The following is a 72,089-nucleotide window of genomic DNA, read 5'->3' as shown; positions in this document are numbered from 1 at the left end:
CATGGTATTTTCTTGGATTGTATTTTTAATACCATTTTCGTATCAAACTTGCATCGGGTACCTATGGTTCTCCCTTAAAAGTGTAAACATAATAGTCTAGTGGAGAATTGTACGGTGTTGAGTATAATTAGAACAAGGACGAGTAGTTCTTGCAAATCACTCTTGCCATTGGCGAGTGCTAAGAAAACTTTTCTCTGAACCATTTAAACACTAGTTCATACTAGGTTGGAGAACCCTTCAACAGTAGCAGTATATAATGTTTTCAGCATGTAATACTCATTGATCGAACGTTTCGTTTGTGTTTGTTGTTCGAATCTTCTTAGGCACATGTATTCGTTGTATGCTAGGATCTGATGCTTCATTCCGATGATACGGTAGAACATTCAATAGAAATTGTAACTGTTTTTCTTTCTCTCTTTCCTGTCTCTATCTCTCTCTCTCTCTCTCCTCTTTATCAAATTGTGACTGTTTTTCTTCTTTTTGTAATAGCATTTCTTCTTTTTCTTTCTCCATTTTCATTTATTCTTTCTCTTTCTCCAATCGCTACTGCAACTGCCTTTGTTTTTCTTCTTCATCATTCTGAAGTTCCAGCTTCCCAAGTTTCATTTCCATCTTGTAATTTAATTCTAATTCTTTCACGTTTATTTCAGAGTCTGATACTGACTTACTGATCTAAACCAAAGCATTTGATCCAAAAATTTATTTTCTACCAAATACTGGACAACAATATATTTTTATTTCTTGCTTCGTTAAGGAATCCTTTACCTCAGAAAGATCATATTTTCTGGCAAACTGAATTAATTCATCTTTTTTGAAAAGATCCAATTGTTCCTGGGGAGGACTTGAAAGAAAGATATCCACTTCTAATGACTTTTTAGAAAAAGCTTGCCAATTTCACAAAAAAAAAAAAAAAACTAGGGAAATTCAAATTTTAAAAAAACATCTGAAATATTTTAGCCAAAATTAAAAAATACCGGACGAGCCCCAAATTCTTATGTTACGCGTTTAAGTTCTAATAAACAATAACAAAAGAAAGAGTGAAAACAACAAGCTTTGAAAAACATAACAAATAATTTATTTCCCTTAAAAATCACTGTAAAAATGAAATTATAAGAACTTATGTTTTTACGAATCAAATCCAAAAATAATCCAAGGACAATCCACGAAATAAATTTTAGAAGTCCTTGTAATGAAATATTCTAATGAAATTTGAGTTCGAGTCCCAAAGATAAAATCCAAAATGGAAGGTGATGACGTATACGGTAGTCAGTATTGTGCTGTTGTGTCTAAAGTTCATTGTTGATTCACAAACAATGATATGCCGGTGTGTGAAGCTCTGAATAAACTTTAGAGAAATGTGTTTGTCCAAGAATTCTGTATGAGCACTCAAATATTTCCAGGAAAAACAATTAATCTTTTAGAATCAAAATAATTTGAATAAAAATTAAAATGTTAACTCCAAACTGACCACATCAAAACGACAACCTTGACATCAAGTGTTTTAAGCCCAAATTGGGAACTATCTCTCTAAACGTCACTAATAGATCTAACTATTGCGCAATTTAGGAAAATCCAGAATTGTGAATTAGGACTGTTTACAATCTAAACTCACATACTCCCAGTTTGACCTTGATAAAAAACAATCATTATACTCCAAGAATAAACTAAAAATAGAAAGTTGTTTGTTTGTCTCTGGGATTTCTGAATCAAGGTCGGAAACTATGGTAAAAATAGAAACAGTGTTTCTATTATTAGGTATTTATGAAAAGATTCAGATGAAACTGAATTTTCTGGAAAATATCTAATTCCCAGTAAAGAAAATTCCATTACATTGACATGTAATGAAATTCAAAATAAATGTTTTAAAAATTTACAAGAAGAAAATTAAATTAAATCAAATAGAAATGAAATCAAATATACATAACACTTCCCCATAAGGAAAAAAGATTTATATCATAAAGGTTTCTTTATTATTATTGTTGTTGTTGTTGTTGTAGGGTTTAACGCCATTTTTCAGTACACGACAGGCTGTACATGGTGGAGGAAGAACCCGGGAAATCCCCGGAAAGAACCATCGACCCTCGAGAAGCTACTGGCAAGCTTTCTCACATACTCACATACCCACATTGGCCGAATCCGAGACTCGAACCTACGCAGACAGAAGGTTTCTTTATACCTTAGATTTTATACATGAGGTTAAAGAGAACCCTTATAAATTATGTAAGGTGTACATGAAATAATACATTTCTATACACGGGAAAGTGCATCTGCTATTAAATTATCTTTCCCTTTGATGTGCCTCATATCAATATCACATTCCTGTAACAACAAACTCCACCTTAGTAGTTTATGACTTTTATTTTTCATCTTGCCGATAAAAGTAAGGGGACTGTGGTCTCTAAACACATTAATCGAAGAACGATCTGAACTAATGTAAACTTCAAAAGTTTGTAATGCCAATATAAAATCCAAACATTCTTTCTCGTTTGTTGAATAACTTCTTTTGTACGTTTTTAATTTCTTAGAAACATAGCACACAGGATGATCAATACCATTTTCATTTTATGTAATCAAAACTGTTCTAACCACAACATCACTTGCATCAAGAGACAGTTTAAATGAATGACTAAAATTTGGAGCTGTAAGAACAGGCGCGCTTTTAAGTATGGCTTTTAACTTCTCAAAAGCTTCCTGACCTTTTTCTGTCCAAAGGAGCTTGTTTTTCTTGCTCAATAAATATTTCATGAATTCAGCAATTTATTGGAACTAAATTTCCGCTAGTATCCAGCCGTACCTAAAAATTTCATCAGTTGCTTTTAATCTACAGGCACGGGGAATTCAGAGATAGCAATGACCTTAGCATCTATAGGATTAACTTGTCCATATCCCACGATATGTTCTAGAAACGTTACACTAGCATGCCAGAACTCACTTTTAGATAAATTAATTGTCAAATACGCATACGTGAGTCTGTCAAAGAATTTCCGAATTGTTGCTAAATGTTCTTTCCAGGTGTCTAGAGCAGATGTTATCATATTCATGATACGTTGAAAAGTACTTGGCAACCCTTTCATCGCAAAAGGCATTACTTTATATTGATAAAGTCCATCTGGAGTCACGAATGCCGAAATTTCCTTTACCCTTCCGTTAGTGGAAATTGCCAAAATCCTTTTAGAAGGTCAAATGTGGTGACATACTTGTTATTTCCGATCTTTTCAATACAGTCATCAATTCTTGGCAATGGAAATAAATCTGTTTTTCTCACACTATTCACCATCCTATAATCAGTGCACATAGGAAAGTTTTATCCGGTTTTGGAACAGGTATGCATTGTGAACTCCATTCACTCTTACTGGGCTCTATAACATCATTCTCCAGCAAATACTGAATATATTTTTTCCAAGTATTCCTGTTTGGGAGGGTTCATCCTGCACGGGTGTTGCTTCACAGGTTTAGAATTTATAATTTCAACGTCATGGACATTTTTTCGTTCTTCAAAGATTATCTGGAAATAAGTGCTCATATTGAAAAATAACCGTTTAAATCCATTTATTTCTTGCTCTTGCAAATGTGAAAGTTTCTGGTCCAGATCTTTAATAATTTCTGAATTCCGAAGATTTGTCAAAAAAATAAATAGAAGTCTCTTATAGAAAACAATTAGTGGATATATACAATGGTTTCTTAGTACTTATGAGAAGTAATCTGGCTATATACAATCTGAAAGAAAAGCGATAGGCATAATTACGTCTTGATATCTAAACGAATTTTGTTCAATTACCATTACATTTAAGACTTGTAATAATTTTGACCTTGCAGAACTCACTATTACCTAGTAAAATTATGAAATACAAACCATGTGTAGAGATTAAATCATTTCGGTAGGTAAACATTTTATCTATTATACAGACCACGGGACCAACGTAGAAAAAGATAAGCATGCGGTACATCAACAAAGATACGGGAGTAAGACCCAATACCGGTAACATGTTAGCACCTAACATAATACAAATACAATGGGTTTTGCTCACTAATAAAGACGTTTAAAGAGCATTATCATAACTGATTGTAAATTCATATATTACAAAGCACGCTTACTAGAGCACAACACTCATGTATAATAGAGTGTTAACAAATACATGGAATATATTGAATATCGTCCATTCAATTTAACATAACCAGACTTAAATTAATAATATGCATATATGAGTAAAATTTAGCTACATTTTGATTTCTATACATAGATTAAAGTATAGACATATTTCTTTTTTGAACAAAGTTACGGCAAGATATAACGAAGTGATATTCCTTTTTAATTTTAGAGTTACATAATTGGTATATAATATGTCAATAAATAAATAAAGAAAGAAAGAAAGAGAAAGAAAGAAAGAAAATAAAAATTAAATAAATAAGCAGCACGTTCCTATAGTATAATGCATCAAAAGAATTTTCAGTGGAGAACTTTTTTATTTATTTTTATGTGAACAATGTGGCAATAAAGTATAAATTAGGCAAGAGTTAATATATAAAAAATTTTAAAAAATTGTACTTATAAGTAAATTCATACATCAGCATTAATTATATACATAAATATCAAAATAAAATAAATATCTTAAAAATAAAGAAAAGCAAATCTAAAATAGCTTAGCGGATTATCGCCCGTGTCTTGTGACAATGGAAGAGAGTTCCAGCAGGAAATTTTCATCAGTGGCAAATCTAATATCGTAGATTATTGTGAATGATCTCTAAGAGTTTATGAATAATAAAAGAGGAAGTCGTTAAGTTTTTGTGGATTTCCGGTTATTAACTGTGTTCACATTTTTAAAATCCCCTGAAAACTCACGCATAAATCGATTTTTAAAACTCTACACACGTAGTTGCAGAGGGATCAAAACTGGTTAGCCAATAACACAATTTAAATGGGGTGGATAAAACATGATCTATTTGCCTAATATTTACGCTTTGCTGTTGAGGTTATGATATTTGCTGTGTTGTCGAGGGGCTACATGTTTTGAAAAGCGACTTTGGTGCATGACCCATCATGATAATGATTACATTTGTTTTAAAATTTGAAATCTGAAACTAGAAGAGAGTCTTTCTGTAGAAGTTGACTTTGAGTTGACTTTAACATTGATACAATACATAATTCCAAATGTGCATTTCTCTACTGAGATTCGTTTATTTCGACAATTGTTTCAAGCCTATGTTTTTTAAATTAAAAAAGAAATAAGTGAAAAGAAAAAAAAAAGAAATTAGTAAAATTCAACAAATAGTTTATTTCACTTGATTACAAAATGAAAATGAGAAAAAAGAACTACCGGTATTGCTAATCAAATCCCAGAACAAAACACGATGAAAAATCCTCTCAGTTACAAAATTATATAAATCTCTACTGGTCCTAAGATCACGATTAGCATTTTCTAAAAATAAAACTATTACCTAATGCAAAATAACCTTCTAGAATGATTCTTATGTTTTTAAAAAATAGTTAGTTGTAGAAACCAGAACCTGAACTATGTCAAATACAGAAAATAAATTCCAAATACTAGACCTAGACCCAAATAACATATTTAACTCTATTAATAATAATTCTGATTTTGAAACCATACACATAGGGAATAATTTCGCTATGTATTAGTTATGTACAGCAAAAATTCAATTCAGGTCAAGCAGAAATTAACTCAGTTTTGAACGAAATGAAGTCCAACATACAATGTTACATTACAATATCATGTACTGAAAAATACACCCCACCCACCCCCACAAACAGGTAAATCAAATTAAGTAATCGTAACACAAGGTGCTGAAAATTTCATTATGCATCACGAATCTGTCGTTTATTCCCCCTAGCTTCATGATTATCTGGTAGGGAAGACCGGTGTGATGCAGTAATTGTTGTCAAATTCAGTTGGGTTGCTTTGTTATCTCATGATTAATCTTTTGAATATAAATTTGCGATTTGAAGCTAGAATCCTGTGATTTCTTGAGTACACCTTTGGAAGTCGCCATTCCCTCCTGACAAAATCTGGGTCTTCATTGTTTCTGTGATTTGAGTCTTATGACAAACGGAGCAGCTTACTTCGAATGTGCTTACTGTTTAGGGCGTGTTATATTGAGTCCTCATAATGTCCATGATGGTATGATGGACCTTATCTCTCACACACGTCATTACAGCTTGTTATTATCTCTTTATGTCACTCCGGATCATCGCTTTCGTCTAATCTCTTCATGTACACTATTTATGGCTAGTTGTAACGCTACAAAGGCCATTTAAACTTGCATCTTATCAATAACGAGGGGCTTCTGTATGTTCCTACTTGGCTTTTTGTCCTTTTATGCATTATGTATGTAAAAACTTCATTTTACTCAAATATACAAAACCCATGGTTTCCCTTATATGTGTGTAATCTACGGTTTGGTATCAGCAATGAAGTTAGGGTCTGTAGTTACAAGCGTTTATAGTCATCTATAAATATTCTTATTAGGAATCACGTTTCTAGTGTGAGAAATGTTTGCACTATTAATTAATAAACAGCTTTTCAGTGTGGAAAATAAGTTAAAATCTCATAAGAAAATAGTCTGACATATATAGGAAACATAGTATACCATGTAAACAGTGCATGCATTTAAAGTCCTTGCTTTAACCTTTATTTGCTTTTTATTCCTCCTCTTGCTCTCATCCTCCAAATTGTTTCTTCGAACTAATGACAACATACAATTTCAAGGCAGAAGTTGCATTATAAAAGTCGGAAGATGGCATCTAGTCTTATTCTTACACGGTCTGCTGTCAAGATAAAACAGCACCTCTAATTTGTTGTTTAACTTCAAATGTTGTTTGAAATGTTGCTTGAATAGTGCGATATGATTGGTCAACGGTATCGATGATTATCGATAGGCAGTTATTACCTGATAATAGTCGATATGTTCATTAGGATACAGTAGAGAACAACATATGATTAACTAACAATTAGCTTTTTTCTCATTTTACGGCATGATAAAGAAACAATACAAGTCAAACACATCATGCTTAAAGTAAAGCTAGGTCCACTAGCTTACATTTTACTATCAGTCTAACGACAATCTAGGTCTTTGACATAAAATATCTTTGACATCGCATTATACAATCTTCTTTAATATAAAACCAAAACAAACTCAAAATGCCAAATCAGGATACATCAATTTCCGCGCTAAAGAATTCAATGAGAGGAGGCAAATTGATAAGACCTGAATAAAACACGATTGTAAGTTTGTTTGAAGTAATGATACATACATTCGTTTTCTTTTTTAGAATTGGAGCTTGTGTGCAACTTGACTGCTCAAATTTGCAAGAAAAAAGTGTAATTTAGACTGACTTTTGTTCAAAATAAAAATTGTACTATCGTGATTCTTTTTACATTCAAAGCAGAAGATATCACTTGTAAGAATGGTAATTTAAATTAACATTTTATTTGTACCACTTAGTGTCCATCCAATTAGATTATGCTTCATCCATTACGTAGTGTGTAGACGTAAGCTATGCCCAGAAATATTCAATTTAAGCAGGAAGTACCAACGCTCGAAACCCTACCACCTACCCGAATTCGCCTCATTCTTTTGCATCGAATACTTTAGAAGTTTAATCTTTGAAAATATCTTTAATTCCTTTTTTTATATCCCTCTCTTGTATGGTAGATTTGACTTCACTACACAACTAAAACAAAGGCAGATTAATTCAAAGCACAGTTCAAATAAAAAATTTTAGTAACATTATCACACATAGAGAAAGGTATGAACAACATGGTTACGCACTATAGTCTACATTCTAACTCCATTTTAACACCGTCATCATAGCCTCACTAAATGTTTTCTTTCTTTATATATAAATATATATATATATATATATATATATATATATATATATATATATATATATATATATATATATATATATATATATATATATATATATATATATATATATATATATATATATAACCTTTATTCAATTAGTATTAATCGATTTTAGAACATGGTTCCAATAATTTGTTGAATGTAACAAACGATCTGGTTTGCTCGCATTAAAGTTAAGTATTACAGAATGCATAAAAAATCATTTTCAATCACATAACAATGTATTGGAAACGACACCTCATATATATGAGAATTTTACATATCTTGTGTAATAAATATAATGAAAACGACTACTGGCTCGGCGCCTCAGACTCTCTTGTAGATGATGAATGGGTATGGGAAACGAGCGGAACAGTGATCTCGATAATTTCCTAAAAGAACTGGGGGCATAACCAACAGTATAATCACGGTTCAGAGAATTGTCTTGCACTCCACGACGGAGGTACCTGGTCTGATTAGCTGTCTAATCTATTGAAACATTACATTTGTGAATCGAGGGCCAGATACAATAAAACAGAAAGGTGAGTGGTAATATTCGTTATTATCCTTAAATATTTTTGGCGTCAATTGGTCAATAGCTAATGCATAGACCGAATACATGTAGCTTTTAGCCCGGTTGCAGAAACCCTGCCGAGGCGCACGGAAGACTACGAGGTAACATCTTCAAGTGGTATACAATGAACGTACCTAGACGCAGGAATACAAAATGGCGGATGCCATTTATGTGAAACTAGATTATAGCACTGTATCATTTTGACTGATAAGCGAATCAAATAATGCTAGCCAGCGTAATGAATGGCCAGTAAAAGATATTTTTTTATAAAGATAGGAGTTCTAATGGTTTCATTTTTATCACCCCTTAAATAAAATTTTCAGCTACTGATTGGCCAATATTAGGAGGATGAGATATGGTATATGCCGTTTAAGCTGCATGCATGAAATCCTGCCGGGTACATGGAAAATGATGTAGACTCTTTAAGTAGTATATAGGCGATATGTCTAGCAATAGGATTTTATGGTGGGAGCCTTAGAAAAAGTTGAAAGAAAAGATGTCTCTGGGGTAACTAATTTGTTACATGATATTTTGACACGGTGCACAAGATATTGGACCCATAATGAGTATTTCTTTCGACCTTGCTTCCAGTTGAACTCTGCTAAAACAAACTGCAGAACTAATAATATATCCTGTATTTTTCCCATCTTCCTTTCCTTGGAGGGAGTAAATGACAAGCTAGTTATAATATTTAGACCAATTATATAGTGTCTACTTAAGAAAACAGTACATTTGGTGCTGGTAGGACTGACTAGGAACACCGAGGCACTCTTAAGCGGCAACAACGGAAAAGGTTGATGGTGTACACACAATGGCTCTGGTTGGTGGCTATTTATAACCAGTTCTTATTATCTGAGAGGCCACATTATGGCATTACCTGCTTTCTGTAGGAAGAAGTTATTAAATATTTTTCAGCATAATTTATGTTAGATATGTTTTATCCTAAGCTTGTTTAATTATGTCGTTTGGTAAACAAATGTTGCCTCTGGGAATACAGTATGAAAAACATATATAAGGCTATAGCTATAACAAATTCAAATCATTTTGACAATCGCTAGAAACCTACTATTGAATTCGTGTGTATATTGTAACATTAGAATTAACTCCTATTCTTCAAGGTCAAAATGTATATGATTTTATACCCCTTTCCAATTTAACATGTATTTAATATAAAATGAGAATTTGAAATGAATTAGTCTCTAGCTGTACTTATCCTCGATAACAGTTGCGATTCATACCTTTGTTATAGAAACGTAACACAAAATATAAATTCCACGAGCAATAAAATGCATCTTGCTCTGAACACGTCTTTCAATTAGAGACTAATTCGAGTAATATCTAATAAGCTAATGATACATTTCAAAAGGAGCAATATATATTCTAATTTATTGTTATACCATTCAAAGCCTTTCAACCAAATCATAATATGAGAGGTATCCTTGTAGTCTAATCGTACCGTTTGCAAAGGACACTGTTAAAAATATTTTCCATGTGAATTCTCTCTTTTGAGACAAGAAGTTGTGGTTGGCTAGTAATTATTGGCATTTTCCATTAGAAGCATATGTACAGTTATTATTTGATATTTGTATTCGATTCCTTTGTCTGAAACAATAAAGGATTTCAACAAGGTTGTTTGTTTCTAGTTTGCTTTGTTTAGAAATTAATATCTCTCCTCTTAAAATCATCTGAAAAGAAAACTGACATATCCTATAGAATTGTTTGCGCTTTATAATACCTCTGCACGAAAGCTTTCATAGCTGGTTTGAACGGGTATTTTTAAGAAACCATTTGACAAGAAAAACCGTGTCCGTTGGTGTGAACCTATACATAATGCTTGCATCACTGATAGTGCTATTATGGACTCATCATGACACACAATCACATATACATACACTCACACATATTATATTGCAAACTTAATTTTTTAATTGATTGATCAGGTTATATGTAGATAGTCTTAAATCCTGTTTTGACTTAATACAAAAAACAACTTGCAATTGTTTTGCTTTTATAATTCATCGTCACATTATTATTTACATAATTTGTGTCATTACAAGAGCTATCCCAATTTCACACTTTACACTCCCTGTATCGTAAATACTTCGACTATCTCGACCATGTATTGAGATTGTATTTAAATGTCATTTAAACTTATTATTGTAAACCTGCCATGTCACCCTTTGTAGAAGAGAAAAAAAATATTTGTTACAAGTGTTTCGCTTTTTTATTCACAATATGCCATTTTGGCTCGGTTCTCATTTTCTTTCATGACTGTGAGAAAATTAATAATTTATTATGCATTAGTTTTGGATAGGAAAACGCCACCCTCAGTATAAAAACTATGTCAGATATGATGCTTGACTGAGTCCCTGAATCACACATGTAACACTTCGATGGAATTTTCCTGCCAAACACAGATGAATATAATTTATTTTATCAATGAACTAACCACCATATTGAGACTTATGCCTCTACCTTTGTGAGATGGACTATGATAACGTCAACTGGACCTCATGTCAGGTTTTCCTTTTCTTGGTTCAGTCTCTGGATATTAGTTTTGATACCACCACAATTGTGGTAAATAACATTTTCAGAAGTAGAACAATAACGTTCAGGCATTAGATATTATAAAGGTGTTTTGAATCAAATATGTTGAGAACAAACTTTCATCATTTTTATTTTAAATAAAATAAACATAAAAACTTTCTTATGCTTTTTCCCCTTCGTTTTAGATAAAATTTGACTGGATTGCATAATTCAAATTTAACGTTTCTTACAACTAAATATTACTTTCATTTTCTCTAATCTTAAGTTGAAACGGAGTGCAAGAAACGTTTAAATAAGTTCTATTACGAACTGTGGGAGAGGAACATTAATTTATATTTTTTTTACGTGGCTGTGAAATACATCACCCAACATTTTATTTTCTTTATTTTGAGGTTTAAATTAAGCTCACTGAACATGATCTCTGTGTTATGAATGTACTAAGCTGGTTTTAATGGTACTTTTAACTCATTTATGGCTATATAATGTCAAAGAAATGACAGGTAAGTTCCCTTTTCCAGGTAGTCGGGCCACGACTGACCTGTGCGTGGAACCCACTAACCTCGAATTTGGAATCTAAGTCGAGTCCCAAGCAGGAAAATGATTGCCACATTTAAGAAGTCGTACGCTTGATTGATATTTTTAAAGTTATAGTACCATAAATAGAAGACTAAAATGAGAGCAAAACACTTCTTGTGATTTTTATCGGCTAAAATATTTCTCCGAATGATTTTATCTTACAATGGCAACTTATATTCTAGTGCGACCTTTGTCTGTATGAAGTTTAAGATAAACACATATCGCTCTATTTGTCTCTCTGCAAAAGTTCATCTATATAGTTAGACAGTTGTGTTCGATTGATAGCTACTAAGTGTGGAATTCAAAAACTCATATTACCATAGTCATGCACATACTGAATAGAGCGCATGTGTGTTTGTGTCTGAGAGACAGAGCAAGATTATCAAATTTTAAGATTAATCATGCCAACTGACACAAGGATCCTTGCAATATAAAGAGCCTCTTGGCATGGTTGATTTCCTTTATCTTGTTTCAGAAAAGACGATATAATACGAGCGCACTATTGCTGTCAAAGTTGGAAATGTTTTGCCCCGACACATCAATGGTGGACGCTAAGGTCAATATCAAATAATTTTATTTCATAGCTATTGGTTTTCTGTGGTTGTCAGTTTCCTGAATCGACAACTGTGCCATCCACTCTTTATTCGCATTTTTGGTTGATGTTAAGATTCCTTTCCTTGATAACTGAATATGAAAATCATTTTTGCAACAAAGTTTTGAGCCAAACAATGTGCAGCTATTCTGCAAATATTGGACGAAGACTTCAATCAATGCTGCAGGAATGTTTATGTTTGCCGGACATTGAAAACAGATGGTTGTAATGTATGTATAACCAAAATATCCCATGACTTCAGGCAAAATACATACAAGCAAGTCGTGTACCACGTCAGAAGACGTGTAAATCAGTACATTGTTATAGAGCTAGACAAATTACACAGAGTAAATTCTTACAAAGAGCACGTGCTTGGTATGTAAAACGTTACCAAGTGCAAACTGTTCAAATAATATCTGGGCAGTTTTACTCAAGTGTCATAGGGTGAACAGAAATATAACCGTATAGTGCAAGGTATTCTATATTGCTGCTTACACATATCATGGAGTTACACAATATCATGGAGTTACACAATATCATGGAGTTACGCATATCATGGAGTTACACAATATCATGGAGTTACGCATATCATGGAGTTACGCATATCATGGAGTTACACAATATCATGGAGTTACACAATTCAAACAACTACATGACAAAGCAAATTTATTTCAGTCATGCGCTGCCGTCACATTTTATGCAAGACACGAAATGGTTTCCTTGATGTCTTAATGATTTTGTAGATTTGTGCAACTAATGTAGGTAATTCAGTTATAATTAGCAATGATAAACAAGCTCAGTAAGAATTTCACTAATTTAATCGACTGCAGGAAGATTCATAGCAAAGGCATGGTCGTTTATAAAAGTGTGTACTAAATTTACAATCTTTCCTGACTTTACAAGTTCAATTCTCATAATTACAAATACAATAATAAGAAATCTTAAGAAACAAATAACAGAACGCAATATAAACCATTGTTTCATATATTATCAAAGCATAAAAGAAGGCAAATAAATGTATGAATAGTTTATTTCTGGTGTTACGATGTAAGATTACAGTTACAATTATTGTAAGAGCACACACGAAGACAACTTAATTAAAGAAAATGTTCCTTCTTTTGTTTCGATGTAAGACGAAACAGTGCCAAGTATCATGCACCCTATTTAAATCTATCCATGGCGATACACTACAATGCAATCGTCAACATGGTAATTAATATAGTTTTATTCCCGTAAAGGATGGAGAAACATTGCAAACAAATTAGTTTTAAATGACAACAATTTTTTCCGGTCATTTGACCAATTTATGTTCGCTCACTCACCCTCTAACTGCAAGTAAAAATAGCAAGAGTCAACTTTTTTAACACCATTACAGATCATTACTAAAGAAATTGCGGAACTTAGTACAGTAAAGGCAAAGGACTTACCCAGGAAAACCGAAAAAAAATAACCAAATCAACAAAGCAGTGGAGCAATAAAATAAATACTGAAAAAAATTACTTGTTTTTTAATACCACAAAGACACAGAGTTAGTTCAAGCTGGAACATTGCACATAAGAAGTGTGAAATTTGACTTAATAACAAATGCAGCCAAACGTAATTGCTGTCTAAAACTGAAGTTCCAGAGGTCTAACGTACATGGGCATGCATTCATGACACTTTTGCTGATACTAATGAAGACACTGCGGAATAATATATGCATACATGTAACATGGAAAATGTACCCCCTTACTAATAATACAACTGGTTAGTGCTACCTGAACTAATAAGTCTTAGCTTTCTGCATCTAAATGCTTGTTATATAGGGTTGGTTAAAATATTTATAATTATTATGTGACAATATGCAAAATACTATCAAAATATGCATTACACATATATCAGTGATATATCTTAAAAAACGTTATATGTAAAGATTCTTTTGGAATTATGTAACAGTAAAAACATCTGGAAAGAATAACATTTTACCTTAGCATTATCTCCCTTTCATTTCACTCAGTTGCAAGACCATGACACAGCATGAAGTTGTATAAGAGCACGAGAGTAATTTACTGCAAGCGTTTACAATCATAGGTTTATTTTTTCTTTTGCCAATATGATGATATGTTGTATACTATTATACCAAAACGAAGTTTTGTATATTCAACAAATTAAATCTATATACAGAATACTAATAGGCTATTTTATTCCTGTGTATACTCATTTATCTGTATAGAAGACATCGGACAACATTATGGACTCCACTGACATATGTTTTTCCTAAAATGTGATGTATGGAAATCATTCCCTGTTATGTGAGCCGTATTGGGTGATTTTTTTTAAAAAGGAAATGCTAGTGGTCATTTAAACAATGTAACTACTTTCTCTGAATTATGAATTTAAATGAATGGTACTGCTTAATAACACTACTAACAGCCCGTACTGTAATGCACAACAGTGAAGTCAAGTTATTTACTTATTTCTTGTTCCCGATTCAAAACGTTGGCTATGTATTCCTTATTCTTGGTTACCATAAAATATACAACAAATAAAAACACTGTTCAAAGAATTCAGAGCTAGTGGACAATACTCATTCCAGATAAACAGTTAGTACAACTATCCAATGATAACAGTTAATTTGTTTAACTTATGGTTGATACTAAATTATAGAATATTTGTAGTAATTATTACATCATTTTTAATTAAAACAAAACATCACAAGATATGAAAATAAATGCAATCAATATACCGGTATGTATCAAGCCTGATGATCTTGATGTTATTCATTTTATTTTTATGTATTTTTGTAGCCCATGCTCCCTCTCTAACATTAAAATTATAAATGCCAAGCCTCAGTTATAATGTGGGATACATAAATGTTGTACCTGATACTTTTGTAGTCCAGACGGTTTTTCGCAAAGAAAAGTAATTTCTACCATCATATTGTCGTAAAGTTAACAAGTCTATCACTCATAAATTCCAAGAGACATTTCTTTGGTCAACATTTATGACAAGAGACGTTGCTGAAGTCCGGTCTCTTGGGCCACAAACAGTTTAACTATTTCATCAACCTAACCACCCCCATCCCCCCCCCCCAAAATAGGTTGTGCTACCCAAGGAAGAAAATATACATCTGAATTTTGGTCATCTCTGGCATACAAATAAAAACTCCGTTTTCCATATAACAATGGGAATGGAACACTTTTTTCTAAAGGTTTCGTTTATAAGATATTCTTATTGTGGAAGAAGCTAGAAGTATAGTGGATCTCAAACGTATTTTAATACAGGAATTTAAGGTTGTTCTGTATCATCGTCCTCTGATAGTTGGCTACTGAATAATTTGGACAAAGTCAACACTAGACCTGGCTTGCCAAACGTCCATAACAGAGAAAAAACATGTGACATATTGTTTCCATGGAGTCAACGACGAAAGACACTCATGTCAAATAATTATACTCTTCAGTGTCACGTGAAAATAATACAATACTACATCATGGTGTAGAATCATGCATACTTAAAACATTTTGTACTCCAATCCTAAGCAATTATTAATATCAGAAATGATGTTCTTGCCATCAATACAAAATGAATTCCTAAATATAAATATAATTTATACAAGGTAACAATAAAGACCCATAAAAGTCAGGTTACACTATGTAGTGCTGTGCAAATACAGACTGCCACGGTGGCTGGCCTAGGTGGTTAGAGCTTCCGCCGCGGATGCGGGAGGTCGCGGGTTCAAGACTCTGCTGAGTCATATAAAAAACGTATAAAAATGGTACTAGCAGCTACCTTGCTTAGAGCTCTGCATTAATAAGTTAGTGTTATTATTGGTCGGCCTGGTGTCAGGATAATGTCACTGGGTGGGACGCTATGCTACATGTTTGCTGCATAATGCTCCCATTGCTAGACATCGCTATATACCGCCATGATGTAGACATCATCGCGATATGACTACAATTGTTAAAACTAAGTTAAAAATGCAAATATCACACATACACACACAACTGCACATAAAATGAACAGAGATGCTTCAACATTCACGGAACTCATGACTACCCAACCTACTTCTAGTATGTGGTCTGGAGTCCCTCACTTTCCAAAGGATAGAAAGTAAAATGAAACAGCACGTGGTCGTTACGTTAATACATAACAGGATTGAATTCTTAGCCATTTGTTACGTCACATTAAAATGAATAGCCTAAGTGGTAAGGGCTTCCGCCGCGAATGCAAAAGGTCGCACTTTCAAATCCCGGCCTAGCCATACATAAAACTGGTTACTGGTGTTATCATAATGTGACTAGATGAGACAAGATTTACCATGTCTGCTGCATGACTCCCCAGTGCTAGATATTACTATAAACTGCCACGCTATAGACATCGTAGGCATATGACTACAATTGTTAAAGCTACGTTAATAATACAAATATCAACACAAACATACAGACAAAGCTGCACATAACAAGAATATAGATGCTCAAACATTCAGGAAACTCATGAGTCCCCTGAGAATCAAAATATTTATTGCTGAATCTATATCTGGGACCCTACTTTCAAATTTCCTTTCAGGTTACAAAGACTGTGCAGTCAATGATCACGTTTGTAAATTTAAGTACAAAGATGTATACAAAAATTGTTAAATCTGCAAATGTTGATGACATATGACTATACAAACCACAATATATTATCTATGTTCAATGAAAATGGCATTTGTAGGCAAATTTGACATAAGTAAATGACTAAATGGAGTTAAGACCGTCCTTCCATATGCATTGTTAGTGCAGCAATTTTAGAAATTTGATGAACAAAGAATGGCAGCATATAATATCCAATCATCAAAGGATGTTTTCTTAAGGATGCCATATTATTATGTTTGAATTGCGTGAGAAACAATAATACAGACAGAAGAGGTTCAAACACTGCCAAGCGAAAGGCTGAATGCTGACAAGGGAAACATTATGGTCGCTGAAGACCAACATTTCGTGGAAAGCTTGTGCAACAACTATCATACAAAAAACAAGGAATCAAATTAGAACAAATGGAACTAACAGTTTAAGCAAATATACCGATTTACTACTGAATTGGACATTTCTGCTCATTTTACCAACCTACGTTAATTTACATTTGTGTATGTAAACATTTCATTTGTACTTTTTAGCACCTTTTTCCTTGGTGATGGCTAATTATTCAGAGTGGGTAACTTCCCATTCGTCTAAAGTAATTTTTGTTGTTAATGTTAATTTTATATTTATCGCTGCTAATGTTTCCTTTTGTTCCGGGTTACTTTTTATTTGCTGCACTTAAGTTTGTATTCTTTCGTTGGGTATTATACGTCCTGGATTAAATTACTTTGTTTGGTTCAATATTGTATTTTCGTCGTATGAAACTTGGCAAGTTTAATTTTGAGCTTTATATTCCCGTGTGTGTAGCACTTCATTTTTTTCTGCACTAGTAAACAATTTGGAACCATTAACGTTATATTAGTCAATTATCGATTTATTCATCAATGACATATTTCTTAGTGTGGTGCCTGTTACTTTTGGGACATCTTATGCGGCTCCGAAATCATTCATAACAAACAGGCGTTAGAAGCTATGAATGAAATTTAATAGAGATCAAAGGAGCACGTCTTAAAGACTTGCATCATGCATCAGAAAATTATTAATTATGGATTAAACATTCACAGTCCCATCTGACACGTTCTTACAGACAAAAGAAAATATGCACAGTTGATGACTGTATCAAAACTGTAGTTAAAATGTTATCTAATATATGAACCACAAATGTTAACCTACGACCAAGAAAGAAAACGTTGCTGACAAAGAACGAGCATTAAATTAGGTAGCAAGCAACGATAAGGAAGGAATGCTAAACGTAAAGTTAACACCAGCGAATGAAAAACTATGAATTTAATGAATGGCACGTTATGCGCAAATAATGAATAAATATCACCATCAAATGAATGTGAACAGGAAAAATGAAAGGTTTCTGTAGAAAAATGAAATTTTTCATGAAAAGTATTTTTAGATGCGGAAAGTCTACTATGGCATTCCAAAACTACCCATCATCTATAAGCTATGGTTACAGAGAGATAGTAAGAAAACCATTATTTCTTGACTATATAAGTACTTTAATAAAAATTGTAAATTGATATGATGGCTACCATTTTCGAACTTTCATCGGAAAATAAGATCTACTATACAGTATACTGTCCCTATCATCCCTACCTTAGTCGTGTTTATTATCAGAATGTCAAATCAATTCTATGTTCCAATCATCTCTATAAGCTTTAAGATTACATTTTATTGTTATAAAATTGCACACAAAGGTTTAACTTCTAATGCAGTTTGAGTGTTACATGTTGCAAACAAAGGCTTATTTGCAATAGAAGTTCTTTAGAGAAACATTCTTAAGTTGCTATATGATACATATGAGAATTAACAGCCATGTACAAAACATTGTTCTGCTGTACAATGGCATGAATGGGAAAATGATTCTGACAAGTACAAAACATTGTTCTGTTGTACAATGCCATACATGCGGGAAATGATTTTGACAAGAACAAAACAATGTTCTGGTGTACAATGCCATACATGGGGGAAATGATTTTGACAAGTACAAAACGTTGTTCTGGTGTACAGTGGCATACATGGGAAAAATGATTCTGACAAGTACAAAACATTCTTAAGTTACAAAATGGCATATATGGCAAATAACTCTGGTGATGCCAATTAAAGAAGACATTCTTCTAACTGTGCAACTGCCTTCTCAATATTTTGCTTACAGTCCGACGTAAATACAGTATAGAACTCCAAAAGACAACCTGGTTCTGTTAAAAGCTTCTGGGTGCTTGCTGTGCAGTCATTCACGCGGTTGATTCTTTCCTGCTGTATAGCATGGTAAGCCTGTAAGAATAAAATATTTTCTTTTAACAGAACGCGAATCCTTGTTAAGATTTAATACCCCCCGCCAATTTCAAAGAAACAATTCTTTAACATTAAATCTGCAAGCCAGCGGCCTACTTTGTATTTGTTTCTAAATAAGAAAACATTAATATTTTACAACATCAGAGAAATTAATAGATTATGTTCTTTCTATATATAGTTTTCATTTTATGTTTCAGTTAGGGTCTGGTAGGGCCCTTAAAGCCATGGCAAAATGCTGAATATATACAACATTCATTAACCACAGTTTCATATGTGCAAAGGGAATTAACAACGTGGTCATTGCTTGGAGACAGAGAACATTATTTATGAATTATTAGTAGACATTTAAGGAAATAATTTAACAAGCTTATACCAATTATGGTTACATCTATTGTTGCTGAGCTAAACAAAGGTTAGTCAAAAATAATGTGCACCTTCATTCGTGAAATAGAGAACATGATTTGGTTCAACCCAGAATGTATCTACACTGGTCAATTATTTTAATGTGAAAATATTATTTGTTTTAAATGCTCATCTTTTGACAAATATTAAACTAGTTTTGTCTTGGAGGTGCTGAATTACAAGGGTAAGTGTTATAAATGGTGAGCAAATTGAACTACAAGGGGCGAGAATCGTCACTGGTGAGCACGTTCAAATACAAGGGAAGAGTTGTCAGTCGTGACAACATTGAATTACAACGTTAGGAGTTGTCATTGGCGAGAAGTTGAACAACACAGGTAAGAGTTACCAGTGATGAGGATGTTGGATTACAAGCATAAGAGGTATTCAGCGGTGAGGAGTTGAATTATTAGGTGAGAGTTGTCAGTAGTAAAGGTGATGAGGTGTCAGTGGTGAGCACGCTGAGTTTAAAGGGTAAGAAGTGCCAGTAGTGAGGACGTAAACTAATAAGGATAAGAGATGCCAGTATTGAGGATGTTGAATTACAAAGGTATGAGTTGTCAGTGGTGATGATGTTGAATCACAAGGCAAAAAGAGTTGTCAGTGGTGATGTCGAATTACGTGGTTAACCATTTTAAGTGGTGAGGAAGTTGGGTTACAAGTGTAAGACCTTTGATGAGGCCATCAAATTTCAAGGGAACAAGTTGTTGAATTACAAAGGTGTGAGTTATCAGTAGTAAGCACACTGAATTAAAACAATAAGAGTTGTCAGTAGTGAGCACCTTGAATTAAAACGGTAAAGGTTGTCAGTAGTAAGCACACTGAATTAAACCGATAAGAGTTGTCGGTAGTGTGCACGTTGAATTAAAACGGTAAGAGTTGTCAGTAGTGAGCACGTTGAAATAAAATGACAAGAGTTGTCCGTAATGAGCAAGTTGAAATAAAACGGTAGCCGTTGTCAGTAGTGCGGGCGTTGAAATAAAACGGTAAGAGTTGTCAGAGGTGAGCACGTTGAAATAAAACTACAAGAGTTGTCAGTCGTAAGCACGTTGAATTAAAACAGTAAGAGTTGTCAGTAGTGAGCACGATGAAGAAAAATAAATAGTAAGAGTTGTCAGTGGTAAGCACGTTGAATTAAAACGGTAAGAGTTGTCAGTGGGGAGCACGTTGAAATAAAAGAGTAAGAATTGTCAGTGGTGAGGGCGTTGAATTACAAGGGTAAAAATTGTCAGTGGTGAGAGCGCTGAATTACAAGAGTTAGAATTGATAGTGTAGAGGACAATGAATTACAAGGGTAAGAACTTTCATTGTTGAGAGCATGGAACAATTCAAAATTTATACTTTAATCATTAACTCCTCTTGAAAACCTTTTACCACTTATAGGAGAAAAACTTGTATAAAATTAAAGTACATTACATCACATTTTCTCACATTTCCTTTTTTGTGTGTGAGACGTATGATGTATGCAATCATAAATATGAAAAGTTAAAAAAAGATACCGCCATGACTTTCCCGTTCCCAGGAAACAGGATAATCATTATTTCCTTGACTGTAATGGCCTCTATCACATTTTTCAGGGCAAAATTTACTATGACATCATACATGGTATTTATGACCACATCTGGAGGATAATTAAGGGTTCCCGTTCCAAAAACTGGAAATGCTACCGACTCGCATTTTTCTTTAATAGCCATTTCAAGACATTCCATCATTAATGTCCCGACCACATCCTGCAATAAAATGCATAAAGCTTTAGATCTTACCATTAAGACTGAAATAAGTACATATCCAGGGGCTTAACTTTAAAAGGGAAACAGAATGTTGAGTCTAGATGGACTCCAGCAGAGAGATTTTATAAAACTTGTAATATATTTATGCCATTGAAAAGGATGCTTGGAACCAAAACCGACAAAAAGAAACATTAGGGTCAAAAGCTAGACACAAACCAGGTCACTGCATTCTGGGTTTCGTACAGTCTGTTATATGGCGGGACATTTCATACAATATGGTAACAGAGGTTTGCAAAATGGATGTTATTCTGATTCCCCTTCATAAAATGGTTTTCTCTGTGTCAGCGAGCTGCATATAGGAGTGGGATTTAGGTTTCAGAAAACAAGTAACCTGGCTAAAAGAAACCAGATAACTTTTCCTAGAAATAAAGTTTCATCGTGGGATGATAAGCAAACAAGAATACTCTCACATTCATCATGCCATTTGCAGAGTTGGACCTAATTGCAATCTGAATGTACCAAAATCATGACTGTCTTGCCTATTCCCATGTTCAAAAGTTGTATTCATCCAAAGTAGGTGTGAGAGTGTTGTTGTTAGGAGTATACGCTTTTAAAATAAGTAACAGAAAGGAGTGAATACAACAAGCTTTATAAAAAGTTAAAAAAATAATTTTTTTCTCTAAAATACAAAGTGAAAAATGAAAACAGAACTTACGATATTGTGAATTAAATCCAAATTGTAATTCAAGAATTAAAACACAAGTATTATCAAGGAAACGTTCTATGTGAATCAAAGTTCACATCCCGATGAAAATTCAAGATGGAACGCGATGACATATGTAATAGCCTACGTAGTGCAGATGGGTCTACAGTCTCTTGTTGAATCACATAAAATATTATTCTAGTTTTGCGTTCAGTATAAATTTCAATGATTGCCTTTGTCCAAGAATTATCAGAGTACGTTTGTAAATCCAAAGAAAATAATAACTTGAATTCAATAATTTGAAGAAAACAATTCAGCCCAAACTGGTCAACACAATACAACTTACAGTGCTAGATGGTAAAGCACAAATGACTAGCTTTTATTGAATCATCAGTTATACGACTACCGAAGACGCAAAACATCTCCGGATGAGGGGTAAAAATAAATTCTACTAGAAAAAAATAGAAGTTTGTTGCCAATTGGCACATAATACTTGTCACGTAGTCCAGGTATGAGCTTGTCTCAATTTCATGATTCTTACTCTGAGAAAGATAAAACAAAAATAAAAAATAGTTCTTTACCAAAACTGTAACTGATGCTGTAACGAAGTCAGCAACTAGATATAATGTTTCATGAAGATATTATTAGTTTACATCAAGAAAATAATAAAATAATTTTTTTTAAAGTCAATCAGGTCAAACAGAACTAAACTCAGTTCTGGGCAATGTCAAATCTAGTAAACAATGTTACATTAAAATAGCATGTAATGGAATAAAAGCTAATAGACAAACAATTATTTTAAATGTGCATACAAGTGTGAGAGAGAAAGAGAGAGAACTATATGTTTAACTTTGATTTCCTCCTCCCCAGTGATTTTCATGGGCAATACGACATGGAAGACGAATTTGCAGTGTAGGTTTCCTGGTTCACCCTTCAGTACTTTACGCTCGAGTACACCGGTGGGATATTGCCTCAGGATATCCTGCTGAAGTGATGTGCCTGCTACACTATTGAGGCACTTGGCCACCTCACCCTTGTCCAATCTGAGGTCAGGAGCGGCACTGTTCACTATCACGTCAACCTGTCAAATTATTTATAAATGTACCTATCTGTTCAATATGAATCGCCTTTTAAGAATAAACGAACAAAATGAAATTAGCCCAGGGAGGGAAAATAATAAACATGCAATTATAGAAGCAAAAACGTTTTGTGTAAATTAAAAGGTCATTTTAAAATTATTTTTATTAACTAGTCATACATTAAAGCAAAGCTTTCTTTGTGTTATTTAAACAAAATGCCGTGTATTACTTGTTTATTCTGTAATTGATAATAGATAATTAACTAACCCATTGTTCTTCAATTCTTCCTTCAATCAGTCGAAGATGGATGTTTCGTTGACCTGTGTGCACACAACACGAACTTTCTTTGCTTACTTGATTGAGGAGTCTATTACCTTCGTCACGCTGCAATAAATCAATTACGCTTTGTTGTGCAACCCATGACACCGCAATAACAATATTGTCTATCACCCTGCGAACCTCATCGATGGCTTGTCCAGTACCATATACCCGAATCTCAATCTCGGACTGACGTTTTATTTCCAAAAATTCTTCCTTGAAATTCTTCTCCATAGCAGCTAGATGATTTTGCACAAAGAAATCAAGTTTGTGGCGATTAGACTGAATTGTGAAGGAATAAGGGTTGTATCTCTTCAGAAAGCTGCTAACCATACTTACAACCTTTTGGTATATGTCGCTTGTTAAGGTGACTTTAATCATCTCATTGAGAGACATGATAACCAATTTCTTCTTGAAAGAATGCTGTAGGTTTTTTAACTGTATTCCCCATGCTTGTGAAGAAAGAACTTTGTCAGGAACTTTGTCGAACGTTCGAGATTTAATGCACTCCTTTATAGATTCAATAAACCTGCCAACTGTTCCTTCATTTGGTCCACAAATTCGGATCACATTTCCATCTATCTGCCAGTCTAAACATGGTTGATTCAATAGATTTCCAATTTTCTTCTTGACAAATTTTTTTACTGTATTTGATTGAAATAATATTGCCTGCTCTTCATCTAACTTAAATGTACCTCTTGCAGCTGATAGCAATGCTTTTCTAATTTTGAAAAATGCCTCTTCAACATCTTCTTCTAATCCACTTATCTGCACTGTTGTATCTTTTATCTCGACATCAGCCAAGACACTCTTCCACCATTTGTGTCGAATCTTTAGCACTTCCATTTGTTGGTCTTCAAATGTCTCTGACTTTGTTATTATGCTTTGATGATTGATATCATCAACAAGTTTCTCCAAGAAATCGCGATTTGCATCATCTGCAGGATTCGCTAATAAATCATTAGGGTGTCCTTCGTAAGCAAAACATATTTCTGTCACATGCTCAGGGTCAGCAAACGCATAGGCAACCACATTTCTTTCTTTCAGATGATGATTCAATTTTCTTTTGACGATGTCAATATTTTCCATTTTCTCTGGGAAAGATATTTTCCAAGATCGTACTACATCAATATTTTTAAATAGTTCTACCACCTGAGATCTCCAAGACTCCATCTCGTTGTCGGCCAACCATCTACCTGAATACTGAATTGAGATTATGTTGCCATGGTCTAGAATAGAAGTTTGAGCGTGGCATTTCTCTTCCAATTTTTCTAAGAATGTTAAACATGCCTTACCTCTATTTTCGTTGGGGATTCCAACCTTGCCTCTTCCTAAATAACCACAAATGTAAGGATCAAGACCTAGTTCTTCAAGTCTAAAATCTTGAGTAGATTTGCTAGTGTCTTCTCTTATGAAAGTAAACTGTATAATTTTTGGTTCATTTCTGAAGAGTTGGAAGTGATCAATACACCTAGTCCCACGTCTACTATATATAGTGCTAGAGCTGCTAGATTTAGAACTGGCTGTACTAATACTAGAGCTGTCTGAGTCTTCCTGAGACGACTCCCTATCCATATTAAGTTTCCCACTTCACCTCTGCAACTAGTGTTATTTATAGTGAATAGATCTGAAATGAATAATTGAATATATTTGTGAGACAACATGACCAATATAACTGTTAAACAACATCAACAATATGCATGTGAGGCATATGAAAATATATGTTAGATAACATCACCAATATATAAATGAGACAACAAAACCATTCAACCGACAGACACATATCGACGTCAAAAACGGTACCTGATTCTGATAAAACTTAAATTATTTCGCAATGTTCACACATTTTATAAACTTATGTATTTCTCTTCTTCACGAACCTATGCAATATGGAAATAAAGTATTAATTACAAAACGGGTTTTATATTTAATGTTAAGGTACCTAAATAGACTCTTCAATGCAAACAAAAAGCAAACATTGTTGTAGAAACACAATTCAACATGTCCAGAAAATATCATATTGTTTTTGAACTGTTAAGCCTCTAAGGAAAGTGTTGATCTACTATGGGTAGATTACCAACAAGAGATTTGTAACCCTAAAGGTCAAAACGTAGAATCGTTTGTAAACTCTTTACATTACGCCTTTATTATCTGTTTTTATGCAATTACATTTTATCTGTAATGTCATGGACACATACTTTCCATGTGTAATCTACCTCTATTTTACATTTCTTTTCCCTTTTTATTATATAAAATGAAATTTGCACGATTTATGAGGAGTAATCGTCCAAAGAACTGGCAGGTGATTACTTGACTGTTGTAATTTTAAAAGCTCAGAGCCAGACGTGAACTGTTTTATAAGGTGTGGTAGGTAATAAAGGAATCCTAGTTGATCCATGATGGTGTTTACTCTTTGGATTCAATTCGACCGACCTTTGGAGTAGGTGAGATAAAAATGACACTTACCAAAAGAAGAATTTTGGTAAAAACACTTCAGCTAGTGTTTAGAGGTTTTTTGTGTGTTTTATTTAAACTGGTATTGTGTTATGGGGAGTAGCTAATATACAGTACGAGTATGCCAATCATATGTGCCCAACGAATTTTTCTTACACTATAGATTAGGCACAGGCCCATCGGTAAGGTTTGCAAAGGGGCCCAAACATCCTAGATATGCCACTGATTATGTTGTTCAAGATTCGTGTCAAAAGTGCTGAAAGATACACTTTCTCTCAATGCTAAATACCACCAGCCAAAAACACGAGACACCGGAATATATCGGAAGTATACATCAGGAAAGTTTTACTCTGTGCTATCTTAGCTTCAAGAGTACTGGAGAGTAGTTAACAGGTATAGCGACCCAGCGACTGGAACAAATAAAGTTTGAACTTCTTTGCAGACTAAGGGTTCTTATATTGACATTGCCATGTTGTAATGCTGATGCAGACAGTACATTTATACATTCTCTATTTTTCGCAAAATATGAAGTGATTCAATGAAAATTTATACCAGAAAACTACTGAAAGCATGTTAAGTGTGAAACTTAGTAGCCACAACAAATTTCATCAGTGGTTACCGAACAGATATCCTGTAAAAGAAACTAAAAATGCTTGTGAAGTATATTGAAAAGTGTGTCTACGAAAATATATACCTAGTCAAATTTACGTTAGGAATTAGTTCTGCTACGTCCCAAATACAACCCTCCCATAATCTTGACAAAAGTCTCTCTACACTTTGTACAGACAAATAGAAGTAACTCTTACATAATACTTCTCTTAACTCCGCTAGGTGGTGACCCATATACCGGATATTGTTAATTTTATCTTGAGCACTGTCTGATGCATAACGCTCGCAATGCAAGGAGGGTTGGGGGTTTTATAAAAAAGTTACCGGGTAAACGTTTTCAGAGAAATATAATTTACAATAAAATGTACTTTCTCTGCCAAAGACATTACCCAGTCGTTAAGAGAATAAGTAGGAGGAGGAGGCAATGCTGAGCATCCAACCTCCATCTAAATGCACATGAAGCGTCAAAGAACCTTTCTACATTTAAGAGTAAAACTCTTGTACATGTAGCTGATAAAACCGAATAAAAGTGCATATACACGTGCATGGACTGATCCTTACTCACTCAGTAAGTAAGTACAAATGCGGAATTTTCTAGGGCAAATCTACGAAAGTTAAAGTATTCTACCCGTGGACGCAGTTGTGCCATGAGTGGCGTGGTCTGGTGACTGTCTATGCAGTAACTACTGGATAAGTTAGATTCAATTATGTGCAATGTGAGACCACCTCACGCAAAAAGAAAGAAGAAAAAATGGGAATGGGCTTGAAAATCGACTGACTCCATTCTAATTTTGATGAAGAATAAGCTGAACGGAAAGACTAGTTGAAACGGTTCGTACTTCATAATACTAAGTCCTCATCAGACGTATCTGCTCATAGATCATAGTATGCTAACTGGCACACTCCTTTTAGCCAGGACGATCTGCTCTTTCCGGGTTTTAGTGGGAGCAAAAAAGCTTTTGGTATCCCAACCGGAAAGGATGGATTTCGGGCGCTTGCGATAATTTCGGAGAGCATGTTCCAGGTCATATATCTTTTCTTTTCTCTTAGTTTCAGCTGTAAAGTTATTGTCTTGTTGCCAGTAATCCGAAGCCAGCTTTTAGCATTTAAACTCTCCTTTGTCATTAAAATGACCGAAACGTCGGGACGAAACAGTATCTTTAGAATCCGTTGACAGAGCGCGGATCTAACTTACTCTTGATGCCGAAGCCAAGATTATCAGGAACAAATGTATTGCTTTAGCGGTACAGTGGGCAGAGGTTTGATTTTAGCAGAGTTGATTCATGTGAAGACCGACGATAGATTCTTCTTTGGGAACAGGGTTAGCAAGCGAGTTCGGGATATATCAAAGCTGGTTAGAAAATCTGAGAGATCTTTATGTCTGAGCGTGTCATAACCCATGAAGTGATATCCTTAATAATTATCGGACTAGCTTATTACTTTCAAAGAAAATAAGTTATCCTGCTGAAAAATGGAGGCTTACAGTGAAAATATCTTTTGGCCCGACACGAATCATAAAATCTACGCAATTTCCCCATGTATAATGTAAAGTGGAGGGCCATCTAGCTGATGAGATCCTCTCCACAACTGGAGACTGGAAGTTTGTTCTGCGCAAGGCAAGCCGGACATAAAATGTAGCGACCGCAGCTGTTTCACAAGCGGCTGATTGGATTTTACAAGGGCACGCCTGTCGTCAAGTCAAACAGATTGGTGATCTATGATCTGTTTCATCTGAAAGGGGCCATCAGGATGATTTTGCAATATATGCCCGTCATTTTCCGGATTATATTAGGGATCAAAACGTTTGGGAGGAAGTTATAGGCCCAGATTACTCACCAGGTAACTGAAACACCGAAGAAAGCCTATGCATTCAGATCCAGGAATGGGGAGTTAAAGTCTACCTGGTCACAAACAGGTCTACCATAGGGCTGCCATCGGGCTACGGTTATGGTGACTTAGTTTAATCCACCTTGTTTTCGAAGGTAAATGACCACCACTGACAGTCCTTCCAAAGACGGGAGGCTTTGAGGATTGATGTGAAGGGTTCTCTTGTCTTGGGTTCACTTGCCAGTGGCCATTTAGAAATCCGGAAACAAGTGGGTTCCACAAGATGAAAAGCTTGCGTTTAAGCAGACTGTGACCTGTTTTTACAGTGCTTGTAACTAAATTTTCGTCGCTAGAAATGATCTATTCTGCCATAAACTCAGGAATAGCATGATTTCTCTTGAGATTTTTATTTGCTTATATAACGGACTAGAAATTACCCATTCTACCCGAAACAATGAAATGATGGGAAGGAAAATATTTACTATTCACCTTAAACGTCGAATGACGCAGAGTAGGTTGTCATTATCGTACTTACCAACTATTTCTTTAGGATGTCGTCTAGGTACGCGGACGTCCCGGATGAGGATATATTGCGGTAAAGGATGATGACAGAGTCCAAATATCCATTAAAAGCCCAAATATTGCGGTTTGGCCCAATGTTAGGGCATGTAACTGATACAATTTTCCATTAACGGCGAAGCACGTGTATTTTCTTGATGTTACATGAATTGGGATGCACATGAATGGGAATGCGGAAATCTGCGTCGGACCTGTACTGCTTCTTGGGTATTGGTTGGGTCGTCCGGATAGACAGACGGACAAGCTGTTTTTATTTTGAACTTTGGGACTTTCTTGACTACATTGAGATTGCTTAAACCTAAAATGGATCACAACTCACTTTCTTGACCAAGAACAGCCTGTAAAGATGTCCGGGGATGCTGCTTTTCGAACGATATATAACGACCTTTTCACTACTAATGCTTTCTTCTTTTTCTACCATATGTCGAGCTTAATGGGGTCGGTCTGAATCTCCGTCACAAAGGGGGCTAACGAAAGGAGAGGCTGCTGGCTGAATTAGATACAGAGCCCCTATGAAACCAATTGTATATGACACTGATGGTGAAAGAATAAATTGATTCATCATATGTGGAACAGAAGGAACCTGACGCCCATCACAGGGTTGGCTGGAGGTGGGCACAACGGATAAATCATTGTTTGCAGTTGGGAGGCCTAGAGGAGGAGAAAACCGGTTTTATATCTCCCATCCCTGTCTATCCACGAGATCTAAGTTAGAAGATCTTCGAGTGTTCTCTCTCCCTCTATAAGGTTTTCTTTTCTGAGTATAGCCTTTATCATATCTATGAAACGTGTCATCCCATAACTGAGGTCGCCCGTGAACGGATTTTGTATTGACAATTGTAGAGGTAGCTACAGTGCTGCTTGTCTTCAAATTTCCTCTGTATGTTCCCAAAATACGAGCGGGAACCCGAAAGAGAGGAAGCACACATTAGCTACATGATATTGTTTGAGCAATGCATAGTGTAATAGAATATTACTTCATATTAAATCTAGGAGGAGGCTGTTAGTGCGTTCGCCATAGTGTAATGGCCTGTCCTATTAATGACCTTAGAGATGCGACTGACCGCAGCTCAAAAGTGATCTTTCTTGGCCTTCTCTTCCAAGCGGCACACGGCGAGAGAGGCTAAATCCAAGTTTGTCTGTTCACATTGTAATACAGAGGGAACGACATATTTACGACAGTGAACATCTTTGTCAAGGCTATGCAAATCCGTATAATTTTCTTTAATATGTAAGGTTGCCGAAAGTTGACGTTGCGAAAACGAAACGAAAAATTATAACTAGGATTACTGACTGTTTCATTTGATAAGCGACCGGCTATTTTCTCGATCTTCAAAGATTGGGGTAAAACCCTGAAGGATGAAGTACGTCATCTTCGCTCATAATCAACAAGGCTGTGATTTTTTAAGTTGTATTTATAGCCTCCTTGAGGGGTATTCTGTAGGGGATATGATACGAAAACTTTCTTTATGGCAGAGTTAAAACATAATTCAGTTTTTAACATGATAAGTTTGGAGTTACCAAGGTACTATACGTTTATGGTCATCCGATGGAGAGTCGCATCCAATAGTGCGTAGGTCATGGATATATAATGCCGTACGGCGAAAACTATACCGTCTCATCAACATATTTTGTCGAATATCCTCCGCACTGGAAGGCTATGAAAATGGTTTTAGGACATTTCTGAGCGTATGTACACTAATATGAAGGTCTGGTACGGCTGGTTTGGACGACACGGGACCCGGTTTGAGAGCGACCTAAAGCGCTCGCTTGTACCGGTTATTGCCATCTCACCTCTCTTCGGGTGGGTAGGAGTCTCGGCTCGACCAATGTGAGTACGTGGGAAAGGTTGCAAGTAGCTTCCCGTGGGTACGGTCGGTGGATCTGACAGGTGTCTTTCCGTATTCACTGAGTCCGAACGGCTGGATGGTACTATCGACAGCTGGAACTTTAGATATATTACTGTGGTCAGTTTGGTAGCCAGATGGCTGGACGGGAATGTCAACAACCTGAGTGGTAAATAATTTGCCATGAAAATTATACTGGCCGGATCGGTGGGCAAATCATTAAACACTCCCATACGTCGGGAGTCGTTGCCTATATCATGTCATGGTAGGTAGCCGGCCTTATAACAGTGGTTTGCATAGATGTGTACGACGCTATTTCGATGTATTCGCTAGTCGACATTTTTGTTGACAAAGCTTTGAGAATCACCCTCGATTCAAGAACTCTGCTGGAGTTCGTCTGCATTATTTCCTCTGTACGAAGCAATTGAACAAATGGAGTGGAGGCATTGCCGTATCTCCGGCTAAACTAGATATCGAGTCAAAGTCCTTGCCATTGAACCTTTTTATAAGAACATTTGACGACACCTATTCTGTCCTCAAAGAGCATACCTTACCGGTTTTGGAAGAACATCATTTAGTGCAAGCAAGGCAGGATTTACGATTGTCTTCGATCATCTTAAAAGACATGCATTGTTTATATTAAATAGGTTGTCGCTGACTAACTGAAAATATCAAGAAATAAATACACCAAATACAGTGCGAGATACTGGTTATCAAATATGAAAAATGAACGTATATGGATATATACCTGAAATCGACAACAGTCTGCAAATGCGATAAAGAAAAACGGTGACCAACCGAATTAACCAGGATTTAACGAAACGGTAACTAGATATATACTGATAAAATTATAAATGCATTACTATATCAGAATACAGTAATATATGCAAATAGGCGAACCTATGAACAAGAACAGCTGTACTGCGGCCCCATGTAGCTGACGATGTAAACATGTCATATGAAGCAGTCGTCTATTCACACAAAATATCTAAAACTTCACCAAACAAAATGTAGCATCCACTCCATATTATGATTATGTGACTTCCTCTAACACCAAATATGAATGTTGGATGGCTAACAGAAAAGGATAAAAATCCACGGATTCTAAGAGTAATGTAAACATTTTTCATAAAAAGTTAGAATTGACTATATCCGGTACATGGAGCTCCACCAAACGGGATAAGGGAGCTAATTTGTAAGACTTACTTCCCTTTGTTTACAGAACGTATAGCCTAATTTACATGGCCATGGAAGGGCAGTAAATAATGAGGTGTACAACTCTTCCTTTTTCATTTAATTGACCCACTCTTTACTGGCATTCATTATTATTGCAACATCTTCTATTAAAATCTAAGTAATGTTTAAAATTTGCTGGATCTTTTTTTATAAAAAGAGAATACATATTAAGCTAATAAATCAACTGTTTTCTTTTTAATCCACTTTGTACACGTACACTGAGGATAATCGCATAAGTTGGTTGTGATGGTCTTGTAATGTGATCGGGTATGTATTCTCGGAGAAACATAATTTACAATAAAATTTGCTATCTCCTTTGGATACATTCCCTGATCACAACAACATCAAAAGAATAGTTGACAGGTGGAGGGAATGCAGAGCATCCTAAAAATACATCGGGTATCCTTACAGGGAAGAAATAATGGACTCCCATGTGAATGTTAATTTGTTCTCCTGCTTAATACAACAATGTCTGTGGTCACCACTCTATCAGGTTTTTAACTTCTCTTAATTGAGACATCTCAGGACCTAGGGAACATCCATTTGGAAATAGGATGATTGATTCTGGTCTGTTCTAATGTAAACTGGCTAGTAGGTCTATTAGATCGTTATCATGACCGATATCTCCTCTACCACAGTGCTTGAATGTGTAAGATATCCTGGAACGGTAGCTTTTGATTGTACATGGTGCCAACTTTTTCTCCTCTTAGCGCCAGAGTAAACAACGTCAGACTGTTAAAAGATCGAGGTACTCGGACGAATTATAGTATTGGCTCTTCACCAGTCTCTGAAAACACTCTACTTTCCCTCATAAGCATTTAGAGTAGAGGGCCTTCTTGCTATCGAGAGTCTCCAAAATGGAAGGTCTGAATCCTTTTCTTGCAAAGCTGTTCTGACAGGAGCCAAGCGTGAGGGGGTTATTTTGGACAAGGATCAAACACATGCGAATTTTGTTTGCTTGAGAATATTCAATTTGGCAGCAATCTTCAAACACATGCGAATTTTGTTTGCTTGAGAATATTCAATTTGGCAGCAATCTTCCTGGTTAGGTCTATTGTCAGCTCGAGTAGTTCGTTGACCCAGCTGTTGTCCAACGGGCTATCATATTTATCTGGCTCAGCATGTTCGACATTAATTTTGGTACGAAGGCCGAGTGTGAAGGCCTCTAATCCCACACAATCGATTGAGAGCAGATCGACACTTTAAGCCTATGAGTCTAAGACCAACGAGACAAAGGTGGGTAGCTTGTGGTTCGACCTTGTAGCAAACAGATAAAATTAATCCGACAGATATAATGAACATTCCGTTTGAATAACCGGACCCTATCTGGACTGAACATTGGTCAGAAAATCGAACCTGTAGACATCTTAGCGATATGGCTAAAACTATTAAAGCTACGTTCAAAATCCAAATCACACACACACACACACACACACACACACACACACACTTAGATACCACACCACACTATCGATGGTCACGTTTTCTCAATCGCCACTGTAATAGGGAATTATCTTTAGAAGTCATCTGACCGAAAGTTGTCGTTAGCATCTGGATAGTCTTTCTGATGTCAGAATTTGATTCAGTTACGAAAAATACATCATAATAATTAGAGTCCGACTAATCAATTATACTTTAATTTGTCGAAATGAATCAATGTGGGCTGCCAAATGCGTGAGGTATTCGCGAAAAGCTAGACACTAATTTCCGTCAGTCTACCGGGAAACTGCTACACAACACACTTTATTACTGGCAGTAAGACATCAATCCAAACAACGTGAATATCTGGGTAGATGACCTACACTGTAAAACAAAAAAAGGCCGGTTCTGTAACAAGACCGATTTGTCTCTGTCGTATTCACATAAACGTATTCACATATTAGCTTCGGGAGTATTATTATAGCCTTTAATATAAAAAATATGTACACTATTCCAATAATACTGTTATTAGATTAATGACCTCTCCATATATTTCCATGGACACCGGTTTAGATTTTTGCAGCAGTTACTGGAAGTATGTTTCTGGCTAAATTTAGAGTAACACTCATCGCACTTTCGTTTTACAGACGAATATATTAGACTGATATTAACTGATTGTGGTAAATGACTGCAACATAATGATCCTGGTCAATTTTGTAATTGGCAAGAAAACTGGTAACAAACGTGAAAGTGAAAGAACAATGTCTAGCAGCTTACATCCATGCACCATGCATAACCTAAATGGTACGATTACAGCGCTGTCATACAGATGCTAAGTTGAAAAAAATAAAGAAAATAAATCCAGACACGCGTGCCTAATATTTGAACATATGCATTATGAGATAAAACACGCTGCATGTTACCTTAAAATACGCAAACACCGCGATCCCAGGCCCAATGCGACGGATAAGGTTAAAATAGGCAGTCATATAATCTTGCGCCTGTCAGGTTTGTACTTCAATGAGATGTTTCACATGACCAGTGAAATAAGGTGTTGGCGTAACTTTTTTGTCAGTTTTATGAGATTCGGCACAGGCTAAGCACCTTGATGGATATGGTGGTAGGTTTATTCTAGTGTAAGTTATCACAATGAAAGGACAGACTGCGCATCGGAAGAATGCAGAAATTGTGTTCAAAGACAGTGCTAGTGTTTTTAAATGGTCTTATGCATTAAGGCTGTGTTATTTACTACTTCAATTAGCAAGTAGTAGTATAATAATATATATTTTGAATTTTTTTTACTGACCATTTTAAAGCTTTCTTCCCTTTATGACTATATCCTCACCCCACATGCGGAAAAGGGCAAGAGGCACTTTACCCACTTCCGATGTCTCCTTTAAACATGTTTTAGCTCACATCCGTAAAACTTAATAGCTGACGACTACATGTTCCTCCTTTACCCTTTTCAATATTTCTGCTGCAGCTCATGCGGCATTTGAGTCGTGTAAACCATTTGACGACAGACAAATAGCCATGCACAGTAAAAACAAAATTAGAAACTCAAGTTGACAAAGTCTATATGGTCGGGCACATCTCTGCTGGATCTTTCCAAGCTCTTGATGTATTCATTCTGTGTAATAAAATAAAACCGCGATATGGTGACATTGTAAAAATGCTATAAGTGGATTCGTTGTTGCTGATCGTAACTATTATAGATGACAAGAGCTTAGCAACGAACATTAAAAGATTGTTATTAACGTCAAAGATGAGTAAATCTATTGACTTATACGTGAAACTTTTCCCCGAATTGTTTGTAATCTTGGCTATATCTGGCAAAACCATTAAGAATGCAATAGGAAGTCAATAAATGATTGTGCAAAAGGATTTTCGGCAAAACACGTATGTTAAATGTTTGCGCGATCTGCACGATTTTCACACACAGCTAATCTGATCCGGTCCAAGAAAAATTGGTTGCTGTCAAGTAAGATTATCTATGTTTGACACCAACGGTGGACATTTCCAGACAGCATTACAAATTTTGCACGTGGGCATGTGGGCTAGCGCAGATCTCAAATTAAACCCGGAAACCTACCGGCAACTCTGAACACAGATATGGAACTGGATTATGAGCGACTCTTATATAGAGGCAGTAACAACTGACTAAATTATTGCCAGTGTACTTTTAGGGCAACATTCCAATGATTTCTGGATTTTGAACCATACTCATTACGCGGACGATAGCATGACAATGACGATTTTGTTTGGTTACTAATCTTGGTTAATGTTTTCTACTCCACTCGACCATCCTCTCTCAGGGGCCCCAGATTGTATGTTTCATGAATGGGGCTGCGGGCGTGCACGTATGATGCGAAGACAAAGTCCTGAGGGGTAGAATTATTCAAGTTTGATAAGTAACACAAATCCCAAATCACTTTTCTCATATAGGGTATTTTACGAAGTATCAAATTATATGCATCTTTCTTGGTGATGTTCGAAATGTTTTGAATGTCAAAGCCTAAATTACACGAAATGTTTGAAATTTACGAATAGAAACTTTATTAAATGTTTCTTTTCTTTTTCCTTTAAAGCGGTTCATTCACTCCAAAAGAATTGCAAGATGAATAGGTCGCGCGATGTCTCACTTGTGAATGCAGTAGTGGCCTGTTTGCTTATGAAGCATTCCAGAAACACATAGTATATAAGGGTATACATTTTACATATATAGTAACATTTTAGCATTAGGTGAACACAGAAAATGACGCCGAAGACTCTTAACAACATTTAAACTGCTGGGTTACATTCTCAGCTATATTGCTATAGTCTTTCTGCTTAAGTAAGCCAGACAGAAAGTCTCAAGATATCATGATACAACCTTAATCCATAAGTTCTATTTAAAACTGTTCCTTTTTACGATATATGACAAAGCAATGCATATGTCAAATGTTAATCACTCAGCCAGTTTAACGTAATTTATGCGGTCATTTTTGAAACTAGAAAGTTTGTACCCGAGGCGAGGAAGTGTATCGATCACCCATATTTAAAAATAAGAACAAATACCATAAGTCCCTGGAAGAGACTGTTAATAGTTTGTGTTTTTGACATTTACGTGGAGAACCGTTCATATCTATAAAGAAGAAAATACCATCAAGTTGCTTGACCGTAGTATACGTTATTTTTTAAATTCATAATCAACATTAACATGCACACTACTAACATTTTTACAACGTCAATAGTGGTAGCAATCTAATTCTATTTACAGAGAGGTTAGCAAAATATTCCATGCGTTTAATACGAACACAACAATGTTATTAAGAGATAATGCATACATGTTTACAAGTTTAGACATAACCCGGGTGTGGTTAATATAGTTGCATTGAAAATATAATATAATAGGATAATTTTTATTTTATTTCAAACTTAAAGAATGTACTACAATGCTTCAGAAATGATACTGATTTACATATTACAGTTAATGATAATCCCATTGAGATAAATATAAATACCGATAGCAACATAGTTGAAACAGTATTAAATAAGGAAGGAATACATTACTTTTCTACATGAGTAAATACAGCAATATGGCTTGGGCTATATTCACAGTACAAAAATTGGAAATCTCTTGAATTGTAATCTTCGATCATCAACGATTAAAGAAAACAATTGCAGAATTGTTGGACAACAAAGTTCAATATATAGCAGATAAAAATGTGACTGACTATGGGGGTGGTAATGGCATGGCTTTGGTCTTCTTTTCTCTGTATACTTCAGATTTTCCTTCTTTCTTTTTTACTTATATCGAAGAATGAATGATCATCTCTTTAACCCAAGCTCTAAGTTCTTCTCGTTGGGGAGTGAGTAAAGGGGTCAACAATGACGCTGCAATCTTGCTAGGAATGGGAGCTGCTGACGGTGTTTGAAAGACTTAATGTACCTCTTCTTCCTCTGGTATTCGTGGCTCTGAGTCAATCTTGACCTCTGGAGGTGGTGATGGTGGTGATAATGATGGTGATGGATGTTTCATTAGGGTCTTAAAATCTTTGCTAGTCTACAGCTTTCTGGCGAAAGAGTTGCATTCGTTGCAATAGCTGACCGTAATTGTGCGATTTTTCTGTTTCGGACAAATCGTTGCGACCCATCAACGATTGCAGTTTTGGTTGTAACTGGGACGTCTCGGTCAAATGAAGATTGGGAGGCAAATGAGGAGTCCGTTGTTCTTGCCAAAAATGGTATTCGATCCTAAAGAGACTGGGTTTCTTCTTCTGGCACAGTCATTAACATAGGTTTAAAAGTTATTTTATTTACAGGATGTTTGAATTTAGGATCAGACCCTTGAGTATATTTGGACCCTTCTTTGCTCCAAGCCTCAAAACCCCAACTTTACCAGTCACGTACATCTGTCCAATGAAAATGTAAGTCACAAGTTAGACAAATATCGTCGTACACATCTTCAGTACATAAGCGTTGACGAATCTTTTTTCTCGTAGAGGTCGAGAAGTATGCAGATGAAAGCACAATGCTTGTAGCATAATGAGTCTCTCATGGACATTTAAAATTACCACTTTCATAATTAATTCGGCGGCAAGTACTGTTCGTAAAGAGCCCACAAGGAAGCGGCTGGTAAACGAAATCTCAGAAGCAAGTCACTACGACACACACCACACGAAGGCCCCAATTCATGGAAAAAAGTTCTTGTAATAAGTGTTGGTAATCCTCCACTGTCTGAATAGTGTAATTCATTTCTTCCAGGGAATCTCGTGTATCACGAGGGATAAAGGTCATGACATGGTAACCCGTTTTTATACCTCTTTTTGTCGAAGGCAATAAGTGTACTTTCTGAAAAGAGATGATCGTACTCCAGTGGCGAATATAAATGGTTTAGTCACCAACGTGCACATCACACACCGTTCAGAAGATTTCTCTTGAACAAAGTTTAAGTTCTGTAAAAGAGTTTGGCAACCCTCTAACTCTCCTTCTGGAATTAAGTCTACCTTGTAGTAGAAAGGATGAGTCACAAGAAACGAATCCTTCTTGCCCACGTCCAGTTTACCAATATCTGACCACTTGAACACTTTCATCAGAACCAGTCCTCTTATAGCGTTCAGGTACCAGTGGTTTAAACATCGGTGACGTGACGGAAGCAATTCGTCTTTGCGGTTCACTTGTATTTTGACCAGCTCTCGGTAAATGCGTTCTCTCAACTCTACAGGCAAACCACGAACGTTCTCTTGTAACGTATCCATGATCATGTCAGTCAGTATTTAAACCCACGATGGGGTCACTTGTGATTGTTCTTACTTTAAATAAAATATTCTCCTAGAGCAAGCGTAATGGACATGGTGAGTAATTTCTGACCACTGCCATTCAGGGTAACGGTAAAGAATGGTAATACAATCTTATGATGTATACAATCTAAAGCGGAATAATCTGATGAATGCAGACCTGATCCAGAACAATCTGACGAGTTTGACTTGTTTCAATTTCCTCTTGTGAATTTCTCGACACAAAAGTTCCTTATTCACCAATTGAGATTTTGCTCTGACAAGTTTCTGCCAAACTTCCTTGTAGATCTTCTCTTGCAATTCGTTTGGTAATCCTTTAATATTATTTTTTAAGTTCCAGTACTTATCTAGGTATTGTCCAAAGTTTAATTCCTATCCAAGCCGGTTTCTTAAACGACACTGTATGCCACTTTAATGACTAGGTCCCACTTAAGGTAGGTAGTGACAATTCGGAGACCATCGAACATGTTCCAGGTAAGCTGAATCTTTCTGCTACCACTGTGAAGTGACACACCGAAAATGAAGCACTTGACGTTTCCGCCTTTACCCAAGTAGATAAACCCAGATCTGGCTAATTCTTCGGGAATAGGTCCTCCTAGATATTTACGCCATTTTCCTTGGAAGGTTTGAAAACGGCTTTCAAGGTTGCAGTATTCAGGCAAACGTGTCCGTACGGCAAAGTGAAGTGGTTGGGAAGGCGCATTCACTTCAGATACACGATTTGATACACTTTTTCCAAAGGTCGACTGACAACTTGGTGTGTGTCAATCCTTTCACTTTACACTCCGTGTGCACTTCCCGGTATTCTTAGCAGTAAGCTTTAGGAAGTAACCCAGGCGATCGATGTAAATACAACTGTCCGTGTTATTGTACAGGACGCGATCTCGTAAGTAATCTAAAACTTCGTACAATTTTAAGTGAGCATGGGCTGTCGCGTAAGCCGCAATGAATGACATTTCCAAATTTGTCGGCTTCTACAAAGTCCAGTTCTTTTTCGTAATTGACTAGGATCAAATCCTCACGAACAACGTCTCCGTGTTTCATGTATTTGGTGTTGTCGTGAATCATCTGGAAGTAGCGAGAAGGTTCTGTCAAATACTCCGTCTTGGATAAACACGGACACTGAGCCATTTTGCCCCACTAGCAAGTCAACATCACTTGTGCAAACGACTGCCGTCCTTCATTTTTCTAAACGTGCTTTAAAATGATGTTTTTATGCTCATATTATTTCTCTTTGAATTTCGTTTGGTTTTCGGGAGTGTGGCACCAGGAATGATATCCGCTGACATATTGTTTCAGTTTCAGAAATGCATCCACGTAGTTTGCAAAAATGCATTATTTGCTACTGTTCTGTCTTGGAAATGTGGTATATTTTGTATATTCTAACAGTTGGTATTCCAGGTCTAGAGCTTCGAACAATTCCACGCTAACCCACGTTCCTGTCAAGGCGCGTTCTGTCTGGGTGTGTTGACAAGGCTGGTCTTGGTTACATGGTTTGGCACTAGTAAGGCATAAGGGAATCATCTGTTTTTCTTGGCAATGGTGAGGTAAAACGAAATGGTACAAGTCCATGGGAGGCAAGACTTTGCACTTAATAAGTCATTCGTATTGTCGAATGTTGTCCACTTGGATGTGTTCAGTAAGCAATTGTGGGTGCCATGCGGGAAATTGGCGATATTTTCGCACGTAAGGATACAGCGAACATACGTACAAGTACTGGATATTTGACGTTTGATTTCTTCTCCTTTCTCTTCGTCGGCGTAGTACAGGAAACAAGTGACATTTGTCCGTCCTCCGTACAAACTGTCTCTCGGGTTCAGTGGGTCCACCAGCTTATAACTTTCCACGATGTGTTTAAACTGGTGGGTTTTCAAACAATGATCTTACTCGTGTTCCCACATATCCATCACTTGGCATCCTCGCTGTTCTAACTTCAAGTGCCGCTGACAAGTGGCCTCGTACAAGTCTTCCATGTTCTGTTGTAAAAACTAATTTTTAGTGTCACGTTGAGTGTAGCAGAGGGGACATCCGTGAAATAAGCATCCATTAAACTCGTAAACGATCTTGTGGTCTTCTAAGTCTCAGTCATCAACCGAATACCTTCCGATAGTCTTTTCGCCTCTTCCGTTGCTGTTATGTTGGATACATTTGTCTTCCTTGTCGCACAAGTAATGTAGCCGGCGTAGGGCTTTGACTAAGTATTGGCATTAGACAAGTTTATCATTTGAGGGCTTATGACAGCCAAGGTGTTTTAGGGCATTAATCGTTGGCGATACACTAAGGAACACGCTTTGGCAATGGTGCATCCTTCTTTCAAAAGATCGATCCTTCCGAGTTCGATGAATAATTCTCGAAATTTTCGACAGCAACGGGGTCTGAGGCGTGAGTCTGGTACCAAGCATAGAAAGCTTCTGGTTGTTTTAGTCATTTGATTCAAAGGCATGGACAGATAACTCATTGAATCTTTCAACTGCACTTGCCGCACTAGCACTGAAATGATTTTAGCTTCGTTCAAAGTCACTTTCGTACTTTCGGTACTTTATTCCGTATAGTACGTGAGAAGGAATTGCCCATGCTATCCCGATAAGTTGTGAGCCATCACCGTGGCATGGCATGCTAATCTCCCTAATTTTCGATGTCCTCTTGGTTCCACGTCTCGTTGATGGGGTATAAGATGCATCGGGCAAAATCGGCTGCCGTGTTCGGATCCTCGAAATATTTCTTTACGTCCTCCATGATTATTGTTGCAGTGAGGGCAATGACTAATGATAGTCTCTTGGATGCACTTCTCGCACGCTCTAAGAGCCACTTAGAAATTAGGAGTGTGATTGCCGGTTTCTTCATTGCATTCGAAATCGAAAAAGATGAAATTGCCTTTCTTTTGGTCATCGTCTTCCTCTTGAAGTTTGGAATAGTATTTCTGAATGTAGCATTCGTGTTCCAAGTCTACGATTTGGTGGAAAATGTGACAGAGTTTCTTTGCTGAACATGCGTGTAACTTGGCACTATTTATATGTATGCCTTGTCCACAAGTAGGGCACAATCACAGCAGTTGACAAGTACGTTTCGTGTCCTTTGTATAAAACAGGGTTGATGGGCCAATCATCCCCCACATTTATATTCGCAATGTTTGCGTTGCTCTCAATTGTTATAGCCATAGTCACAGTTCTCACAGTAATAGCTGTATCCCAAGAATGCGGTGTTAATGGTAATGGCATCGAAATGTTCATCGTGATGATAGACATTAATGTATTTTCTGTATTTGAAATATTTGCCTCCAAACAACAGAGGTCCGCGTACTTCATGAGGCTGCACGTTCAATGTGTAGCGTGGAGCCAAAACATCTTGCAATTTTTGCATTTAAGGAATGCCACATGGTGTGTCTTTGGATATCCCCGCTTGCTGTAACAATAGTTCTGCTTCACTTTATTGTTTGGCTCGGATCGATTTTTGAATAGTTTTCCAGGCTCTATTCCATTCTGGCGTGTCGTTCTTGTCGGCACCACGATAGCACGGGCTAAACACATGTAGTCTTGAGAGCTGCTAAACTGGACAAGGATATGCTTTATGCTACGAAGGTTGTCCACCAAAAACACTCTTTTGTGTCCTGTCCCTTGAGGAAGAGACACATGGGTCATGAACAGTGTCGCTTTTTCATCGATGATGTGAAACTTGTCATTGGATTGTTGCACGTGTTGAATCTTGTCGATGATTTTGGAATGTGGCAATTATAATGGGCTGCTAAACTCAATCCAAACGGGGGACTTCAAACTGTTGTGATGAATGGAAAGTCTCAAGCGATCGTCTTCTTCGGGTTCACATTGTCGTTGTCGTGTGCTTAGCAAAGAATCCCACACCTCGGTGATGAACCCCTCTGCTTTCTATAATGATACTTTGGACTTGAAATCTTTAACTTTCAATGTATACGTGTCAGCCATAGTTATAACTTTTCTAGAGGAGTGCTTTTTCGTCTCTCGAATGCACTTTTCAGGGTTTACTGGTGAACTTTGTTTGGGTGTAAGCTCTATAGGTCTGGATTCGGGTTCACTCATGTCATCTTCCAAATCGCTGATATGGATTTGAGCCAAGATTTCAGCTACTGTACGTAACGATAAATCACGTTTCTGCCTTTTACTTTCTTATCTTTTTTGCACGAAATGATTCAATCGTTTTATCTTGACTGCAAAAAAGCAAATGACTAAATTTAAGAAGCCATGGGTCCATTTATCCATGTCAAATCAGGGTCTTTCCTATATAAAGGCTCAGTGTCTTTTCTCCCAGTGATCATTTCACTCTCAGACCAACCAGAACGACGGAAGAGCCCACAAAGATCGAACTTCTGATCAGGGCTTTGCGAGGTGTCATACGAAAGTTTTCTTCAGACAAGCCGACAGACTACTCACCTCCTTTCGAGATAAAAGTCAACATACTTGCTATATCTGTAAAAAGAAAGGTTACTGGGCTACAGAGTGTCCAAACTGTCAAAAAAGCAAGACAGGTGTTAGAAAAGACAAAAGTCAAGATACCTGTTATCATTGTCAAGAGAACGGATATTATTCTTCAGAATGCCCTAAACAAACAACAGGAACAAGAGGAAGAGAGGGGTTAGGAACATGAGAAAGAGGTATCCTCCAAACACGAAGAACTCAGACAAGTCCAGAAAGACAGAAAGACAAATAAAGCAAGGAAACAAAGACAAGGAGAAAGTGAGGAAGAAGAGGAGGAAAAACATGTGAAAAGTGAGGAAATTCAACAACACAAAACAGAGAAAGTGAACAAAGACACAGAGTAAGTCTATGAACCGTTAAAAGTGTTGTGTTGTGAATTGGATTGTAAATTTTGTACCAAACAAGACCAGATAGAAAACGAAGGTGTCTCTTACTGTTGATTATTTTAGAATATGGATCTACACTCAAGCATATACACACGAACATCGTGGGGCAAGAAACGAATTGTGTTTTAATTGATTTTGGCAAAATGAATGAGATCTCTTTTCAAGAGAAGCGGATGGCCCTGAAAAGGACTGTTGAACGTTGGGATTTGTTTTAAACTTAGGAACGGGACGTAATCAGTTTTAATTGCCTTAAGCCTTTACCACGGCAAAGGGCTACTGCTGATATTGCTCATATCAATGATTAGGTATAAATCACTGGGGATGGTATCTCAGGTGTAGCAAGAGCATTGGAAAGTTTGGCTTGGGAAGGTCTTTTTCTCTTGAGTAGTAATAAAGAAGTCTGATACATTTGTTTCAGACTCCTTTACTTTGCCAAAATATCTAAGAGTATCGTCACTGTTTGACATTTACTGTCCTTGTTCTCTCTTAGACCTTGTTCCTTCTCTACTGCTTCTTCCCGTCGTTTGCTTCTAGCCTCTTCTTCATCTCGCTGTTGCTGTTGAAGAGAAATCTTGTTCTGCTTCTTTCTGCTATTGTAAACGATTCTCCAATTCTTCTTTTTGTCTCTGTTTAAAATCACCGACGTGTGGTAAAGAAGCAGAAGGTGGATAAGATATTGGTACTGGAAAAAATTCTTGCGAAGAAGAAAGAAAATTGACTAAATCCCAATGAAAATCGGTCTCTTCTGGAAGTAAGACTGTTGACTGTGATAGCTGCTAATATATCATTGCTTCTCGTCTCCACTGCCGGTGCACCCCAATTCATTATTTTGTTAGTTTCCGTCATGTTTGATTCACTGCGTATAGACGTTAGTGTATCTATATAGGGAATGTGACGTCACAGTCAGCTATTTTCGGATTGGAAGACAGAATTCACATTTTGATTGAATTTTGTAAAGCACTGGTGAAAAACTCAACCCGTTTCGTTCCGCTCCTCCACTATAAATAACCACAGTTCATTTCGTGTCCTTCACCTGTGTTTGTCACAAGATGTGGACTAAAGTTGAATTATCTGCTCTCGTATCGTCGATGTAGTTCCGTACGGACTTAACCATACATGTGAAATCATCATGGACAATCATCCGGATCACCGATACGAGCGTTTGGAAAAGAAGAATGTATGTGGAGAGGCAATGCTATTTGAAGAGAGTCCTCATCTACGGTCCAGAAGTCAAAGGTTTCAAGAAGAGAAGACCTATGCGATGCCCTCCGTGTTAATGGAATGATGTTAACATAAAACCAAAGTCCCTTTTTCATGGCCACTCATATGTCTCTTAAAGGTTTGCGTTCTTGCCTAAAACAATTTAAACTCAATTTTATAGTTAATGTACGACAGGCTGATGTTCATCAATGTATGTATGTATGTATGTATGTATGTATGTATGTATGTATGTATGTATGTATGTATGTATGTGTGTGTGTATGTATGTATGTATGTATGTATGTATGTATGTGTGCATGTATGTATGTATGTATGTATGTATGTATGTATGTATGTATGTATGTATGTATGTATGTATGTGTGTGTGTATGTATGTATGTATGTGTGTATGTATGTATGTGTGTATGTATGTATGCATGTATGTATCTGTGTATGTATGTATGTATCTATGTATGTATGTATGTATCTATGTATGTATGTATGTATTATATATGTTTATGTCTACATCTCTATCTATCCTGTATTTGTCTCTCTCAAAAATAGTGCGTATTCAGGTCAGCCTCTTGCTACATTGTTACCAATCTTCAGTACCGTGACATCACATCACCTGCTCCATCCCTATTGTCACAATACAACAACCTCACTTTCCTTTGTCGCAATATCTGCACAACCTTGTCGCCATACGTGCCCACGACCTTTTTGACTAGGTTTTCCATTGTCGCTATACAGCCCCTATTACTACTATTAAATTATATATTTATATATTTAAAAATATCGAAATAATCGCCTCTACAAATATCAGGCGGGAGAGCAAACCTTGATCACATAAATTAAAAGATAAACTCATTTTTCTATATCATGATCACATATCTAATATATTATTTATTTTATTTATTTGTTTACTTATTATGTTATGATATGAATTATTCGATGTCATAGAAAAAGAGTCTCTCTAAAAACACTTTCTCTTACCATATTCAAAGAGTTTTAAGCGTCACCAATATATATTCTTTGATGTAGTTACGTCAGTAATACATTAATCATTAGCGAAAAGAAGACAACAATAGATGGTCAGAAAGAAAAAAAATTCCTATAATGTCAGGCATCTCCTACAGTTCAATAATTGACCTAGTTACGTTATTTTGCCTCTTGCTAGATCAATAATCAACTCCAACATAAAAAATATAAATAAAAGGCTCAAGAAAACTTGCACATTTTATAACATTCCTTCACACACTAGACTTAATGTCTTTTTAAATTTTAGTTTTGATACACACCCACTGCTTCCGACGAAAAAACCCACTAATCAACGTATACATAGAAAATGTGTATTGTATATGTGCATCCACTGCCATCTCACCTCTGCCTGCTTGGGTTCGAGTCTAGGATTCGGCCAATGTGGGTATGTGAGAAAGCTTGCCAGTAGCTTCTCATGGGTCGATGGTTCTTCCCAGGGTTCTTCCTCCACCATTAATACTGGCCGCCATTCATAGCATATCGTGTGCTGAAAATGGCGTTAAACCCAACAACAACAACCATATGTTGATTAGATTTTCAGACTATTACATCAATTGTCTATCTATTATAAAGCCACAGGTGACGTCAAAAACAACTCCATAAGTATCCCCAACATAAACGAGGAAGTAGATTGTCAAAAGGTCAGTGATAAAAACAGTTCCAAAGTTACGACCTATCAGACGTGTAATATTTCAAAATAGTTCAGCAACAACAACAACAACAACAAACTGAATATAGAACATTGTATCCTGATACACGCACATGTACACTTTGTTCGGTTCTGCTTACCTTAAATATATACTGCTATACGTCTACACATCGTCAGTGTTAGAGAATGCAAGTATCATACGTCTGGGCGTGTTTTGTTCCTTTCATTCTAGTACCTCGATAACCAACCTTCACATTATCGATTTTGCATATGACGTAAATACACATCGGTTTGGTACCCTGCTTCGTATTCTCCCTGCAGTCTCATTTCGCTGTAAGAACGAAGTGCGAATGCGGGAATGACACCAAGCAGGGAACCAGACTGAACTTGAATCACTAATTCAGCAAAGTCCACTTAAGTCTCTAGGTAAGACAGAAGAAAGACGGGTTTCACAATCGCCAATAATTTAAAGTACAACGGTTTATCCAGTCACCTCACTAACTAAAATATAGGACTTAGTATGTATGCGGGACTGAAATCATTGCAATGGTGGCTGTGGACGTGCTGCAAAGTCCTTTGAGTTGCGGTTGATATACATCACGCTGAGTCTGTTTTTAGAAATCCGATTACACAAACGTTGAAAACGGTTCCTAACTTAACGATAGTTAGGAAAACATAAAATTATTGGGTTAAAAATATATGAAACACTTTTTAAAGGTAGCATGTCAAAATGTATGATGTTCCTCACGTTTTTTTTTGTTTTTTTTTTTTTTGTTTTTTTTTTTTGTTTTTTTTTTTTTTCATTACGTGTCTCGCGCACAACGACTGAGACTGGACAGATATCATGTTAGTAGCCAGGTTCCCGGCCCTTCTGTACCTTCCTCCAATGATCATATAAGTAAGACAGAGGACCTGTTTGTTATGTATGGCTCGCCCTAACCTGGCCTCGTTATGTCAAGGCCAGGCAGGGCCGACAAGGGGAGGGGGCAACCAGGGATATATCACCAGGGCCTAGGCTCGTAAGGGGGCACGGGCCGAATAACGCTTTTAAATTTAAGGAAAGAAAGATTTTGATTTAACAAGAATTAGGAGTGGCCCGGGTATTTCTCACCCGCAGAGCCCACGTTAACTCTCTACGGCCTGAGGCCAGGTACATGTAAACAATCACTCTATTTTAACTGACATAGTAGTGACTAATAGAAAGAAATTATCGGTGGTGGCACAACTGCTAATAACTGATTTAATGCTGTTTATTGGAAACGCATTTTTGTACTTGGAATTTACGTCCGTCATCTTGAAATTTCTCCATTACAGTTTGACTATACCTCCCCGTTTGTTTGTACCCTTCTGCCGATTTCAATAACGAAAAGTATACATTTGATCAGAAATGACAGAACATGCTCAGTTCATTATTTTATATAGTTTTAACCTGACTGTGACCAGGGAAGCCCTAACACCGTCATTGTCTGCGCGTTTCGTGCTTAACGGAAGTTTTAAATATAATCAACGGCCATGCTCGAGATCCATTTTCAGTTCCTGGACAATTCGATTTTCAGGGAAGGGGTGTATGCACGACTACATATGTATGTAAGTAGAAAAAAAATACTATGTCGTCTGCTTGCGCAGTTTACATTGTCGAATCAAGCAAAGGAAAGACTGCAATTACAGATTTGCCTTTTAATGGATTTAACAAGCAGTGTACTTTCCATGTACATGTGTGCAAAGGATATAACTCAGAACTCTCAACATTATGATAATTTGTGGACTTATCCGTCAGTTACCGAATAGGATTAATTACGTCACAATGTTGTCTCAGGAAATCAACTTGCCCATAGTATACGCATCATGGCGGCGTGTTAGTATGGAAAGTCCGTTATGCATGAAAGACGCAGAGAATGCCAGTGCTGGAGCCACTCAGGTCAATTAGGTTAGAAATTATAAATCAATGTATAATCGACTAAGTTTTGTGCACTTTTTGTCACATTAAAGATTATCGTTATTGAAATCGGGGGGGGGGGGTACAAAGAAACAGGGAGGTATAGTCCGACTATTGTCTCAGCCCTTCGACCCTGTTTCTTTTCTGCAAAAAATTTGTTAATTTTTAAAATGAATAGTCGTTTTAAAAACTTGTATGTTGAGACAATATATTATGAAAAATAGTTTAGTTATGTAATAAAATTGAAATTTTCTATAAATTATATTAAAAGCAATGTCTGATTAAATTATATTAAAAGTAATTTTCTACTAAAATATATTGAGATTAAATTCATTTATTTCGGTATTACAGTTATATACTATTTAATGAAGATTGTCCCTTTATGAGCAAAAATGCAAAACTCTCTTGCACAATACATTTCCTTTGTATCATAAGTCAGCAAAAAACTACACGCGGTTTGTTGTGTAAGTTACTGAATTAGCGGATTTCTAAAATTCTCTGACTTTCTAAGCTATAAGCTCCACGCGTTGATGCAGCAAAATTGTTTGTCTAATGACATATATAACTCCAGACGGTAGTCTGTAAGAAACTATGAAGCCTCACTTTCAAATTCTTGCGGAACTCAAGAACTAGACGTGTGACCATATTTGGCTGAGCCATAAGAAACTGTGCATAAAAGCGAGGAGATCTGTCTGATAAATCAGTTATTTCGTCGGAATCTCAAATAGGCTTGTATCATTACAGATAAGATACCGTCTGCGTACCATTTTTATATAAAATAGGGAATTTTAGTGTTAAGATGTTAATTTTACATCGGTACATTGCAACATAAGTGTATTTTGATATCTCTTTACTATTCTCTTATATAATGTATTGGAAAGTTTAATTGTTTGAAAAACTTATATTTACTTGTAATTATATTATTGATTATAGTAAAATAAAATGACGTTCGCTACCAACTACATACTCTGTAATAGTTAATTCAGATACAAAACACTCTTTGAAAAATAGAGTTTAATATGTTGACATTTTAGATTAAATTCAGTATAATATATTGCTACTTAATGATTGCGGTATTAGTCTGAAATTTTGAATTTTAGATTCTTTTGCTATCGTGAATTTATTCGATATTTAATTATCTGTATTACATTCTAAAAGGCAGAAATTATACAATGTATGATGTTGGTCAGTGAAGGAATGTCGTATTTTTTATGTATCTCTAACATCAGTAATTTAAGTTTATATAGATTAATATTGGAATGTAATTTTATTTGTTGAGTATTTCAATCAAATGAGTCCTTTCGTCGGAATCTCAACGAGGCTTGTATCCTTACATAATCCCGTACCTCCCGCAAAGCCATTTTCCCCAAAACGTAAACGTATCTACACCGTTATGAGCGACATCTCGTTGAAGAGAGTCTGAACTTCTTCTTCTTCTTCTTCTTCTTCCTCTCTCTCTCTCTCTCTCTCTCTCTCTCTCTCTCTCCTATATGGTGATGAAAAACAGCATTACTGAGAGTTTATGAGACAAACAGTCTCGTAAAAAAATATAATGCAATTACATGTGCAAAATTAAGCAAAAGAGTAGAAATACATTTTGGATGTATTTTCAAGCAAACCCTGTCTCTAACTAAATATCATGAAGAAATAAATCATTTGATGCACATAGCACGTGTGGTTAAAAAATTAAAAAATACACTTATCACTCAAGTTGATACTATTACAGTGACATATTACATTCTGATCTTCTGTTATCTATATAGGACGATGTTTTATTTTGATTACAAAAATGATATGCAGCTAATAACCTTGTATGAGTGGGTTTAGTATTGAGATCATTTTCAATAGAAGCATACATATGTATTAGGGTCTAGGTCATGAATATTAGAATTCCCCATAAAAGTACCTAGCCTACCTTTTATTAGAATTCCCTATAAAAGTACCTAGCCTACCTTTTATTAGAATTCCCCATAAAAGTACCTAGCCTACCTGATTTTACCACATCCTTATTATAATTTTAATAACATTTGATCTTGGTGACAAATTTAGAATCTTATAGAATGTAAGATTCAACTAAGTCATATTATTTCCAGAAAATACCTAATTGTGACCTAGGTCAAGTAAGGAGTTTATAATCTTGCTTACCTGAGAAATTATTCATTCTTGCGATAACGTCTGAGGCAGAAACAGATCTTGTTATTGTGATCACTATTTCATTTGGATTTATTTATTTAATGAAACCTTTATTCACTGGAAATACAAAAAAGTGCTTTTAAACAATATTCTTGAACAGAAACATTGATTAGGAATTATAGTGAATTTTGACAAGGACATCTTGAATTATATTATTGTGATTAACTAGAAGACTGTTAGTACATGAGCACACTTCAGGCTACCTTTACATTATTACATTCAAGACTACAGGCACATCAACACCTTCAGTGCTGGATCTTATTTCTAACAACAATGGAATTTAAGTAGAACTTTATTCGTTACGACTGGTGATATAACGTTTTAGACTATTTGAGGTTTAATTCGCAATACTCTATGATGTTGTTTTTCATTTTCACTTTGTATTCTAGGGTAATAAATTATTTGTTGAATTTTGCAAAACTTGTTGGTTTTCATTCTTTCCTATGACTTAGTTTAAGACCATAGATTCGTAATAGAAAATTGAGGGCTTGTGCACGGAATACGAATTGCTCTAAATTATTTCCGAAAACTTTGCTTTCGAATCTTAAATTAACTTTGTTTCGGAATCTTCTAAGTCACATATATTATTTTATATATTTGGGAAACCTATAGTGAAACCAACAGGCTTGCTCAATATTATCTAAAGTGGAGAACTTTATTTTAAATACGGCCCAGAAAAGGTTAGAGTCCTTGAAAAGTTGCTCCATTTTGCCAGACAATATGATTTCTCCGAGGCAAAGGCTTCTTTTCCGAAGCAAGAAATAAAAAATAGTTTGGTCCAACATTTGATTGAAAAGAATTTGTTTGATAAGAGGTTTTTTCTTGGGCTTGATTAGTACGTCGGTATCAGGCTTGATTAGTACGTCGGTATCAGGCTCTAACATAAAAGTATTAGAACTGAAATTAAAACACAAGATGGAATTAGAGCTGTAAAATCTTCAGTTTCAGATATACATGATATTTTGACAGAAAGATGAGAGACAATGCAATTGGAGAAAGAGGAGAGAAAGACACATGAAGCTACAGAATGAAGAGAGAGAACTGCAGTTTTACAAAGAGGTAGGAGATTTGCAGTTGGAGAAAACGAGAGAGAAAGAGAGAAGATAGGCAGATGATAATGCGAATGCAAAGAGCAAAAGAAGAGAGTTAAAAAATGCAGAGAGAAAAGGAAAAGAGGAAGGGGAATTTCAATTTAGAGTAAGATGAGTATAGCTGGCAAGTGGAAACACAAACACACACACAAACACACACACACACACACACACACACACACCGTTGCACACACAAGTTCAGTTTTATGTTTAAAATATCTAGTTAGTACTGTTATGTATTTTGTATATGCACTGTATGTTTGTTAGTTTATTTTACAAATGCAAATGCAAGAAAGGGAAGAAAGGGAGTTTCAATTTAGATTAAAATAATTAAGGCTGGCAAGTGATAAACACATCCCCATTTTACACACAAACTCTGGTTCTGATGTTGATAGGAATATTAGGTCTAAACTCGCTTTAGAAAAAGAAGTAGATCAATATTTTTTTAATTTTGCAAAATTTGTCGAAAATTTGAAATGGCCGAGATAGCACTGGACTCTATTATAAAAAAGTGATGTTATTAGCTGAGTTCCTGATATTTACACTGTCACTGTCACTACAACAGTGTCCTGATTATGATGTGATTAAGGAGTGCGTCTTAAAGGGCTGTGAATTGGTGCATGAGGCAGATCGACAAGGGTTTAGAAATAGCAGAACATCAGCTGACCAAACCTATGTCGAATTTGTATGAGGAAACACCACGACACTTTGATAGGTGGTATTTTCTTAAAAGATTGACCATGATTATGATTACCTTAGCCAACTCAGATTAGTTGAAGGGTTCAGGTATTCCATACATAGTAATATTAAAACCTATATTGATGAGGAAAAGGTGAAATGTTTTGAAGAGGCTGCGTGAACAGGTGACAATTATTCCTTGATTCACAAAGTTTCTTTTGTCAGCAAGTCTTCAGCTCAGCAGTTTATTGTTAAAAAGCCATTTCAGTCTCATGCGACCTCTTCCAAATCTCAAACTAGCACAACTTCTAGGAATCAAGTTTATGTTACAACTGGTCAGAAATCTTTCTCTTTTCCTTCCTGAGGCCTAGTGGTTAGGGCGTCCGCCTCGGATGCGGGAGGTTGTGGGTTCGAACCCAGCTGAGTCATACCAAAGACTTATAAAATGGTACTAACCGCTCCCTCGCTTGGCGCTCAGCATTATTAGATTAATGTTAGGACTGGTCGGCCTGGTGTCAGGATAATGTGACTGGGTGGGATCATGCTACATGTCTACAGCATGATGCCCCAGCACCAGACATCACTATAAACTGCCACACTGCAGATATGGTAGCGATATGACTGAAAAATTCTTAAAGCTATGATAAAAATCCAAATCACAAACACACACACACACACAGACACACTCTCTCTCTCTCTCTCTCTCTCTCTCTCTCTCTCTCTCTCTTCCTACCTAGACCTATTGCAGGAAGAAAGTGCACGTTATTTCTGATTGCTACAGATTGAAAAATAAGCAACAAAATAAAGATAGAGCTATTTCAAATGCTCTTGTTTCTAAGGTCAAGGTCATGACCATGTGTTGAAAGCAATATTTTTGTTGGGTCAGACAAACCCGACTCTGATTTTATTTCGGAGAATTATGGACTGTTCATATCGAAAGGTTATGTATCACTTATTGGAATGATCAATAAAATGAAACAACTACTAACATCCCAATAGATGTAGTTTTATCAACCTCAGATCGACATACTTACCATTTGACAAAATAATGCGACAGTATCAGCGCAACATTGCCTCACGAAGAAATAAGTAAAACCAACAAATTAAGTAAAATCAACAAATTATTCCACACATAGTCTGAAACGTTCTGAATTACCACAATAACCCAATCCATAATTATCTTTGAATGAATTCTCAATAATTCCAAAATAGTTCGTATTAGTCCGAAAATCAATGAGGACCTAGTAATGCCAATGAATAATTTAAATTAATAATTCATCTGGAATTAGATTCGAACACAACTTCTAACTCTGGCAGCAAATGGTTTATGAAGCTCCTGTTTATAGGCGTTACACATGAACTAGATATCAGTCATTCCATTGGAAAATTCCAATCAAGTTGTACGAGTGTGTGTTTAGAATGTTCTAAATTCTTATCCTTTGTAGACAGCCTTTTTATAATAAATCATGGACAAAAATTATCTTATAATCATGGCCGAAAGTTAAGTTGTGTGTGTGTGTGTGTGTGTGTGTGTGTGTGTGTGTGTGTGTGTGTCTATTTGGTCTTAAACTAAGTAACATAAAGAACAACGAAAATCGACAAGTTTTGTAAAATTCAAAAACTGATGTATTTCCCTAGAAAACAAAGTGTAAATTTAAAAATGACCTTACTGTATTGAGAATTAAGTCACAAATAGTCATATATGTTCTGTCACCTGACTAAATGTATGAAGTTCAAATGAATTTCAGTGGTGTTCCAAGTAAATTTCAATAGTGACTATTGATGTGCCATTAGTCTCCAATGTGCTAAAAGTGTCAGGAGCATGATGATGTGCTAACGGCCTTTTAATATATCATAATAATATGTCATTATCGGAACTCACTGTAATTCCAAATAATGTCTCAGTCCACTAATATTATGAGCACTTTGTAGTTCCAGTGAATAATAACTTGAATAAATCTACCCTAATTAAAAATCGAAAACATCAATAGCAGTGATTCTGCCTCAGATGTTAAAGCAAGAATAAGTAACCCCAATGCAAACAAGATTAGATACCCCTCTACTTGACATAGGTCTCAATTACCAATGTCTGAAAATACTGTTAAATAATAGAAAATTTCGATTCTGAAAAATTCTACGGTCAGAATTAAGACTGTATCTTTAACTCAAATTTAAATAAACATGTTTACTACTAATAATAATCTGAATATTTATCCTTCGAGAAATATTAACTACGTATTATGTTGTTTACAAAGTAAATTTCACTGGTCAGGTAGATAATTAGGTTGATTTTAGACAAGGTCAAGGACAAAATACAGATGTACATAACATATAATCACAAAACAAAATCAGATATATCTTTGTTATTTGTTATTTTTAGATATTGTGGGCTTCTGTTTTGTTTGTGAGATATTGGTTTTCCATTTTAATGTCATAAGGACATGCTTGGACCGTAATATGTTCCTGCAGCATTATTATTCAAGGCAGATGAAGCTAATAAATGTTCAGATGGCTTGAACCATAGTTATTCATAAGTGTTATGTTCGGTTACCAAATGGATTGTGTTTGACAAAGGATATTGCTTTAAAATGATATTTATCAACTGCATGCAAATATATCCAATATTTACCCTTGTACAAACGTGTTTATTTGAGTTGATTCCCAATGGGTTTAACTGTTCAAGAGGCCTTTAGTAAATTTTAATCCATCTTAGATTTGTATGCAAGTTTGTTTTCGGCTACGTGCAAGGCACAAACTTCACTCAATTTTCTAATCGTTCAGGATATCGGTCTTCGCGGTTATACAAACCGTAACAACACCTCTTCACCATTTTAAAAGCCCACTGTCACATGCAAAAGTTTACATTGACGAGCAACACAGAAGAAAGCGGTCGATAAGTTTGTTTATGTAACCGACAGAGCGAAGCTTGTCTAACATGATGGTGAAGGGTGTAGCCATGTTTGGGGTTCCCTGTTTGACTGGCTAATAACAGCTGTCGGTTAAAGCTTGCGGAAAGGTCGATTAGATACGTGCCTAATCGTTTCCAATTTGATATTACTAGTATGCCTTTCTAAACATGCAATGTTGATGGATTGTTTGTATGCAAACAGAAGCTAATAAAGAATCATAAAGAAACATTGTTTCGATTTTAAAAAGGAAATGAAAAATAAATTTCAATGCAAGGCATCCCTCGTTCCCTCTTGATTGTCATTGTTTCCACACCCGCCTTTGGATATAAATATATCAGTGACTAGGGTCAACTTTTCTACAAAAAATTATCTCCGTTTCCAAACGCAATCATTCACATTTGTGACCTCTACAAATTAGTTTTTGCTTTCCAAAATTATTAAAATAAATCACACACACACACACACACATATATCAGTTGGTGTTAATTTCATCTTGCACAGAGGGATAACCTTCCTTCACCTCATTCCATCATTTCATCGGGAAATACGTCTCATGTCCATGTGGTTTTGGGTCCTGGGGCACGTGAGCAACTCTATAGGTTCATGTTCCTGGCGACATGGCTCGATTCCTGCTTATAAGGAATTTGGAATTTCTAACCTTCTCCATTATACACTTTAAATCTACATATATATATATATATATATATATATATATATATATATATATATATATATATATATATATATATATATATATATATATATATATATATATATATATATATATATATATATATATATTTCTTTTATTATCACTTTCTTTCATCCATTATGAGATCCGGGAATAAGTTCATTCCTCTCTGTGTAGGTATCAAGGAGTAAATATATTGTTGTTTTTATCATTTGTTCTTTGTGCACTCACTAGGCTGTTTTACGCCTATTTGTATTCGTCGATGCTTCAATAATTATCGTTTTGGGTGGTTAATACTTCAAAAGTAAAACTTAGCATGGCATGAGTGAAATAAGGTCTGGCATAAGGAATATTCGGAAAAGATAACATCTCAATTATAGTCAGATAAAAAAATTAATGTGTAAGAATTGTATTCATTGAAATTGACCAGCTGATATATTTTACAGCAACACAGTCGTGTAATTACTGATATAGAGATATATTTCATGCTTTTAATTAGCAATAATTTAACTACATGCATCAAACAACTCATGCATTGAGCCTCTTGCCCTTTGGTTCGGATACATGGCCTATAATGATTGGTATGAGTTTTCTTTATGCAGCAAGAGCTGAGCTATAATACTTCTTCCTGACCTATTTAAGAATAGCAGGTGTCGTACAGTTTCTAATTATTACGTTGTACCATCATTTGCGATTGAGCAAACGAAGATGTTTAGGATGATGGGTTGTCTTACTGTCTGGTTTGCAACCAACATATTTAGGCATTCGCTTTCCGAGGACGTATTATCTAGCCAGTATATTTAGGCATTCACTTTCCGAGGACGTATTATCTAGCCAGTATATTTAGGCATTCACTTTCCGAGGACGTATTATCTAACCAGTATATTTAAGGATTCATTTTCCGAGGACGTATTATCTAACCAATATATTTAGCATTCACTTTCCGAGGACGTATTATCTAACCAGCATATTTAGGCATTCACTTTCCTAGGACGTATTATTTAACCAGTATATTTAGGCATTCACTTTCCGAGGACGTATTATCTAACCAGTATATTTAGGGATTCACTTTCCGAGGACGTATTATCTAACCAATATATTTAGACATTCACTTTCCGAGGACGTATTATCTAACCAGTATATTTATGCATTCACTTTCCGAGGACGTATTATCTCAACAGCATATGTTGGGATTCATTTTCCTAGGACGTATTATTTAACCAGTATATTTAGGAATTCACTTGCCGAGGACATAGTATCTAACCAGTATATTTAGGCATTAAACTTTCTGAGACGTAGTATCTAATCAGTATAAATAGGCATTCACTTTCCGAGGATGTAGTATCTAACCAGCATATTAATTTTTCACTTTCCGAGTACATAATATCTAACCATTACATTTAGGCATTCGCTTTCCGAGGACGTAGTATCTAACCAGTATATTTAGACATTCACTTTCCGAGGATGTAGTATCTAACCATTTTATTTAGACATTCACTTTCCGAGGATGTAGTATCTAACCAGTATATTTAGGCATTTACTTTCCGAGGACGTAGTATCTCACCAGTATATTTAGGCATTCATTCCGTACTATGGGAAGTGGTCTGTGAAATGTTTCGTATAAAAACATTTGTAAAGATTCTTCTTAATCTTAAGTTCAGTTAAACTGTATTTTCTTCCCCTTTATTTAATACTTGAATATCCTTGATAGCATAGCATATGATATTATTAAACGGCATATTCTTCATTATCACCTTTTCTTACAGCAGTTAAATTTTTACTTTTCCTCCACAGTAATTCATTACCCTGCGTGCCAAAGCAAAAGATTGTATTATGTATATGGCTGGTGATAACGTTTCGTACAAAGTAGACAATACATTTTTTTGTTGAAATTTCATCTGTATTTAGCAAAGTTTGTAGTCGATTTCACTGTATTCATGTAACGTTGCCACGTGTAGGCAACTGTAACATCTTTCTCTGAGTGACCCATGCACACATACAAGCAGACAACCACTATATCATCAGCAAACAAGGGAGGGCATTCATTTTGGCTTTTAGTTACCATAACTTTGGAAGTGCAAAGCGTATGATTTCATTTGTTGTGGATTGTTATGTTTGTAAAATTTTCGTGACGTGTGATAAATATTTCTCATTCGAAGATTTTAATAACAATTGTAATGTTGCATGTTTTTATTTTGCTTCGACAATCCACTTCGTAATTAGAAATGATATCTATCTTGCAACTAAAATATCCAGCAAGGCATTTAATATCCATATTTCTCTTCCATGTTTCGTTCCCTTCATGTAAATAAAAGAATATTATTATTCATACATAAACTTGTTTCCTTACGAGTTAAATAAATTTAGTACAAGGCCAGTTCTATTCCTATAGGAAATTCATTAGGTGAATTTAAAACCTGAAACGTTACGACATAAGGAAACGAAGAAACAATGTTGCCGTATTTTTTTTTTCAGATGTCAAAATCAAGACAAAATTTAGGATCCTCAAATTGAAATAAAATCTATATGTACTTCCATCAACATTTCATTTGTTCTGTGAATTTACATGGAAATTTATTTATGCTTTTTATTTTTTAATTTCACATTCGCTAGCAGTTAAAATATTCAGAGTCACGGGAGAGAAGAGTCGAGTTGAAAGCCAGTATTTTGTCTCTGGTACAGAAAGGTATATGCAATTAACTACTTATTATTTTTTACAAATTAAGAAATTACCTGTGATAAGTTTTCTGTGGAAACTCTTCATCTGTTTCACTCTTTTACCTACGTAAAGAATCGGATTATGGTTTGTTCTAAGGATTCGTTGGTCCATCGAAAAAGAGACTTGCAATTGAGTTCACCATGTATACTTGTACTGAGACCAGATAATCCTTTTCACAGATTCATTTCCATTACATTGCCGACAATCGATGACTGCATTGATAACATTGGAAACGCAAAATATGGCACCAAATTTGACCTTCTTGAAAGGATTTTGGCAAATTTTACTTACTAAAAGGGCAGTTGAAATTTCGGCGTTCGTTACTCCAGATGAACATTTTCCATATAAAATGATGCCGTTTGCGATAATAGGTTATCATTGTACTTTTCAACGTTTGATGAAGATGATTTCTTCTGGTCGTGATATTTGTGGTGCTTACAACGATGAAGTCAACATCTACAACGATACCTTGAAAAATCAATTAGATATAAAACATTCGGAAATTCGTTACTGGACTCAGTGATGCAAATTTGAAAATAAATTTATCCAAAAGTGGGGTTTCTCGTGCTCGTGTTACATTATAGAACATATCGTGGTACATAGAGAAGTTAAACATTAGATGCTAAAATCAAGACTGTCTCTAAATTCCCTGTGCTTATCAGTAAAAAGCAACCGATGCGGTTTTGGGGTATAGCTGGATACTATCGGAATTTGTTTCCATAATTGATGAACCCCTAACAAATGTATTGAATAAGAAAACCTAGTTTTATTGGTCTGATAAATGTCAATAGGCTTTCTTGATAAGTTACAGGCCATACTTCAGAGTGCACTAGTTCCTTCAGCTTCAGATTTCAGTCAATCATTTAAAACTTGTTGATGCAAGTGATGTTGGGATTGTAGCAGCATTGATTCAAGAAGTCAAAAATTACATAGACCATCCAATGTGCTATTTTTTCTAAAATAAAGCTAATTAAGCACCAGAGAAATTTTCCTACAATCGAAAAGGAATGTCTGGCTTTGATACTGGCTTTGCAATACTTTGAAGTGTATATTAGTTCAGTAACTCCTCCGATTATTGTGTTTAGTGATCACAACCCGGCCATTGCCTATATCTATTAAGATAAGGCGGATTGAATATATTTTGACTTATTCAGAATTTCTAAAGTTTCAGATAACGCTCCGGATTTTTCTTTTTATTCTAACATGATTTTCTCCAGATGAACACGTTAGTGGGATAACTGTAACAAAGAGCTAAACAAAAATCCAAGGATTACTGGATGTCAAAATTTTCTGGTGATATGGCTCTGCCCATCTTTGCTCATCTTTCAAAATTTTCTTCAGGATGGGTAACACGTTCGTTGCAAATTTAGAAAGAAAATTAGTGAGTAAAATTACAAGATTATTACTTCTGGGATATGAATATATTAAAGGAGTACCGTGACAAGGCTATAAAACCCTAAACCAGTCAAGCGTTCCTGTAGTATTTGTGACAGTGCTATAAAACACTAAATCAGGCAGGCGTTCCTGCGGTATTTGTGACAAGGTTATACAACCCTAAATAATATAGGCGTTTCTGCGTTGTTTGTGACAAGGCTATAAAAAACTAAATCATACAGGCGTTCCTGCGGTATATGTGACAAGGATTCAAGCCCTAAACCAGTCAGGCGTTCCTGCGGTATTTCTGGAAAGTATTCTGTAACTGTAGTAATATCTGGCATCATGAAAAGTGGATACATTTCACCCATCCTATATAAGGTAGGATCTGTAGGAATGGCTTACTCACATCCATATCCGATTCCATTGTTATGTTTCATATTACTCTGAATATTAGATACTTTCCTTTATTTCACTGACTGAACCTGTCGTCGTGAAGGCATTTTACGATGATGACGAGATCCCCACCTCTAGTAGATAGTTGATATACTTTAATTCTATCTGACATCAATATAAATATCTTAAAATACCAGTATGCACTCTTTGCAGGAAACTTTATGACAAACTCATAAGCCTTCATAATAAGTGAAACAAATAGGGTTATGTCTTTCCCAGATAAAGAGTTCTTTGTGTCATGATATAAAATGTCATTAGACTTTATAAAAGCATTAAATCATGCTAGGGTGTAAATAATATATTTAATAGATGCGAAACAAATCAAAACTGAACAAGAAATGAATTCCAATAAGCTGTGTCATAAATTAAAACAAAATTTATGAAGCTGCAATATTTGGAAAGATGTGCAAGTGGAACTAAATCAACTAATTATTGGAAAACAATTTGCCCATTTTGATAAATAAAGATGCAAAAAAGATGATACACCCAACTAATACAGAAAGAAAAAATTATACCAAATCAGGAAGGAGTATTTAATATTTTAATGCATTGTTGTTAATGTTACTAATTTATTAGAAATCAGAGCAGTGGCATGGCTTTACAAAGGAGCCATAGTATCCAGGCAAATTAATGTTAACCCTTATTATCCCTGAAGAAAGCATGGTTCTGTCAAAGTTTTAGAAGGAAATATTTGCTTTGAATTGCTTAGGTATGTGGCAGGCAACTGGCGATTAAAACATATCGGTACTGTCCTTTGAGAGAGCAAAATATTTACAGGAGAAAGCTTATTTCAAGCCACCATTTAAAATGCGCGCGTACGTACAGTTGCTACATTGAATTGTGCTTTATGGAACACATCAACTAGCAGTGCTGGACGGGATAAAAATATGGACAACTGTCAGAAAAGCGTTGATATATATATTATATTTCCATTATTATCTCTGACGAATGGCGGTGAGTGTTGTTTACGGACATTTATATACGGACAGTTTTAATTGACCTATCAATAGAGGTGGACAGTGTACGGGTTGGATGATAGTCTCGCGAGATTGAAACCGTAGCTTTTTGTTGATGTCATCAAAACTCGAGATTTTTCAACACAATACATGTGGCATACACCCTTAACCTTGCTTTCAGTTAGCTAGATAATGCGATAACCCGATTTAACCTTCATTATCAGCGATTGCGACTCTCTTCTGTTAGGTTCCCGGATGGGCCATGCAAATTTAGGTCATATACAAGTGGATAATCTTTAGGTTATCTGTCGCATAATTGATACAGGATATGGAACAAACTAAATCATGTGCCACTTGGGGTCATATGATAACATACAGGAAAAACAGGTAAAACAAATTCGGGGTCATAAGGGAAATTTAACACTGCTGGTGCATTGTAACATTGTTAGAAGTGGTTGACCTCAATAATTTGAAAAATATATAGGAGCATGCGGGAATGAACGTCACTCTGTAGGTTTTCATTGATATACCACAATAGGGTCAAAAAGAAATTTGACTTGTAAACAGTTGGTAGGGTCAAATATACTATCCAACGCACCACTTCTTGATTGCTATCCAACATACCACTAAATGAGTAATATCCCACACACATCCTAACATACTGCACCTAATTTTATATTACAATCCCACACACAATCATCTAACACACACTTTTTGATTACTCTCCCCTGTTATGTATATTAATTTGCATTGTTTGTTTGTTAGATTTTTATATTGTTTTATTTCATTATATTCTTTTGATAATATAACATGGTATGTTGGGCTTGACCTTGTCTAACATCAAGTTCATTTTCTACTTGACCAGAATTTTTATTGATTTTTTAAACTCTGTAAACAGCTAATACATCCATAACTAAAATATTCTCTATATGTATACGTTTAATATTATGATAATTATTAATAGAAGTATACATTTATTTTGGTCTGGGTCTAGGTTATTGGAATTCCTCGATGAATATGCCTGGCCTACCTGACATATTCCATATTCTGTATTATAATTTTAGCAACACACCTTTTAATTATAACAAAGATTTTACGTAGTAAACCTTTTGGATCATTCTAGAGGGTTATTTTGTGACCTGAGAACAAGTAGAGGACTATATAATCTTCTTTGTAGAAAAATTAATTATTTGTATTTTAACATCGTAGAAGAATCATTTGCATTATCGTTTTGTACATAAATTCATTTGGGCAGGAATTTTATTTATTCTAATTATTTAATTCAAGTACTTCTTCTCTGGAAATACAAAGTGCTCTTCACATATAGCATTCTTGTAAAATAGACTTTAATTTGTACTGAAATTTTGAGTTATGATTTATTCTTCGATTGTAGTATTGTGAACCAGCAAGAATGTTGGAACATCACCATAATACTGGCCATCAAAGGCCCATCAACACCTTCGGGATTGGGTTTAATTTGGATTTCCACTTAAGCTTATTCAGAACTTTAATTATTAGGACTTGTGTCTGTAATTCTAGCATTATTTGGGATTTAATTAGTAATACCGTAAGTTGATATTTTTAATGTTTTCACTTTGTGTCCTAGCGAATTTATTTTAATTTTTCAATTCTTGTTGCTTCTCACACTTTTCTATTACTTATTTTAAGACAATAGAGTCGCAATAACCCATACACACACCCATACACACCCTATTATCCATTGACCTTTGTATCACTATCCCACACGCAGGCTACTATCCAACAAAAAGAGCAAGAGTGTCTATATAAACGCTATACATACACACACAGATACATACATACATGCATACATGCATGCATGCATGCACGCACGCACGTACGCACACACACACACACTAACGTACATACATACATACATACATACATACATACATACATACATACATACATACATACATACATACATACATTGATACATTGATACATACAGACATACATATTTTTTCTCAAACATTATTTTCAACATTTTCTGATTCACTGATTTATGGTGTCTTTTTGAATTGTCGAAATAGTATTCAATGCAGAGACATTTTCTGATTTAAGCAAGACAAGTTAATGAGGTATCGTATCTAATACCATCTGAGGTCACGTAATTATCATTTATTGCGTGAACTAATTTTGTCGTTTAGAACAAATCTGCTAATAACTGATGTTGCCGTATAAATTGTTATATCTGACAATGATTTGAAAAAGTTAACTATTCCAGTAATTAGAAAGATTTCATGTGTCTTCTTGAGTTGTTTCCCTTCCATGTATTCCACAAAACCAGTTTCAGTTAAACGTAACCAGTTATCATTTTGCATGTTCCATTCGCAATATCTGTGTTGATATATTTGATATTCTAAAGCTTCGGTAGAAGTCTAGTTATTGCTATTTTGTTCTCGATACATCGTATTTACGTTTCCAAATGTTGACATAACGGAATAATACTTCCCTGCTGTCAGACAGGTTGTCAAAATGTTAGGTTTATCTCCTGTCCAGCATCATAACTAGCCGATGATGGTGCTAATTTTGATTATTCATTTAAAGATCCTTCGTATAAAGATTATGATGTAATAAATTCACACGACCAAATAAAAGTTGACATTACTGTAAGTCATGCTATTTTGTTCCGTTTAGACAAATATATCTGACATTATGATCCTCTTATCCAGTTAAAGGTGTTTGTGTTTTGTTCAAAGTTATCAGCTTGTTCTGGAAGACATAAACAAAGATTTTAGATGAGTAAATTTAAATAAAATTTGCAAATATGAAAAGGAATAATATTACATTAAAACCCAGCGCTCTATTATGTAGAACCTTTGTAGCATTGTCACTAGTTTGATGAGTTTGCTATTTAAGAATTATGTTCCATTTCTTTTATCAGATCATATTGTGATGACATTTGAGTGCTTATATTTTGTACTGTTGATCAAAATTTTAAACAATGCAACAACCAGAAAAAAACATCAGTAACCCGTTCAAAATGTAAGCTAACGCAGTGATTGAAACCATAATATCAATAAATGAGTGTATATTTCATGGTCAGACATTGCGATCAATATAGTTTTCAATCTCTTTAAAGTTTCGATTGTTTCTTTCGCATTTCGTGATTTATTTTAACATCTGACTATCGGATTGTAGACGTGATTATAGAAACGGTAGAACCTGTGCGAAGCACATCATTTTCATCACATTCCTACTTTTCAACATAAGTTTTACTCACTTTGTCTTCTTTGGTGTCCTCAACAATTTTGTTATCGTGCGGTCTAAGAGTTGTTATTATTTAGGATACCATTCTAATTTTTGTCAGTATTAACTTACAATCGAACTTAAGCAAGTCTTTTGATCTCCATCAATTGTTGTTTCATCCAACGACAATTCCGATTTTATAACAATGTTTTATCGGCAACAAAAGAGATAACGACTGTCATCACCTTCAGCAGCATACACCATTTTCACGTTTGAATCTATTACGTACTGTTGAAATATTGTCATATTTTGTACTTTGCAACGTATCTTTGCTGTGCTAAAATTAATTAATTTCATTGTTTTGCAACTGTAGCATTAACAACTTGCTGTACACATTTTCAGTATTTTAATTTAAATTATGTGGAGTTAAAATTATTCCCGTATTAACTGATTTTCGTTACTTTTGTGGCATTTCATCGTAGAAGAAGGTTTAATGGATGTGGAACAATTGTACATGGTATTGTTTCGTCCAGAAAACATTAACAAGGAACATAAAAAGCATACGATGTTAATGGTGTAGTTAACATAATGTTGCCATTTGAGTCATCACCTTTAAACGATTCATTATATCCTTTGAATTTTATTTTCTTCAGTTTATTCATTCGGTCTCAAAATGTTGCAAATTTTGTATACATAACCTTCTTCGTAATATAGATATAACTCTTGTTCATAAAACATGTGTTCTATATCGTCTTTTTTCCGTCTTCTACTTTATAAAAGTTTGGATGACTTGCCTGATGTTAAATATCTCCTCCCTAAAGTCGGGAAGGTAACCCATTACAAACCTTTTATTGTTTTACGAAATTCTGAATGTTTGACCTATCTGGCATGTAAGCTTTCACAATATATATGTTAACAGGTAACCGAATATATTAACCATACGTATAACCTGTTTTCTTTAGTGCTTGTTACTACTGACCTATAATTTGTGTTAGTTTGTTATTCAGTTAGCTTTCTTAAAACGTCTACCCATTTTCTTGTTTCATTTCAGTAAAATACGTTCATATTCGTGTCGATAAGGTTTGGTTAAACCTTTATACTATTGAGACCTTATGATCTCAGCAAAGTGAAGCGTATTCATTGCCTTCCGTTTCCAACAAATATTAACTTTTCTGTGATATAAATATTTTTCCTCACCAAACTATATCTTATCAGGTTTTCTTTCGACAAAAATTTGTTTTAAATCATTTCCTTTTCTTCATTTTTTCATCCCAGCTTATTTGAAAGATATTGATCACAGTCAAAATGAAGTTATATTTCTTGTTATAGTTTTCATGTGCTTGCAAATTAATAATGACTGTGGGAAACTGGTCATTCACGTGACTAACATAACCTATTTTGTAAGGATAATATGTCCTCCTCTAAAGCGTAATGAGTAGGCACATTGTTCAATTGGTCATGCTCTGAATTCAGTACATTTTTTCTCTTTTGTCCCGTTTATTATTTTGCCACGAGTGAGTACTATTTGTGCACGCAACTGGACTGTTGATGTCTTAGTTAAGATTTGTTAAATTCTGCTAATTGTCTATGGTTTCTGATGCAGAGATGAACGTTTGGAACATAACATAAAATCGCATGTAAGCATCTAGCGATTATTTACGTATGAATAGTTGTCAATTGGTATTAATAATAATTTTATATGACATCAATAAGCGGTAATTTAATCTTCAGCAATTAGCAAGGTTTCTTCAGACCTTTCAAAGGTAAACTTAGGTCAGATTTTTATATTTCTATGGATGATTCCAAAGCAGCCACTTTATATAGTCAGTCCCATTTTTATTTACTTTAAATCTAACTTTGTTGTCCAACAATTATACAATTGTTTTTGTTGAATCGTTGAAGATCGACCTTGTACAATGCACGAGATCTCCAATTGTTGTACTGTGAATCTAGCCGAAGCAACATTACTGTATTTACTCATAACAAACAGGTAGTTTATGCCTTCGTCATTTAGTACTGTTTCAACCAACTTGCTATCAGCGTTGATATTGCTTATCTCAGTGGGATCATCATTAACTGTAATATGTATATTCAATATATTTTCTAAAACATATATAGTACATTCTTATGTTTGAAGTAGTATAAATATGATATATTCAATGCAACGTTTTTACCACACGTGTATCATTTCTAAACTTGTAAGCAAGTACTCTTTATCACTTGATAACATTGTTGTGTTCGTATTAAACGCATGAAATATTTTTCTTACCTCTCTAAAACTGTGAAATTCAATAGATTTAGATTTTAACCACTATTTTCTTTCAATAAAAACGTAAAACAATTAGCAGTGTGTATGTCAATTTTGAATGTGAATTTTTGTTTAAAAATAACGTATGCTATGGTTCAGCGACTTCGTGGTATTTTTGTCTTTAAATATATGAAATGTTCTGCGCGTAAATGTCACAAACACAAGCAAATAACACTTATCATCTAGGGACTTAGGGTATTTGTTCACATTGTAAACATAGGTGATCGATACATTTCCTCAGATGGGGGTACGAACCTTTACATTTCAAAAATGACCTCATAAACCACGTTAAACTGGTTGAGTAATTCACCATTGACACTGTATACCTCTGTCATACATCGTAAAAATAACAGCTTTCAAATAAAACATAGGGATAAAAGTATTATATATTAAAGGTCTTACCCTGATATCATGAGACTTTTTGTCTGGCTTACGTAAGCAGAATGATAGTAGCAATATAGCTGAGAATGTTACTCTACTCTTTATATGTTGCTGAGAATCACATATCTTCGGCGTCATTTCCTTTGTTCGCCTAAACCGTTGCTATAATGCTACACTATGTGTACAAATTTTCCCCTTATATACTATGTGATCATGTAATGCTATCATAATCTAACACGCCGCTGCTGCATTCACATGAAAGACATAGCGCGCCATGTTTATCTTGCAATTAAGTTGGAGTGAACTGACCGCTTAAATGAAGAAAGAAAAGAAACATAACCAGATGGAAATCACATTTAATAAAGTTTATATTTTGTGTTGCTAAAGTAGTTATAGCATCGTAATTACAGAATGGAAATGTCTAACATCATTTCTCGTAAATCAGGCTTTGACAGTCCAAACATGTCGAACATTAGCAAGGAAGAAGTGTATACTTTTATACTTCGTAAATTATTATGGATGTGAAATATTTATATTGCTTCGTTATCTTCCTTGTCATAGTCCCCATCGGTGCTGATATTGACGTTAGTAGTATGATAAAAGCGATTTCTGTAACTGGTATAGCTTAAATCCTTTTACCCTTCCTGGCTTTGTCCTCATATCATACGTGCACGCATGTAACCCTCACTCATAAAACTTAATAACAGGGTCCCTGCGAGAGGATAGTCAAGCGAGTAGAAGACTTCAACCTAAATTAGTAACCAAACAAAAAGTTTTTGTCATACTATCTTACGAGTGATGAGTATGGTTCAAATCTAGAACCCATTCGAATATAGTCCTATAAATACACTGGCAAGTATTGCTCAGTTTTACTGCTGCAAACAAGTGTCGTTAATGTTCCAGTTTCGTACCTGTGCTCAGAGATGCCGAAGGTTTTCCATGTTTAATTTGGGATCTGCGCGTGCCTGCATTCGAAAGTAGCAATTACGTCTGCCAATGTTGACCGTTTGGTGTCTAACTTGGACAAAATTACTGTAGCGCAACCATATGAACCCATCCAATGGGAGCTGGCGGGATTGTTTCTTTGGTTTTATTTATTTATTTATTTATTTTGTTGGGAGGGAGGGGGTTGGTGACTGGATCAGATGAATTGTGTGCGAGAATCTTATTGTACAATCATTAGCTGAATTCATTTTGCCCTCTTACTGATTTTACCAGATAGAGACACGATGACATACAATGTGGGAAACGGTTTCACATATTCCTCAAGCACTCATCTTTGACCTTAACTGAAACCTTTTTATTTTCATTGTAAAGCAATGCATGATTATTCGTACAACTCATTTACTAGCATCGCCTCACTCATGGTGGTGTAGACATCGTTGGTAGTTACAATCGGTAATAACGAATCTGTATCACCATATAGCAGTTTTACAATGTCAACGTACCCCGATTCTATTTTATTACAAAGAGTGTTTACATCAAGAGCTTGGAAAGATCTAACACAGATGCACCCATGCATTTTGTTGTTGTCAGCTTTAGTTTCAATTTCTTTTTACTGTGCACGGCTATGTGTCCACCGTCAAATGGTTTGCGTGACTCAAATGCCGTGTCTACGGTAAACCTTTGAAGCTTGTCTTGTTCAATCTCACATACAATGTCAACTTTGACACGTTTTCGTAAATTTTCCATAGTCCTTTTCTAACTCGTTGGTTGCCGAGGTATGGTAGGTTGTATTCTTTTGAATGATATGGCAAAATCTGAACACCCAATCGATTCGTTGTATACGCAGACATAATATCAGATACAACTGAAGATTACATATGTGTACTACATAGTTCTTTAAAGTCCGAAAATTCGGAAAAAGCTTGACGCATTCATTAAATTTAAGTCCGGAATAATCCACGATTTCACACTGATACGGGGATAGCTATTCGCGAAGCATGGACAGCGCTTCTGGTGCTAGCGGATAATCATAATGAGCTTAGTGAAGGTCAACCGGGTAATCCAGATTAACTTAATAAAAGTACGCGATATAGCTCTTATTGTCATGTTCGTGTATGCGTTTGCCGATATCCACGTGTGCGGTATCGATCCACTGAAACTCGCCAACATGCATGGGCTACATCACTGGAATTCTAAAAAGACTGTTGGTATTCAAATACATGATGTACCTTTGGGGTGTGCTGGATTGCATCCGCCCACACCTTTATTGTTGGCTTTAGCGTAGTGGTGGCATGCCATAGAAATCCCTCCGCGTATTCCTCTTTCAACAAACAAATGCTAGTAAATATTAGCGAGCAGTTCAAATACCACCTTGGTTTTTGACAGCAGCGGAAATTGTATAAAATAAACAAAGTTCGCCACATTTAATATGAAACTTAGCCGCGCAAAGAAAGCAATATTGTATACACTGTATGGTAGAAATCAATAATCCTGTTCCTGCAGCAGAATTTTAGTCTCACAGAAAAAGAATTTCCACATATATAGTATTCGTCTGACTGGAAACTTCACTTAAGTGCATAGGTTGCGTGTGTAACACAATTCCAGTAATAAGTGGTCGATTTGTTTACCATGCGGCCATTCCTCGTGTATGGTTTCGTGTTGATTTTCACGTAAGTCTTCTCGTATGTGTTCACGCATGTACTTTTCAAGACCACGGAGTTTATGTTGCAAGTGTACGAAATAAGTAGTTTTATATGATTACTGTTCTAGTAGAAGTCTTCTCCCAACATGACTATCATCTCGTAGTGGAGCCTGTTGGCAACCCTTACGCGTGGACGTGCATGTGTGCACAAGCAGTGGCGCCCGCAGAATTGTTTGGAGGAGGGGGACATGGAGTGTGTGTTTGTCTGAGTGTGTGTTTTGGATTTTAACGTAGCTTTAACAATTTTTCAGTCATATCGCTACGATGTCTGCAAAAATGGCATTTTATAGTGATGTCTAGCACTGGAGCATCATGCCGCAGACATGTAGCACGATGTCCCACAGTCACATCATCCTGACACCAGGCCGACCAGTCCTAACACTAACCTCTTAATGCTGAGCGCCAAGCGAGGCAGCTATTAGCACTATTTGTATTAGTCTTTAGTATGACTCGGCCGGGGATCGAACCCACGATCTCCTGCATCCGAGGCGGACTCTCTAACCACTAGGCCACTGGAGCAGTTTTGGGACATGTAGTGGTCAGCTGTTAAATTGTACGGATGTAGGCTAAAAGAAGAGGCGAAATTGGTATGGGGAGTGCTCCCTTGCCCCTGTGCGCATGTGAGGTGTGGACAAAAGCCTTTATTGTAGAAGAGTAAAAAAATTCAACATATTTAATTATTATACTACTACTTGCTAATTGAAGTATTATATAACACAACCTTAATGCATAAGACCATTTAGAAACATTCATACTGTCTTTGAACACAACGTTTGAGCTCTTCGGATACACAGACTGTGCTTGCATTTGCATAACTTAACATACATTAGAACATGCATACCATCATGTCCATCAAGGTGTTTGTCCATGCCGGATCTCATAAAAATCGAGACAATGTTATCCCGACACCGTATTTCACTGATCATGTGAAACATCACATTCAAGCGTAGTCTGGTTCCCTGATTAGTATGCTCCCTACGTTGCACTCCGCTATAGGTCCCACTGGACAGTTTTTCTGGTGAATTTTCATCCAACAATGACCTATTGCAAAAAAATGAGAATAATTTTACACTGAAGATACAAATACAAAGAAACTAATGATTTTTGTAGAAAGCATACGTGTGAGATTTTGACTGCAGCAATCAGGTTAATTGCTAGATTTTGTTTAGAGATTTACCTCTGTAGAAGACACACGCAAATACGTAAGCTAAGTCGGCTGCTCATTTGCAACTCAAATTACGCATTTGATCTCCAATGCTCGTCAAACTGTGACAGGCAATCACCAACAAGCCAACCCATTTCCAAGCCTAACTCAAAGTAAATCTAAACCACATTACAGATTTAGCTTATGTGTGAATTTATAAATGATAGGCTTGTGATAATTAGGTTCATGCCTTCTACCTTAAAAATTAGGGGGGTGTCAAAATACGAAACTAGCCAGTGAGACCTTAAGAATTCAAATAGCAGTCTGATTATGGGAAAATCTTCTTAATTTCAAAATTTTGGCCAATTCTAAATAAAACGCAACCTTAAGAAGTGTAAAATTCAAAATTGTTTGTTTCCTATGATCTATTGAATTTATCGATGACCAAAAGCTATAAAACAGAGCAACAGCTATGAGACAGCTTCATACTTTATGTATTAATTTCCCCTCTGAAACATACAATTTCCATATAATGGGTCATCATTTTGCATAGCTAATACACCCTGTGTTGTTAGTGCCTGGTGATGTCAGAGATATCTGAGAGCACAAATAATACAACTCTTCATGCAATCTGAAATAGTAGTGAACAAAAGATGTAAAGAAGCCAAGATGAATTTCTTGTAAAATAACTGCAGAATGTACATGGTAAGTACTTGATAGAATAATAACGATGCAGTGCATATATAGACTGACCAAAACTCTCTTACTGATTTCATGAAGAAGGTCAAATTGATTCTAGAATAGCGAAATCCAAGGTAGACTAAGGGAGGCAACTTATCAGGTATCTTCAAATGTATGGACCATTCTTTGCAAACTGAACCACATCAGTTGGGAAACTTGAACAATGAAATTGTATACCCAGATTCATTCAATATCTTGATAAAACAATATTCATGGATAATGTATATTACGAACACTTAGAAGGTACCACCTTGTATCATTTTCACACTGGCCGGCACATAATGTTGTTGAAGTTGCTGCTATTTAGAAGTTTGTTTTGCTAGTGAGTGCCACCTGCATAATCTAAAGCAAATAGAAAATCATGCAAGGTAAAAAAGGGGAGGACAAAAAGCACAATG

General features: G+C 35.6%; 1 protein-coding gene across 1 annotated transcript; it reads right to left on the bottom strand.

Annotated features, from left to right (window-relative positions):
- Positions 1-13,169: 13,169 nt before the first annotated feature.
- LOC149795492 (uncharacterized) lies at positions 13,170-46,562 on the bottom strand. Its single transcript, XM_089965297.1, has 5 exons — positions 46,398-46,562; positions 23,236-24,913; positions 22,740-22,970; positions 20,956-21,186; positions 13,170-19,036 (listed from the first exon to the last, which is right to left on the bottom strand). The coding sequence occupies exons 2-5, from the start codon at positions 24,859-24,861 to the stop codon at positions 18,863-18,865; spliced, it is 2,262 nt and encodes a 753-aa protein (XP_089821423.1). The 5' UTR covers positions 24,862-24,913; positions 46,398-46,562; the 3' UTR covers positions 13,170-18,862.
- Positions 46,563-72,089: the final 25,527 nt, after the last annotated feature.

This window comes from Sinohyriopsis cumingii, chromosome 7, assembly GCF_028554795.1.
Source record: "Sinohyriopsis cumingii isolate HCF-2022 chromosome 7, ASM2855479v2, whole genome shotgun sequence".
NCBI lineage: Eukaryota > Metazoa > Mollusca > Bivalvia > Unionida > Unionidae > Sinohyriopsis > Sinohyriopsis cumingii.
Note: the sequence above shows the minus strand (reverse complement) of the source record. Positions and strands in the feature narration are given on the sequence as shown.

What these genes read in the sequence shown, in the direction of transcription:
- LOC149795492 (XM_089965297.1), bottom strand. Translation starts at nt 24,861, where the DNA reads ATGGATAGGGAGTCGTCTCAGGAAGACTCAGACAGCTCTAGTATTAGT. An exon ending in CTGGGGAGGAGGAAATCAAA is followed by an intron (nt 21,187 to 22,739) that starts GTTAAACATATA and finishes ATTTTATTGCAG; the next exon opens with GATGTGGTCGGGACATTAAT. An exon ending in GGAACGGGAAAGTCATGGCG is followed by an intron (nt 19,037 to 20,955) that starts GTATCTTTTTTT and finishes TTATTCTTACAG; the next exon opens with GCTTACCATGCTATACAGCA.